The 60,948-nt window shown below is 32.6% G+C and overlaps 4 protein-coding genes across 5 annotated transcripts; 3 read left to right on the top strand and 1 right to left on the bottom strand.

Moving 5' to 3' along the window:
* Window positions 1–17,834: 17,834 nt before the first annotated feature.
* Window positions 17,835–23,419, top strand: LOC110719372. Of its 2 annotated transcripts, none has more exons than XM_021898293.1 (7): window positions 17,835–18,060; window positions 20,999–21,494; window positions 21,627–21,799; window positions 21,928–22,008; window positions 22,124–22,199; window positions 22,290–22,370; window positions 22,943–23,419. In XM_021898293.1, the coding sequence occupies exons 2-7, from the start codon at window positions 21,044–21,046 to the stop codon at window positions 23,116–23,118; spliced, it is 1,038 nt and encodes a 345-aa protein (XP_021753985.1). In that variant the 5' UTR covers window positions 17,835–18,060; window positions 20,999–21,043; the 3' UTR covers window positions 23,119–23,419. The 2 variants fall into 2 exon arrangements, with proteins under 2 accessions (XP_021753985.1, XP_021753984.1); XM_021898292.1 differs by having other exon boundaries at window positions 17,839–18,060; window positions 21,024–21,494.
* A 1,209-nt stretch (window positions 23,420–24,628) lies between these two features.
* On the top strand, window positions 24,629–29,340 carry LOC110719371 (peptidyl-tRNA hydrolase ICT1, mitochondrial-like). Its single transcript, XM_021898291.1, has 7 exons — window positions 24,629–25,181; window positions 27,407–27,466; window positions 27,548–27,630; window positions 27,996–28,060; window positions 28,151–28,184; window positions 28,566–28,636; window positions 28,780–29,340. Exons 1-7 carry the CDS (start codon window positions 24,893–24,895, stop codon window positions 28,868–28,870), a joined length of 693 nt encoding a protein of 230 aa, XP_021753983.1. The 5' UTR covers window positions 24,629–24,892; the 3' UTR covers window positions 28,871–29,340.
* A 4,345-nt stretch (window positions 29,341–33,685) lies between these two features.
* LOC110719370 lies at window positions 33,686–35,819 on the bottom strand. Its single transcript, XM_021898290.1, has 2 exons — window positions 35,134–35,819; window positions 33,686–34,596 (listed from the first exon to the last, which is right to left on the bottom strand). Exons 1-2 carry the CDS (start codon window positions 35,191–35,193, stop codon window positions 33,991–33,993), a joined length of 666 nt encoding a protein of 221 aa, XP_021753982.1. The 5' UTR covers window positions 35,194–35,819; the 3' UTR covers window positions 33,686–33,990.
* Window positions 35,820–41,185: 5,366 nt separating this feature from the next.
* Window positions 41,186–41,977, top strand: LOC110719751. Its single transcript, XM_021898743.1, has one exon. It carries the CDS (start codon window positions 41,186–41,188, stop codon window positions 41,975–41,977), a length of 792 nt encoding a protein of 263 aa, XP_021754435.1.
* The last annotated feature ends 18,971 nt before the right edge of the window (window positions 41,978–60,948 follow it).

The raw sequence follows: 60,948 nt of genomic DNA, 5'->3' as shown, positions 1-60,948 counted from the left end.
ACCCTCCCGTTTTGTTGAAGAGTCCCTACACAAGAGGCTTGAAAGAGAATACCAGTTGTAACAAAATAGTCGTTCAAAAAAAATAAGTTCAAACAATTAAATTCACACTACTAGAAAACATGCAAATAACGACGGAAAAATTCCGTCGGAAACAACCTGTTTTCCGTCAGAAAACCCATTTCCGACGGAATTTCCGTCAGAAAACATTTTGTAGGAAAAACGGCCTTTTCCGACGGAATTCAGTCTGTCGGCAGAGATTTCCCGCCCCGGAAAAGTCCATCGGAAATTTTCGACGGACTATATTCCGCCGGAAATTTCCGACTGAAATTCCGTGGGAAAATGCTTTAAAAAAAACAAAAAAAAAACGCCTCCCACCACCCTCCACCACCAGCCCACACCACCAGCTACCAGCCCCCCTAACCCGTACCACTAGCCCACACCACCCACTACCCAACCACCAAAACCTCCACCGGAACCCCTACCCACCTAACCCTAACCCACCCAAATCCAGATCTACCACCCAAATGAACCCAGATCTACAACCCTAACCCTAACAAATTCGGCCGAACCACAGCAAACCACCCCAACACCCACCTAAAACCACCACCACCGCTGCCGAAACAAACAGTCACAACCAAAAAATTAACAAATAAAAATAAAGGAAAAAAATTAAAATTCCAACCCAAACCCCAAAAACTTGAACTCCAACAGCCACCAAAACCATATATATTAAAAAAATTCTGATAAAACAACAAAATAAACAAATAAAATAAAAAAGAGACACATACCTTTATTCGACCACACAAAACCTTGAAATTGGGTTTACAAGGCCAAATTCGATCATGAAAACTCTAGATCTAGAGTTTTCATGGTCAAATTTGACCCAAAAACCTTTGTTTTCATCATGAGGAGAGAGAAAGGGCAAAAAAAGGCGGAAATTGGTGTTGTTGATGTCGATGTTGGTGGTGTTTTTGTTGATGTCGGTGTTGGTGGCGTTGTTGCGGCGATGGTTAGTGTTGGCGGTGGTGGTGAGAGATATAAGGTGGTCGAACGAGAGAAAGAAGAGGAAGAAAAAGAAAAGATGAAAGAGAAAAATAACGAGAGAGAGCAGAGAACGAAAAAGAGAGAAGGAGAGGAGAGGAGAGGAGAGAGAACGAGAACGAGAGAAGGAGAGGAGAGGAGAGACAAGGAGAATGAGAGGAGAGAGAAGAGGAAAGACAGAGAGAAAAGGTGGAAAAGAGAAGAGGCGGAAAAGAGAAGGGTTTTAGGCTTTTCTAAAGGTGTTTATTTATTTCTTTTTTTAAAAAAAAATACCTTTTCCGACGGAAAATTCCGTCAGAAAATACAAATATTCCGACAGATTTTTATTCCGTCGGAAATTTCTGACGGAATTGTTGAATTCGCCGGAAATATCTGACGGAATAAAAATCCGTAGAAAATTTTGACTTTTCCGACGGAATAATGTGTTCGTCGGAACCAGGCTGTCGGAATTTGGCTGTTTTCTAGTAGTCTCAGTCTCATTATCACTTTGCACAATTTTAATTGTTTGATTAAATTGTCTATCAACCATAGCAACAAATGCCATAAACATCTACAAAACTATAGTTTTATCAAGCAGCAAATAGATCCAAACAACATGGGAATAATCATCAACAATAGTCAAGAAATAATGAGCCCCACACAACGAAACATGTCGATATGGACCCCACAAATCACAGTTTATTTTTTCAAAAATTCTAGAAGCTTTATTGTCATTCAAAGGAAATTTGTCTCTAGAATGTTGAACACGAAAACATACTTCACATCCTTTTGCTAAACTACTTTAATTATTGCGAATATGAGGAAGCAACTTAATTACTTTCTCCGAAAGATGCCCCATTCTTCTATGCAAAGGTCCAAATCAGAAGTCGCTTCAACCACAGACACACGTTGCACCACATCCTGTTTGCTAAGATAATGGAGTCCGTCTCGCCTAAGACCCGTTCCAATCAGCTCCTTTATTGTGTCCTGTATAGCACACATATGTTGTACAACAACTTTTAACTAATCACTAAGTTGAGAGAGGGAAATTAAATTGCAATTCAAATTCGGGATAAAAATAACTTCAGAGATAGTGATTTTATCAGACAAACAAACAGATCCGGCCTGCGAGTACACTGTCACCATTGGGCAAACCGACAGGGCATTCAATGTTGTAAGTGTCAAATAGACAAGATTTATATCCGATTACATGATGAGTGGCACTGATATCAATAATCCAACAAGTGTCGTCAAATTTACCATTTAGACGGATTTCGGGGATTTTTGTATTACCAATAAAACCGGCTAAAGCCTTGATTTTTGGTGGTGGCAGCGGTGGTGGTGTGTCGTCGCCGGCCATGGTTGTTTAGTTTGTTAAAAAAAAAATTAACCTGCTCTTGATACCATGATAAATTAGAGAGGAAATAGAATAGAATGGCTTGACCTTCTCATTAATTTCAATTAGAATATATAATGTTTACAATCTTCTCCTCTAGAATCAAAAGATATAATAGAATAATAGGAAATTAACTAAATAGCTCAAGATAATATTTGCTAAATATATCTCACATAAATAGAAGATACGATCATATCAAACATAATATATTATGATATCTCATTAGACCATGAATGACATCCAATAATTGTGATTAATTTATTAGTAGGCAGTAGTAAATTACAGTAGTTATTACCAAAAATTGCGTAAACTAATGAATTACTCCGTAAATCTTAAATGATTTACAGATGATTGCCAATGCATGGAAACGTACTTGGTCCAATATTAATACCGGCACCTAAGGTTCTAAATCCAAATAAGGTCCCCTATTCGAATAGCTACATCAACCAACTTAACCAACGGAAATACATACTCCCTTTTTCGGAAACTTTCACAAATCAACCTAGTCGGACTTATTGGACTAATTATTTTGGGAGTGGGAAAAGAGCGAAGATAAAGTAGTTTCCACTCTCCACCTCTAAGTGTCCTTAGAGGGATTTGATCGTAATTACCACGTTCATCATAATTGTAAGATACTCCCTCCGCCCCCTAATATAAAGCTTGTTTTAGTTTTAGCGCGCGAAATAAGAAAGTTGTAAATTTTTTAAAACTAATGATTAAAAGTAAAATATGTGCATGTGGGGTTAGAGAGAGATAGAAGGAAAGAAAAAGTAGTTGAGAATAAATTGAAAGAGAAAATTTTGGAAATTGATATTAAAAGTACAAAAAGTAAAGAAAAAAAAGATGAAAACTCATCAAAAAGAGGGTAACAATGTCAAAAAATATAACCTTTAAATAGAAAGAGATATTGTATTTTAATTATCCAAAAAGAAAATGAGGCTTTGTATTAGAACACGGAGAAAGTACAAAGCTAACTCTAGCCTATCATTAGGCGAATCTTTCCTAGAAAGGCAACCGAAAAATCTAGAGAAATAGACTTTAAGTAAAGTAATGACTAATGAGAGAGAAATATCGTCATTGGCTTTATTTCTATGCGAAAGGCATGCATGCATGCATGGCTCCATTATTTTAGTATAAAAGTATGAATTTATTACTCCGTGACTTGGATTCATTATCTTCGTTTTTGACGTTCTTTTAATTTAATTAGGGTAGCTTAGATTGCCTAATCTGTAGTCATACAGAATTGCTAACTATCGTAACCATGTTCTATTAATTCCGTACAAACTTTGATTATCCAATGAATCTATTTTGTTACTTTATTATAAAACTTTGGAAGTGTAATGAAGTATTAGTGTATTACGATGTATTATAGTTTTATTATATATACTTCAACACAAATTGACAATTCACATGTTAACAAAGAGTACATTTCTGATTTCTGCCTTTTTAATCGAGAAGTATCTTTTGTAATTACTATACAATACAAATACTTCTATGAACTACTCTTATTATTAAATGGTTTAGAAAGTACTCGTACTCCATTATAACATTATTTTTTGGATAAATAAAACAAAATTTGGTGATAATATATGTAGCTTAGTCCAAACTCTTCAAAGAACTTTGGTAGTAAGAATAAGAAATTTGATAATATGGAGAAAAAGAAAATTGCGTAACTATTCTATTTATAATACACACAAATTCTTATATTGGATGGCTATACGGTGCGGTCAGTCATTATGGATTATGGGGATTACTTCGTTAGCGTTATAGGGGTTACTTGGTCAATATTACAGGGGTTATTTCGTCAGTATTACAGAGATTACTTTGTTCGTATTATAGGGGTTACCTGGTCAGTGTATTAAAGGGATTACTTTTTTCTTTAATAAGCGGCCACACGGTGTGGCCAGCGACACATAAGACGGGCTGATTATTATATCATTTACACACCCTTTTTTTTTTTATTCTTTTACCCTGGAAAAAGAACATTTTTCTTACCTTTTGCAAATGCACAAATTTTTATGTGTGGCTAACCACACCGTGTGGCCGGAATTATTTATTCACGGGTTACTCAGTCGGTCAGGGGTTATTTGGTCAGGGTTTACTCGGTCTGTCAAGAGTTACTTGGTCATGGGTTACTTTGTCGGTCAGGGGTTACTCTCACACAGAAAACGCCCTATCAAATAAGTAACCCCTAAATAATTAACCTTGACTAAAATGCGCTAACTGACTGAATAACCCCAAAATAAGTAATCCTTGACTGAATGAGTAACCCCTAAATAAATAACCCCTAAATAAGTAACCCCAGCTACATGATGTGGACCATGTGACCAGCCACACAGAAAAAGCACCGTTGCAAATAAATATGTTTGCTTGGAAGATCTTTACACTCATTAAACTTGCTGGGTAACTATGTTTTTGGCAAAATCTTTGATATTCTTATTGTGAGATTACATTAACATATTTAATTTTCTTATACTTCGTTTAGGGTTACTTTGATCCTTACTACTCTGTACTTATTTAAAATAAATAGTGTTCTGTATTGCATATCTTCTTACAATTACTTATTGTAAATTTATCTCAATTAAACATTTACAATTATTATTTAGTACCCCCTAATAATTAACTAATACCCCGTAACATTTTTTTTTTTTTTGACAAGTACTAATACCCCGTAACATTGTGTAACTATTGTGTTCATATTTCTTTTTTATATTGTTTAATTGTTTTACCATATATAGTTTTTATGTGGTTAATGATGGCTAGAACCAATTGAATTACATTTGTTTTTTTTTACTGTCCATTATATGTGTCCCCCACCCATCTTTTGTTCTCACTTTTAAATGTTTAACCGGTTTTTAAATTTCAACAACATACATTGAAACATTATTTATTTCAGTAGAGTTAAATTAAGTTTTTTTTCAATGAGAAAATTTATCAAACTCACTTCTAGCATACGGATTTTCTAATATTTGCGAGTCAATCGAACTTAGCGTAATAGGGGGAAATATATGAGATTTTCTACCCAACAAATGTGAGGCAAAAACCATAAATTTGTTACATTCAATTAAGTAATAATCAGTTTAAGAAAACAAGACCTTCATACTGTCAATTAATGATTTTCATAATATACAAAGAGATTTAATTATGGATTATTAAACAATCTCCCATAAGCACGAGTAATTACGTGAATCTTACCCAAAAGTTTATGATTTCATGAAAGTTACATGTTTGGAAAGAAGTTGATCTACTAGCCTAGCTAGCTTAAAGTCAAAAAATAAATAAATAAAAAAAAAAAAAAACATAGTTGCGGCCCTATAAATTTTATATAAACACTACATATATTTTTGTATCAATTCTTTTGGCATCAACTTTACATTACTCCAAATTAATACTCCATACATGATTTTTTTTCATTAGTTATAACTACCAAAGTGGCAAAGTACCAATTACCGACCAAAGGAATTTCTCCCTTTCAATGCCATTATATTGTCTCTTTGCTAATGTGTCTCAAGCTCAATAAATGTATACTCCGTATATATATATAAAAAAAAAGGTACAAATATGTACATTGTTAGGTTAAATTGTACAAAAAAAAAAAAAAAAAAATACAATATAATTAAGGAAAACGAATCATTGTTAATCAACAACTGACTTTTACAAACAATTAACGCTAATCTCTCCACCCAGAATTAACATGAGTACATACGTGACAACTGAATCCAAATGGAGGTAGCACTGATTCACTGCAACAACATACTTCACCCCTAGCAAGCTAACATACGTAAGACAATATATTCAGGAATGTGGTGCTTTCAAGTAGTAAATTCAGTAATTCAGTACATGTAATAAATAAGAGAAAAAAGATGTGTGAAACTTGGAATCACAAACAAAGGCATTAAATGAGTACTCTCACAAAAATGGGGAAGGGGGGTCATAGCACGCAGTAATAGGTCATAAACATTAATGGTGTAGTATATTATCCTCATTAACTTATTCTGAAATTCTCAACTACCTCATATTTAATAATCCTATCATCCATACCAAACCATTCAAAACTATCATACATCATACATACATTCATGCCCAAGAGTAGGAGGAGAGAGAGTCTGATAAGTATAGTGTATGAAAGAAACATGTGAATACAATTAATGAGATAATGATATGAAAGCCATCTAGGTTGGGTTCTCATTTATTGCCATCATCTAGACCTATCGTTTTTCCGATTATGATATATGTACATCCCTTAGTGTTACACTCCGTGTATAAGTATTGATCTGAATAATACACTTCTAAATAATGGTACTCCAATCTGTATGTATAAATTTGAGAGTTTAAAACAAAATTTCGCGTGAATTGGTGTTATCAATGCTTAACTAGTTATTAGTCCGGGCGATGCCTCGGATCACTGTAAATTCATAAGTTTGATTAAAAACTAAATTTAGAAGGTTAGTGTTTAACAATATTTATAAGTGAATAAAAATATAATATTCACAATAAGTTTAAGATTAATGGGTGCTAGCTTTTATTCATTTTAGTTTATATAATAAAATAATAACTTTTATCCTTAAAAAAATGGAAGAATAGTAAGAGGAAAATCCATCGACTTTAAAAATCGTGAGGGTTCAAGTCACTCTATCTCCAACATTTTTTTTACTCCTTAATTAAATGGTTCTCTTTTTCATTAAAGGGTAATAATAGCTTTAAATAATAGCTGTTATTCATTTATAAATTAAGTACAAATGTTACACATATGAAGAGTTTTAGGGTAATGAATGATGACACATAAAGTGACACATAGTGCTCATGTGGCGCCAAATCATATAGAAAGAACGACTGTTATCCCTTTGAATTTTAATAATATTATAGATTAGTATGGAGTAACTCTAACTTAATATTTCCTTTTTAAACTCTTATATTGAGCACATGAAATTGCATATATCACTTTCCATCTTTTTTTAACAAAACGTCTATATTGTTTAGGTGTCACTTTTAAATCTCCCCACGCAATGGTATTATTATATGGTGTATTAATAGTTCAATACTTTAAACTTGAAACTTCTCTCGTTTGGTCAATTAACTAATTAACTACATAAAATTGATATAATAACTTCAATGAAGTTATGCCTTACACGAGTTTGCATATGTGTATTTATAAGAGCTATTCTTGTGTACACTTATTATCATGTGAAAATGATTCATGTGATTCCAACTTGTGTTAAAATAAGATTAATTTATTGCTAGAAACTTGTGATTTTTAGGTTTTGTTCTCTTCAATTGATTTTTGAGAATCATGTGGTTATTGTTCTTGTACTATCTATATAACTATCAATGTATAAAGATGTTTGGGAGAAAACTTGTAGCAATTTGTTGCTAAGAAGTAGCCCTACAAGTTAATAAGTTAGGAGTATTTTAGAAAATTTGTTCCTTCAACTAAACATCATTATTCAGAATAGACAATTATTAATCAAAATTGATTTTGATTATTGTTTCGTATTATCTCTAATTATCTTTTCTTCGGTCTCTATTTATTTTCACTAATTAGCAGTAATTCTTATATAAGCTTAATACAACAAAAACCATGCATAATAATGACAAATTTGACGGGAAGTCGTTTTCAAAACCTCAATTCATTATTTAATGCATATACAAATCATTTTATACAACTGTCCTGTTCGTAAGGGATGGGTTACCCTTAATAGCCATATAATTTCATTTATAAGTTTAATTTTTACACTATTTATATATACTACGGAGAATCTTTGTTTGAATTGGTCTTGATTATTTTTAAACAAACTTATTTTTGCTCTTACAATCATAAAAAAAAAATACTTCGTATGAAATTTATAAAATTATTTTCAAATGCATTTATTAGTGCAGGGATGCAGAGTTCTGTAGAGTACGTAGGAAAGTTAGAAGAAGACCATACACTTATTTTAACATCTTGTGAAACCGAATACAGAATAATTTGGCTCTGTAATCTGTATTTCTCGATAATTCTTTGTTATCAAGACAACGAAGAACATTTGTGGACAAAACTAAAATCTTTCTATTTTGTCCTTAACTTCACTAGCTCAAATTTGTGATAACATTCTTAGACAACTTGAAAGAGTTGACTTTCTGTTCGGTTCAACTCAATGACCCTTCTACTATTTTCTTTCTTTGTTTGTATATTCTTTTGACAATTCTTTAATTCTTCTATTTAGATAAATAAAGAAAAATAGATTTTTTTGGGTAAAGAGCGAAAAATAAGTGATGATATCGTGGGAAGGGATTTTCTAACAAGCGCCCATGATCACGAACATTTGTTAAATACACCGTTGAAGATTACACTCGCACCCAATTGAAGTCGGGACAGCATGGATACGAGACTTTTGAAGTGAGAGATCCCTCTTTGGATCATTTTAACTTGCATATAAATTCACTGTTGTAGATAATTTCTATAGTACAATCAATTATACTATGCTCATGCATAACCAAAATTATTTCTTTAGTTAATGTATTAGGAATGTCAATGTGCCGAAACACTTGTGAACAACTCATAAACAAGTTCGTTTAAAGCATCTGTCAAAAATAAATAAATATATATTGTTTAAAGCTTTTGAATGGTAAATAAACAAGTCTGAATTTCAAGATCATTAAATAAATGAGCCAAGCTCGATTAACTATGCATTTGATTCGTCTAGAATCGTGAACATATATGTTTATTTTTACCTATTTTGTATTTTGTAAGATTATTGTTCGTGTTCATCTATAAACTTGTCTATATATGCTTAAATTGTAAAATAATAATAATAATAATAATAATAAAAATATATATAAAAAAAAAAAAAAAAAAAAAAAAAAAACTATACTCCATATTTAGTTAGGAACAACACTTTTGTTTATACAGTAATAAATATCACAAGGACATCTACAATACATGATGTATAAAGCACATCCTAAAATTAAGGTTAAAAAAATTTCTGAAAGTTTATATTTACTTTTCCAAGAATCCTAAATTACATTCTTTAAATTTATTTTATGAGATTACAGATAGAATTGCTACACAAAATCGTTAAGCAAGGTAAGCTTATCAAATGCTCTATAAGCTCGAACAACAAGTCAACAAAAAGACCTAAACAGATAATACACAAACAGGAAATCGAAAGCTATGTATTTCATATCAATTAACCATGGCTAGGACTAGGACATGTTAATACTCAACTGGACTTGGCTGTTTGACATCCCTAATTGTAGAACGGTAATATCATTCACCTAATCACCTTTCAGTTACCAAAAAAAATAATGAAACATGTTGCATGCACTGACTTGACCTACATGAGCAGTCAAGCAAAAAAAACAAGGCCAAATTAAGGGAAAATAAAATCGTCATCAACAACAACAAAGTCATGACTCATGAGAAGACCAAGACATAAGAAAAGTGGCCCAACCCAAAAAATAAGGTTTTAAACATTGAAGTCTTACAACGTGGGCTACAAATTGGGGTGTGGACGGTAATGCAATTGTGTGATGCTGGACAAGCGTCATATCAACACCAAAATTTGCCTCGTTTCAAGGATAAACGATTAGATCCACCGAGTGAGCAACTACCAAAGTACTCAACAATTATAATTCACAAAATTTAGGAAAATTTCACTTTTGGTATTATCAAATGACTTTACTTTGATTTTTAGTGCCTATCTATGAGTAACATTTAATTTTATTTTGCTATCTATCAAATTCAAACAGAATCCGTTAAGTAGTATCAAAAGCTATACTTTTAGAATTTGATAGATCAAAACTAGCATGGAGTGAAAACAAAATTGTGTCGTGAGCAGACACATCATCAAATGGTCTTCCTAAGATCCATCCAATTGATTAACTCAATCAGTTCCTTGACATGGGTCTCAACTGACTAACCAGGTAGAAGTTTCTTGGCCATTATCTTGCCATGAATGTTGTAAGTCTGAAACCTTACACTGTCAGTCCAGGAGTACTATATCTTGGGAATTGAATCAACGATTTCCTTGACATTCTTATCAATGATGCCTCCACTTCCTAATGCCCCTATGCCCCCTTTGCAGGCAGCATGTAGGCATTCTCGCAGTAAGGTTGGCTCATAATCCTTAAACCTTCTAACCCAACAAGTTGGAATAGAGGCTAACATGAGATTCCTGACTTTCTCTGCATTTGAAACATCTTTCGCATGCCTTTCAGGAGTGAAACCCACTGTGAATCTGCTTTCAATGGGAATATATAGGCGAGCTTTGAGCCCATGGCTCTTTAGAACACTTCTTAGCTCCTTTTCCAATCCCTGAAGTTTATGAGATTTAGCCTTGTTTTCAATTTGGTTGGCAAGTTAGCGTTGTCGTTAAAGCTATTCATCTACAAACAAAAACGAGGCAAAGTTCAATAATTATGTTTAATAAAATTTAAAGCACCATAAGCGAATTAAATAGGTTACTTTAAAACACTTTATTCAATATTAAATTATCCCAATTTGAGTTAAGTGATTCCAAGACCCTTTATTTGTGCAATAATTCACTGGACTTTGGCCCTAACATCAACCATTATATTTCAAAGGTGAGTAAACTCTTTACTGATTACAACTCTTGTAACTCTTGGTTGAATAATTAAGCATCTCATGTTTAATTATTATTACCCTTTGCTTAAAGGTTCTAAACTCTTTAGGTAACCTTGTTGAGCACAACTAATTAAAATTGTAAAACTTGATTTACCTCAAGTTACCTAAGATATAAAAATGACACCCAACTTTGGCATGACCTATCATTAATTATCGAAGGGTTGTTGGGTTTTTAATTGGAAAAACAATCTCAATATTACCGGGACCTAGATTTATTATGTTGTGATTAATTTAGTGAAATCTAGTGCATCATCAACAACATAAATAAAACCTAGCATGCATAATCTACTAAATTCATAAATAAAACATGACATAATATGACCCTAAATCCTAAGAAAAATAATAAAGCAAAAGCTCCCACTTGAACCTTCATGGATCTCATCCACTTGCTCCTTTAGGCCTTTACTCCAGGGCTTCTAGGATTAACTGCAACCTGTAATTCTATTCTATTCTATTTATTACTTAAATAAAATAGAATAATTACAAAAATACTTAACGGTACGCAGGCCGTATTTAGATTACAAAAATACATCACGATGCGCATATTATACTTAGAATCTATGGGCCATACTAGTTTATATATAGCAAAATAATATCATATATTATAAATTGCCATATAATAAATCACTCAACATGCTTGCCTAAACTACAACATCGAATGTTGGAAACATGGTACCAAAATATCTCATATTTTTATCTGTAATTAGATAATATCATATATTATTCATGACCAATTATAAAATATCATATATTTTAATTTAGGTATGAGATAAAATCAAATCTTATTTTAATCTTGGGAAGATAAATCATATTTATTCTCCATGATTATCCTAACTAATTTAGGAGATTCTATCCTAATTATTTAGCCAATCACATAATTTTAAATCAATTATATCCTAAAATAATTATGGGATAATCTCATTATTAAATCAATTATTATCCATATAGAATCTTTTGTTCAAAATATCTTAACAAAAACTTATCAAAGTTAACAACTTTAATTTTGAAAACTTATTCTTTTTTCAAAATAAAAACTGATTTTGAATTTTAAAATAAAATAATTTTTTTTGAAAAACGTGCCAGCCACCGTGGTGTGGCCAGCCGAAGCCAACCACGGTGGTCGTACACCTGTACGGTGTACGCTGCACAGCAGCAGTAGCAGTGTCGCGGAATCGTTGCACGGTGCTGCTGCTACTCCCTTCTTTTGCCGGACCTGATGCCCCTCCCCTCCCTCCCTCTTGGACCACAACTGACGGCAGCCACTGTGGCTGCGCCACCCAGCCGCGACTGCCGCCGCAAAACAGCCACAAAAAACATTTTTTTTGAAAGTTTTAAAACAACTCTTGCTAAAATAAATTAAATTGGTCCAAGTTATTAAAATTAAATCACATTCAATTTGAAAATTAGGGTTTTTCATGAAAATAAATCCCAATTCAATTTAACACTTAAATTATATTATTGATCATGCAAAATACACAATTTATACATGAAGTCAAATAAATTAAATTCATGAAACTAGGAACTATCGAAATTATTCAAAACACAAAACACAAAATCCAAATTTAGGGTTTAGGGTTTCGAAAATTTCGAACTAGGGTTTGGGGGGTCGAAATTTTCGAACCAAATAGGGAAAAAAATCGGTCCATTGTTAGGCTAAATTCGAGCAAAATAAATCACATTTAATGATTTCATATGTTAAATCACATTTAAAATAATAATTGACCCATAATTAAATTATTCTCCCTCTTAATTGAATTAAAATTTGTGGACAACAAATAATTATGATCAATATGTGTACACGCATTAGGCTAACTGATACCACTGTAGGACTTTAGATACTATAAGCGGAATTGCATGAATTGTATTCATAAGCAACTAAAACAAGATCTATGCATAACACACAAAGAACACATAATTATACCTTTGAAGCGTGATTCCACGAGTGATCGAGCAAGAAAAATAAGGAGAACAAGAACCCCAAACGTGATTCCTCTACTTGGTCCACGGGCAAGGATTGAACCTCCACTAATGCTAGTTAGTTGTGATTGAACCCTTCAATCAACTTTCTACGGAAAGGAGATGAGACAAACAAACCACGAACCACCACCACCACCACCACCGTGCGTCCACTAGGGGGCCGGCGTTCATACTATACGGACAGAGGGGAAGAGAGAGAGAGAGAGAGAGAGGCGTGTGAGAGAGAGGGGGAAGTTTGGTTGGTTGCTTCACAATCTACTGCTTAGGTTAATTGTGACTTGTATGCATCATCTAGGCAAGGCCTCTATTTATATAACTCATATATAATTAGAGTCCATGTGAATCCTAAACTCCTAATCCAACCCAAACTATTCTAGCCTTACTTCTTATGTGGCTTGTCATTACCTCATGAGGCCCATGAATGGCCTTCATACTTTGTTCAATCCATAACCCTTGTGTGTAACCTTGTAGGATCCATTCTATTGGGCTATGGACATATCTAGCAACAGACAATGACGACCCAAAAGAATGAACTAATTATCTCCATAATAATGATCCTTGATATATCTAGTAATTGCACTTAACGAAGACAGAAATCCTTCAAGAAATGGGCGGGTTTGGGGGAAAATCCGTCCTCCACCTCCACCGCATAGCAATAATCTGCGATTGATTTGTGTAGGCGGACTCACGGTGAGTCCGTTCTACACAAATTTTCTCCTTTTGTTCCAATAATATTGTAAAATATCCCTCTTCTTGCTTTACCCAATTTTTTCCTCCTCACTCATCCCATCAACACTCTCTCCAACAAAATCAATTTATATGCAAACAATAACTATGAATATCTTTTGGGAAAATAGTTATAATGTGGCATCATTAGTAAATAAGAATAATCTTAATAACATGTTTAAATTAGTTAAATACAAGAAGTGTACAATAATATACAACTAACTTCATATTTAAATTAGTATTATATCATTTTCCTCTTTATGTGAGTCTTCATACCTTGTTATTTTTCCAATGGTAATGAAATTTTTTGATGTGGCTTGACTTGTTGTCGAAATATGTCCAAAACCTTTCTCTAGAAACCCCCCCTGGCTTTTGAGTTACCACAACCTTTAGGACCCCTATTCTTATTTTTTCCTTTATAGCCTGTGATAAGAGCTTGTGAATTGTCAACTCCCATCTCCTTTCTTTTTAACTTTTCATTAAACATGCTATCTTTGGTCACATCCAAAGAAAGCACTCCATTATGAACAGATCGAGTTACTAATTATTGCAACTAAGGTTTTCCAACTACCTGGAAAAGAATACAACAAGAACAAAGCTTGCAATTTCATATTAGTCAGCTTGTTAATTCACCATTTGGGAGTCACTGAGATGCTCATACACTAAATCTTTCCACGTTTCAATTTCGAATTACCAACTCTCTTGATTAATAGAAGTTTTAATTTGTTATGTGCAACCTTTTTTTTATTTTTTATTTTTGTAAAGACCTTCCAATTTGTTCCACAAATCATCAGGGTTGGATTCTTGACGCACATGATAAAAAATGTTAATATCAATTATGTATAATAGTCTCAGGCCAACTCCTAAGAGTTTTTCGCTACAACTTTACCTAATTTCCTTCTTTCCTTGTCTAGGTTTTGCGAAACATAGTCCCCTTTTTTTTTTTTTTTTTTTTTTTTTTTTAACAAGTTCACTTGGGTCATGTAAATCCTTGCAATATAGCAAATCTTCCATCATTGGTCTATATATGGAATAATTGATTGATATCACTTTAACCATGGAGCTACCACTATTGGATAAAGGTGTCAAAAATCGACTCAACCAACCCAACCTAAAACCGACCCAGGCAAAATTTGATTCAAATTTCGACTAGTATGAACACCGATGTTGTTAAAATCGCAATTCGGATCATAGGATTGTACGATCCTACGATCCAATTTCAATCTAACGATACGGATTGAAAACAGAAGGCAATTGTAGAAATCTAAAAATGTCTCCCAAAACCAAACTCGATGATGAATAGCCTTTCACCGCCATTATTGGTCGGGTCGAAAATTTAAGCTCGGGAGTACTTAAAATCCATAATCCAACATAGCATACAAATCAGTCCACATTTCAGTCCAAGTATTTAGTCAAACCTTGTCCAATCCTCATTTTAGCCTAAACCATTTTAATCCATTTCATTTATTTATTGATTGAGCCCAATTAATAATTATCATAAACCCTAAACTTGAAAGGCTGAAAGTGAGTCTGGAATGACAGAAACGGCGCATAATTGTCACGTCTTTTATTAAAAAAAAATAAGATAAAAATGATTTTTAAGGAAGGTTCAATAGAACGCAACCGCTGTGCCACGGCAAAATTACCGTGCCACGATAATAAGTACCGTGCCATGGCATTTCTTGCCGTGCCACAACATTTCTTTTTACCCGGTTTTTATCTTTTTCACGCGTTTTTTATTTTTAAAATGATAAAATTAACTACCGCACCACGTCACAGGTACCGTGCCAAGGCAAAATGTACCGTGCCACGGTGCACAATGCCGTGGAGCGGTGCATTTTTCTGCTGCGGCGCCTCATTTCTAGGGTTTCGGACCTCACCCTTCACATTTCCTCTACAAATACTAACCTAATTTACGAGTTTCAGGGCACCAATTCATAGTCTCTTTCTGTCTTATGCTCTAGCCTAAATACTTGCCTTCCCTATTTCACAATTCATCCCTTAAGCACTCCTCGGAGTCCGTACTTTACCTGAAATTCCATACTTAAACCAAGGCGTGAAAGGTAGAACTGTTTGAGGGTTTGGCCCCAAATCAACTTACTTTCATTTGAATTAATTTCCATTTAATTATTTATTTTCCTTGAAATTACTAATGTGTTTATTTATTGTTTTATAATTGCAAGCAAACACAATCAAAAGTAAGGAATCATGTTCCTTTTGCTCCTACTATATTTCTAACGATTTTTATTATATTTGTCATGTATTAATCGTTGTTATTATAGTTAAATTGCTTCAAATATTAATGTTGATTCTATTGTTATTGTTGATCATCCTATTGCATGTTAAAGGGAATATGTAATTGAATATAACGCCTAGTAAGATAATTTGGATGACCGGTTAGGAATTTAGGATCCTTTTTAATCTTGTTGTTAATTGAAGTGATCACGAAAATTAGAATTACGTGTTGCATTAACATTCAACCAATTTAGCCTAATATTAGTTTGGAGCAAATAAAATCTTTGTATTGTGTGCCTTTGAGATTGCAGGAACTACTTGTCATTAAAAGAATCGAGTAGAGGCCAATACGGGCGAATATGACTCTATGACTCACTTCGTACCATCATCCTCGATCTTCCTTTCGTGGTTCCAAACCATATGGAGTTAGTAATCTAATGGATTATGAATGAGGTGTAACCTTCACGGGTCAATCGTTGTCCCTTATTCGTGGTTGCCTTTTAATGATCTGTGAACGGTTTACAAGTTCCTTAAAAACTTGTTGGCGGTTTCCTACTTTCCTTGTCCCTAATCGTATAATGTCAATTCCTACCTCCTATGATTGTCAAGCATATTCACCACATGGTTAGGTAGGCGCACTTCGAATGACACCTACATCAATAAGATCGCATCAAGATCGGTCAGGACTGTATAAGATTGGGTAGGATCGTTCATAATCGTACTAGATTATGTAAGATCAGTCATGATCGAATGATCTTGATTTTTCATTGGGATTATTGTTGGAGCGTATGGGATCATGTAGAATCGATCGGAATCATACAAGATCAAGTATGATTGTTCAGGATAAGATGATTCTACTTTTTACTTATTAAAATGAGCCTAAAACAACCAAACTTTTCTTTAAGCCTAGAAAATGACTACGCTACTATTTAAATTATATATTTTGGCATTTTTATTGCTTGAAAGATGGGTATCCATTTATGTAGCTACATTTTTTTATTGCCCTTTTTATTTATTTTGTAAGATCTTACGATTCTACGATCGGATTTTATCGATATGATACTATTCCCCTTACCAAATTGGCTTTACTACTAAAATCCATAATAAGAAGGTATAAATGCTTGTCAAGTAAATAATTCTTTCCAAATTCGCCACATCGATATATCGTGGTAGATCAATCGCGCGATTGATTGGGTTGCTAGTCATGCGCGATTGATAGGGTTGCCGGTCATGACCACCTGTTATTCATTTATACTAATTGATGATGTAACTTATTCTCTTCAAGATACATAATTGTATTTGTACCTAGTGTGGTTTAAAACTATTTTGGCATTTTTAAATGTAATTCTTTTTCCTTCGCTCTAGATTAATCTACACATATCTTTAATTATCAATATAAAAAATTATAAAAAGTAAATGTTTGAAAATCCATCATTAGAATAACCTAACAACAAAATCCCACACCATAATTTTTCTTTATAATCTATAAACCATAAAAGTTAGTCAAAATAAAGTAGATTTTGTAAATTATAAACGCGTCAATTAGGCCCTATTCATTACTTTACCTTATTTTTGTTGAATTAAAATTATTTTTACTGAATTGAAATTATTTTTGCTGAAATTAAATTATTTTTACTAAAATGAAATTATTTTTACTGAGAAATTATTTTTACTGATTTTCTATTATATTTCTTCTTTAAAGGTACTGATTTTTACTGAACTGAAATTACTTTTGCTAAATTAAAATTATTTTTAATAAAAACTGAATATTATTTTTTTAAAGTATAGTGAACAGAGCCTTATTTGAAATGGCGTATACCTAGTATTACTAGTAATAAAAAAGAAAAATGAAAAAAAAAAAAAAAATGGTTGTGCTAGAAGTTTCCCTATGCCTCTGTGTTGCGGTGTAACAAGCGGTTTGAATTATAAAACCTGATTCGCACCTAAATATCAGGATTCATTTCGCCTTTTTAGTTATAATCCTCTCTATTCCCCAATGCATTTCTGACCATCTTTTGCTTCGCTGCTTAGGGTTTCATTTTCCCCTTTTCAAGTTATCTTTTTCTTTCTATCCAATTCTGAGGTAACTCATTAATCTTCTTGATTTTTTTTATGATTCTATTTCATATTTTGTGAATTATTCTGATTGTTTATGTTGATTTTAGTACCAGTATCTCTCGTATTTAAAGCTTCTTGTTGATTTTGATATTGCCAACTCTGATGATTTTTTTTGGTGGGATTTTGATTTTAATTTTGATGATGATTGTTGAATGTTTGATGGTTAAATATTTGGATTGTTTGAATTTTGTTTATGTAAATGTGTTATCTGTTTGTTTGATTTTGTTCATGCTTTTCGTCTTCATACATCTCAACTTGTTAATGAATGAATTTGAATTATTTATATCTTCTTTTCGCTTTCGGGTGCAAATGGAGTTTCAAGTTTTTGCTGGCGACTATGTGATACTAGTATTTGATCGATTTTATCGTTGTTTGCTTTTATTTTGTTGTGACGTAATAATTTGTGATTAAGCTTGGATAATGAAAGTTGGTGTTTTACTTTTGGGTTGAAAAGCTGCATAATCTGTGAGAGGCATTGGGTTGATGGTTACATCTCTACCATTTTATCTTTTGAAGTATTAATTAAAGGAGGTATTTTTTGGATGTTAGATTTGCCCTTTCATACATCCATCCTTTTTGAAGAAAAATAATAATTCTATCTGCCTTAGGATTAGTTGCCTTAATAGTTTTAGAAAGTTAGGAAATTAGCAATACATTTCCTACCATATGAGTGGATTATTATTAGATTTTCAAATATGGACTCAGTTACCTAACTTAAATAGAAGGGTGAATGGGGGATCAGGAATTCTATTGTATTGGACATTATATTTTTATAATGAACTCATGGAAGCTCTTTGTCGGGCATTTGGTATGAGTTGGGGATAAGGATAAGGTTAAAGATAACGTAGGATTAAGGATAGGGATTTTTTCTTGGGGACTTCATTTAATCCATATTCCTTGTTTGGTATGAGATAGGATTAAAATGGGATGTTTAGCAAATGTATTGAATTACCTTCATCATTTTGGGTACAATTTTTTAACCCGATTCCTCCCTAGGTGTATAATTGGTGGCATAAGTTGCTTTTATTTTTTATATTCCTCTTCTTATCCCTGACATTACAAATCAAACATGGGATATGGGTGATTAGAGATAGTAAATCCTTTTCTTACTTCTTATAACTCCTACTAAATGTTGAGAATAGAATATGAGTAGAAAAGCTTTAGTATTTCATTGATCAAGATTGCTTTTATATAGACTACTTGGATTAACAAGATACATAACTCAGTAATATAAGTATAAGGGATGATTTCAAGGTTCTTCATAGAAGATTAGAGCTAGCTAAACACTATATTTAACTAAATATTTAAGTAACAACCTAGACTAGTCTAAGCTATATTCAACACCAAATACCCCTTCAATTATGAGAGTGTGGGACAACATGACAACTGAATCTAGAGGGAGAGAGCAATAATTTTACCAAGGTTTAATAAGCACCGGCTACACGGCATCCAAAGATATATTGAATATCTTAAGGTATATTAATTAGTCTCAAGTGTTTACTTTTGTATTAAAAGTGAAGGCGTGAGTGCATGTGATGTACTCATGTTTGTATATATTTTTAAGCCTTTCTAATAGGTGAAAGATGTTTATACCTAGTGTGTATTCCTTTCCGGCTGGATTTTATGGGTTATTGTCCTTTAGCTTGAAATATCAAGCTTTTTGGTTACTGATGATAAATTTACTTACCTATCTTTGTGGGATTGCTTTAATACAGAAGATTTACCTTCCCCATTGGATTAAGGGATGAAAGTTGTAGAAAATGTTCTTGATTTGGGATTTTTATTTCTATTGGAAACATTATGGATTAATTATGCAGAAAACAGCGACAAAGTTATGACAATCGTTGTTGAGAAAGGAGGGGAATGTTATAGTGCTCCTCAAATGAGAATGTGAATTAATGTTGTGCTGAATATGAGGTATTATTGTGTTTTTAATCAATATCTCGTGTTCATGACTTTATGATGGTAGACCTTTATATGTTATTGGTTACGTGGATTAATCTTTGGGGCATGTTTAAGTTTTTGTTAGAGATAGGCATTTTGGGTTAGGATAATGCCACATTAATCTTTCTGCTGTACTCTAGCAAATATGAAGTATTATTCAGAGTTAGAATAGTGCCACATCGAGCAATATTGTATTTATAGCATTATCAGCATCATCTAGTGGCTGGAAGAATCATTTGTCCTTTTATATGCTGATGCTGCTTTTGGACAATGAAATCATTTAATAAATTGATATCGAGACCTGAGTCATTCTTTTAAATTTAAAGCCTGTATTTATGGGTTCAGACTTAGGATGTCATGATCTTTGATTTACTTACCTTACAGATAACCCTTGTAGATTTATTGATGGTGTTGATCACATTACTCAGTTTGGACATTATGATTATACTTACAAGCAAAGTTACCCCAGTTGCAAGCAGTTCCACATTATTGTGTGTTTGCGTCTTCAGTAGAATGATCAATGATCATTACACAGTGTGGACTTTATGATCATAACTTACAAACTACGTTGAAATAGCTTTTCGATTGCCGTATACTTGAAATCTCTTTATATGGATATTGTGTTGAAGTTGTCGAATGAAAGGGATTATTGGTATTTGTAACAGTTAACTAACCAATGCCCCTATTTTGCCTGTTTTCATATTGCAAAATTGTTTCTAGTAAATTATTATTGGTAATCTGGCCCTGTAAACAGATCTAATGCTGCTGCTATAGATCTTTATGTCGTAATCAACCAAAGGGATTGTGGTTCCTAGTTTGGTGAATGGTGAGGACCATAGTCACCATACTGCTGTAATGCTGTGAAATTGCGAATGTTTATTTTGTGATATCTAATATCTTAAAATTGCTGCTTAGACAATTTTGTACTTTGTTTCTTATTATAAATAAAATTTTGGTAGTAAAGTTCTACCTTTTGCTTTTAAGGAGCTATTGGAAAAAGAAATATGGACGGAAGGGGAGGCAGGAATAGTTTCTTTGACCCCTTTGCTGGCTTTGGTGGGTTTGGTGGTATGGGAGGTCATCCAAGTATGCTGTCAAGTGGGTTTGGTGGTATGGGAGGTCATCCGAGTATGCTGTCAAGTGTTTTTGGAGGAAGAGATCCATTTGATGACCCTTTCTTCACTCGTCCATTTGGAAGCCCATTTGGAAGAATGTTCGAGACTGGCTTGTTTGGTGATAATGGAAATCCTTTCACTGGTACACATCCAGCTGGTTTTATACAACATCAAGAGCCTCAGCCAAATAAACGAAGGGGGCCTGTGATTGAGGAGTTGGATTCAGATGATGAGCATGATGAAGAAGATGATGCTAAGAAAACAGAAGACAATCACCGCAGGAAGCATTCTAGATTGGCCAGTGAGCCTTACATTGAGATTTCTGATGATGAAACAGATGGTGAAGTAGATTTCTGCTTTTGTATTTTATTTATTTATTTATTTATTTATTTTTGAAATATCTGCTTTTGTATTTTCATTTATCTAGTTTTTTGTGTAATGACTTGACTTTTAATATTATCTTGTGTTGCAGATGGAAAAAATAAACACATTCAGCCCAGAAACGAGGTTAACAACAGGATGAACTACTTGCAACCTCAATCTCAGTCTCAATGCTACACCTTCCAGAGCTCTACTGTATCATATGGTGGTACTAATGGAGCATATTATACTAAATCTTCAACCAAAAGGGCCGGGAGCGACGGGGTGAGTACCTGTCTTTTCATTGGGACTCCAAAAGCATGCTACATGTTGTGCTTTGATGTGTGTGACTCCTTGAATTGCCTTTTGTTGTTTTTTTTGCTCTTGTCAATATTCTGGTGTATGCTTTACAGGTTATGTTTGAAGAATTTAAAGAAGCTGATAGCACAACTGGTCAAGCAAATCATAGGATCTCAAGGGGACTCCATAACAAGGTATTTTTCTCAGTCACCTTGGAAAATATATTTTACTATCCTTGGAAGAGTACAAGTTGGATGTCAGTTTTTGGATATTAAAGCTTGTATATTTGATGTTTTCCTGCATGTATAGGGGCATACTCTTGCAAGGAAGCTTAATTCCGATGGTAGAGTGGACACAAGGCAGACACTGCATAACCTTAATGAAGGTTTGTTCTACATATGCCATGAGGTAGATTTATACATAAGTGGGAGTAGATGATCACTAACAAATTCTCCAAAATGTATACTGGTTACAGATGAGCTCGATGGCTTTGAAAATGCTTGGGAGGGTAGTTCTGGAAGGCATTTGACTGGTGGTAGGCTGAGGTTGGATGGAGGTAAGAGCACTGGAAGCTTATCTCAGTTATTATAAAGTGTGTGTGTTTTGGTGCTTGTGGAAGTAGCAAGTTGTTTTGTTAAAAGAAAAGGTATAAATTTCTTGTTTAGGAATGTATTATGTTGAAGGATCTCTGTGCATGCTGGGTGGAGCCAATACACTTAAGGCTCTAATTTTTTTTAATAAACATGATGAAAATTTAAACGGTTCTACTTCTACTTTCTATTTTCTATATGTGCCCAGATCTCTCAAGGGTTCCTAACTTGTTTATTGCTTGTGCTTCACCTTTTCCCCCTGAGAACCATTTCTGGATAATGTGAGGCTATTTTTCATGGGTTTGAAATGATTATTGAGACTTTCATCTCCATTTGATGTTGTCCTTGAAGTCTTTTTGTTTTCTGTCTGACACTTTGGCTAACATGAGCATAACACAGAACTGTAATAATTATGTTATTAACTGTAAATGCTTAGAATGAGCAGTTCCTCTAATTAGGTACTTGTGACTTTGTGAGAACTCCTCTCACTGGTTTTTCCCCCCTTCTTTTTGTTTTTTTTTTTTCTTGTGACCTATAGGTAACTCAGAAGCTGGTAGCTCTGGACAGACATACAGGCAAGGCTGGGCACTTCCTTCTACTCAGCGTCAAGGAAACCACTCTAGTGTACCCAGTGGGAATAATGCATCGGCTCATATGCAGCAGACAGGTAGAAGGGCAACAGATCGTGGGTTGAATGGGAGAATGAGGGGTTAAGCGACTTGCTAGCTGTATCTGATTGCATATGAAAAACCTTTGGATCTTCTCCACAATGCCCCTATATGTGTCATAGTACTTTAGTAGATTCTCAACAATTTTACTATACTATCTATTAGGCATGCAAGCGTATGTATCCTTGCTGTTTTGAGAGTTCTGAGTATAGCCTATCACTTAGCCTTTCTAATGTGATGCTTTTGTTGTATGAAACGTCCTGGTTGGGCAATGTATTGGGCAGCACATTTATATTGTGCGGATTTTAAATATTAAATCGTGATCCATTTATTGAGTTAGTTCTACACATAGTACATCACTTCCTATGTCATTCAAAATTCACATTTTAATGACTTATAGTATCTTATGAAGTGTCTTTATCTGGGAGATGATTAATGGTTGAGAGAGCTCTTGCATGAAGTATTAGAAATTGGTTGAGGGGTGTTTTGTAATCTCGAAAAAGATTTTGATTAGTGTTAAAAAGATTTAAAGTTAATGCTAATTGTTGGTACTAGTGACAATGTAATTGTTAGAGGGAACAATTGCGAGCAAATTTACTTAGATGAAATCAAATGGCATAGAAGAGTTGAGTCAACATGTTTGAGGTTTTTCTTTTCCAATTAGGTTTAAGAAATTTTCTCATGAAAGTCCATCTTAAATTATCTTTGTTCCTTTATATTGTGTTTTTGTTTCGGCAAAAAAGTAGCGAACAATTTCTTCTATTTGTACAATTAACCTCTCTTGTAACTGTTCATCCATATAATAGTCTCTCTTAAAATTTCAAGGACAGGCTCGTTCTTAAGGATGGGAGAGTGCAGAAGCAGTTACCCTAATGCTTGAACTTGATTGTAATAGGCAAGCAGTTTAGGAATTTAATAAGAGACATCGCAAACGAACTCAACAACCTCATGAGATTGAATTCATTAGCCATTAGTTATTGCCTCTAAATTAGGCCATTCATTGGGACAGCACTCGAATTCTATATTAATTGAAGTGTTAGCCATTAGTTTCAAGATTAGATCATTGGTCTTATTTTACTTGTCTCATTAAATCAAAAATCAAAAATAATTTTAAAGAACTTTCTTTTGTTCTTTTTATTTGCTTATTTTACTAGTACTTTATTTGTTAGCTTTTAGTTGCAACGTTTTGACTTTTACGATTGTCAATGCATAGTTTCAGTCTTTTATATCACTTAACTAGTTTTTAGGCCTCGACGATGACTCGGATTATAACTTGAAACTGATCATTAATATAGGTTGTAAATTATGATTCAATTTTCTTGTAATTAAATTTGTTGTTGATATTGTCATTTGCTACATATTTAATATTTTGTATTTAAAAGATTGCATAAAAAATCACATAACTTGATGGTAAGACACAAGCTTTAGAACTAGAACTGAAAATATTAATTGAGATAAATATATTAAAATTTTACGTGATTATATTTTTCACTCAAAGAAAGTGCTCAAGTAGAATATTGTGAGTAGTGTAAATTCTCAAAACATTTGGGACTGCGGTGTAAAAGAGTACAAGAAATTACAATTTTTTTGCAAGAACATGAATATGTTTTTATTTTTATCTGCGAGAAAGTATGTACTGTCTTAAAAATCAAAAAAACACATTTCTGAATTCGACTTTCTACCCAAGATAATGCTCTCCCTAATCTCCACAAATCTATAAATCCACAAACAAAATCAACTGCAAATTCCACTCTTAATCATCACTACAACAAAATCATTATCTAGGGTTCAAACTTCAAAAATCTCACCAATTCACGAGAATGGCAGCCATTAGAATGACCACAAACATCCTTCTCAACAGCGTTTCAAAATCAGCGTTTCGGGCAATTTCAACCAAACGCGCTGCCTTAGCATTTCTCAGAAGCTCCCCTTACACCGGTTCCCGTAACATCAGCAACGGCGGTTTCCGGTGTGCTGCGGCGTCGGAGTACGGCGATGCTCGGAAGAAAGCGTCGGCGCGTTTTTCTCAGGTTCAGCAGCTTCTTGTTGAAGCTGAAGAACGTGCTTCTTGCGCCGATAACGAGCTGCCTCCTCCCAAAATCTCTCTTGGTAATTCTGTTGCTCCTCATTTCTAATTTTTGCTATTTAATGTTTGAGTATTAGGTTTTTTAATGTTGAATTGAAATGGGCAACAATCGAATTGTCATAGTATGTGATTGTTAGTTTAGCATGAATTATTTGTCAAGGAATATGAACTTAGGGTTCTTGAATTGAAAGTATGTGATTGATTAGTTTAGCATGAATTTTTGTTAGGAAATTTGAACATAGGGTTCTTTAATTGAAAGTGTGTTCTTGGTTAGATTAGCAAGTATTTTTGTATTGAAATATGAACTGGGGTTCTTTAATTGGTACTTTTTTGTATGTGATTGATTAGTTTAGCATGAATTTTTGTTTGGAAATCTGAACTTAGGGTTATTCAAATGGTTTTTGGTAACATCATAAGTGGAGACCAATGCAGTTATTTGTAAATGAGGATAGGTGTTAAACTGTTGATTGTTTTTCTAGTTAAAATGTAAGTGATGTATCTCTTGTATAGCTCTATTGAAGCTGTAAAAATTAATTACAAGTACTTAACTGTATGTACTGATTTTCTGTTCTGAATGTCGGCTTTGGTGGTCCTGAAGCATCAATATAGTGTTGCTATATTTCGGGAAATTCATTAGGTTGGTTATCTTTGAGGATTTTGTGCACAATGGTTTTGGACCTTTGGCTTATGAACTACCCCGTAGTTCTCCTTGTAGGGCATTGGAAATGAAATCTTGCTTTTAAAGAATTGATAACACAATGTACTTATGAATATTATGATCCCATACTGTCTTTTTTTTCCAAAGCTGTCGACCCAATTTTTTTTTATTAAGAAAAACTTCTTTTAAGCCGAATTCTGAATACCGATTTAGCGTACATGGGAGCTCATATTGGGTAGACAAGGGTCCACATTATGCTCATACAACGTGATTGTTGCTAGCTTGCTACATTGTTACTTAGCATAGACTTTATAATCTATCTTATAATCTGTCCTCAATCTCTATCCTTTATAATGTATTAACGAAACTTCATGCCTTTACATAAACTTGTTATCAGTTCCTTAACTGACATTCTATTCAAAATTGTGGGCTTATTACAGAATAGCTTTGTATCTTTCGAGTAGGTTATGCTGCTGCTAAAGTTTTGTTATAGCCTTATAGGCCATGGATTTTATGATCTGTGGAATAGTTCAGCCATTAGCCATTGGCCATTGGTCATTGTAAATAAACGTTTGACGTTTCTTGAATAGATAACAAGTTTTACTTGTGATTCTGTTTTGCTTACTCGTTTAATCCTTTTTGCGATCTCTTTGCCCAATTTCAAGTACCTATTAGGTGGAAATGAGAGCATGTGCTCTAAGATTGGGGAGATAAAGAGTCCATTTTATGTCTCCTACCAGAGTTGCTACTTAGGTTTAACTATATAATTGTCCTTGATTTCTGTCTTAGTTTTGAAAAGCGTGCCTAGGTGCAAGGCACGGTGAGGAGTGAGGCGTGAGAGTTGGCTGCCTGCCGCCTTGGCTATGTGAGGCGCAAAGACCTACAAAAGGCACACACCTATGCGCTTTTTTCTAGGTTGCTTATTGCACCTTATGTTTTAAGTAGTCATTGGCTAATTTGTTAGTTTACCATGTGACTTTGCAACTGTTAGGTTTACTTTAATTCTAGAGGAGAGAGAAACCCCATGTCCCCATTTCCGTTTGAAGAACCCTAGTTATTGATCACATAACCCTTTCACCATTTTTCTTAATTCCTTTTTTAGACTTGCTTAATAGAATCTAATATATATATATATTTTTTTTATAAATAAAGTGTGCCTCACCTACAAAAGGCATGCACCTTTGCCTTGTGCCTAGGCTTCAAGGACTTATGCGCCTTGCTCCCTTTATATTTTAAGATTTCCGTTCCATCGTTAGGCAAAGCAAGTGTATTTTCTTGAAGTTCATGCCTTTTCATAAGTTTCCTTTCAATCTCTGAAATGCTATTTATTCTTAATCATAGGGTGATTGTTGATCATCATTTCAATTTTAAGTTACTGCTGCAAAACTTTAGATAATGGCAATGAGTCATTGAGGAAAGGAGCTCTTCAATAACATACTCTGTATTAGTTTGTCCTTTTGCATTTATCGTTGAGCTAGTTGATCTTAACATAAACTGATCTTAACGTACTCCGTACAGTCGGCTAGTTTGTATCACCTATTTTTATAATTGATGTACAGCTGTCTAATTTGTATCATTGTATATCTGTAGAGCACGTGACTATGAATTTTGCAAGAAGTGGAGGGCCTGGAGGTCAAAATGTTAACAAAGGTTTGTTAAGTCCCTTTTTGTATTTAATAGTGAGCATTTTGAGATACTGTCATAGTTTCAGTGTTTAACTTTTTTATGCAGTAAACACTAAGGTAGACATGCGCTTCAATGTGAAAAATGCAACTTGGCTGAGTGAAAGAATCAGAGATAAGATTATGCAATTGGTTTGGTTCTTTCCTCGTTATTTGTATTATTTTTTCAGAGTAATATATAAGTCTATTCTGTCTTGTGTTCATATATTGAAAGATTTATGTCATTGTTTGGATACCTTATAGCTGGAGTAGGGCCTTTGTAATTTGTATTCAATGCAAGCCTCTGCTTTGAACATGAATGTTAAATACAGGGATGAATGAATATTTAACTAATTAATAATAATGAACTGGCGATGGAGAAATAAGAGAAAAAAGCCCCTGGGTTCCAACTTTTTGGTTTTAATTAGAGAATGGAGTTTGTTCCAATATAAATATCTGGCAGCACTTGACAACAATTGTTATTCATTTTGTCTCATATAATGCTTCTGGATGAACAGGAGAAGAACCGGATCAACAAAGACGGAGAGATTGTGATTTCTTCCACCAAGACTCGGACACAACAGTAAATTCCTTGCTACATAGTTTACTTTTGAATTCAGCTTTTCTATTGTGCACATTTCTAAATATCGTTTATTCTTTATCTGTATGTCAGGGGTAACATTGAAGACGCCCTATCAAAACTACAGGTGCTTAAATCTGCATTTCTCCTTTATTCTTGTTAAATATTTTAATTATTTTTTTGTTTTTCCTCTTCTGTTCTTCTATGTTCTTGTTTAAGGATTCATTGTGAAGTACTCATATGTCCTTGTTGGGTTTAGAAAGCTACAAATAATTCAGCTGAAGTAATTTTCTTCCTTCATACACACAATTGTTCATTTATTGGTGGCCACCAATTGGATTTAATGGTGAAGTTGTGTTGCCCATCGTGCTTTAGCTTCATTTTCACAAAGATATTTCATCTGTCAAATTCTGCCTAGTAGCTCTTCACTCACTTTCCGATTTGCTCAGAAGATATTTGTGTGTACTTAATCTTATCTTATATGCTTATTTTAACTTACTGAACCCAGGCAATTATTGATGCTGCTGCGTATGTCCCACCAGCACCTACAGAAGCACAAAAGAAGAAAATAGCTCAATTGTATGATTCCTTTCATATCCTCGTTTTGAACTCTCAACCATCTATATATTCTCCAACTTGCGATTCTTTGTTCGCTTTTATAACTTCTACGATGTCTCTTTATTATATGCATTGACATCAAGTTTGCTTGTCTATGGCTGAAGGTCTGCCAAGTCAGAGCAGAAACGATTGCAGAACAAAAAAGTCTTGTCACAGAAGAAGTCCCTCCGTCGAAGTAAAGGTAGCTGGGACTAAAACAGTGAGTTGAGATCCCACTTTGTCTTCATGAATTAAAGATGCCTTAGCTAGGTCATTAAGATTACTTCCTCCTCTGTCGGTATCTGGTCGGAAAAAAAGGAGTTGCCTCTTAGGGGATGATTGGAGGAGCTCGGTAAACTTTCTCTTCGTTGTGAATATATTAGGTAAGAGGTTGGTATTTGGTTGTTATCGGTTTCACGTAACATCCAACTGTCTATTTTCTGAATTAGATGCTGTGAAGCATACAGAAATACAACAGAATTCGACGATCTTTTGACTAAATTACCAGTTCCTTCTCATCTCATCTTTGATAACGGAATCTGTCGGTTCGTTAAATATTGCTTTCGGTGAGTTGGTGATATTGACAATTTGTATATTTGGTAGAATTAATGAATTTATACTTGTACTTTCATATATAGGTGCCGGCTTTCTTATGCACTCTAATTTTATTGCTGTGATTGTGCACCTACCACTCTTTTATACGAGTAGTATTCTAAAAGAACAAGAAGTACTCAAACCATATTTTATCTATATTGATTGATTTGATAAAAGGGTGATGTTACATAGCTTTAAAAGCCCCTTTTAATTTGGAAAAAGTAGTATTCTGTCATTTGATGCAACCCGCAAGTTTCATTAATCCGTTTATTATTTAGAATAAGAACAATTGATATCATGAAAATGTAAAGAATAAGAACATTATATATATTGTGAAAGAAAAGGGAATAAGAACATTATCTACGGAGTATTTCGAATAAAGAATAAGATCATCGGTTTGGATTATTTGTCTTACTCCGTTTTAATGAGGATTTTTTCACTTTTTGTTTCGGGTTGATCTTGAATGTTTTGATTTATGGATTAATAGTAAGTGGTTAAATTTTTTTGGGATGGCTAGAATTATGAGTTTTTTTGAAAAAAAGAGTATTCACATATCTTTTATTTATCTAAAATATGTGGAGGATACATTAAAATGTTAGAATTTTTTTTTTGAAGAAATTTAAAATGTTAGAATTAATTTATCAACACGCAGTTTTAAGATAAGGTTATAATGTGTTGATCAAATAACTTTTTTACCACGTTAGTATTATAAAACAAAAATCGTACTATATCAAAATTTAGGCTTTAAAAGTAAAAATGTCATTGAAGTCTTAGAGCTTAGAGGTAAAGATTGAGGATTTGTATACGATTATATTACAAATTCCAATATTTCTCTTCTCCAATTGTATTTGTACTTGTAAATTCGTTATGCATTATTACTTATTCAGACAAAAAAAGAAAAGGGAAAAAACCATAAAAGTTAAAAATGAAGTATGAAGTAAAACACTTTCCAAGGTAGAATGTAAAAGCAACATTTCATTTACTTTGACGCGTATTGAACATTCCTTAACCGTGTTTAACAAGAATACTCCAAGTCTAAAGACATTTGTAACTTCATTAACTCATGACGTACGTGAAAAGGTAAGCCAAAATCCACTAACTAAAATCAGAATTTTTAATGATATAAGAATTCAGAAGGCTGAAAATTACTCTAGTTTTCATTTTCCACAATCTTTTGACCCTGTAAAAAGGAGGTCAATATCTTTAATTTATGTGTCCAGTCTGTCCAAAATGTTACTATATGTTTCCACAAGAATATTCAAATGTAATGTTTTTTCTTTGGACTGAGTTTTCTATAATTTTGCTGTAAGCTTGTAATATGTTAGTACTTAGTAGTAAGCATTAACACAAACACGGCTTTTATAATCTAATCCACAATATGCTTTTATATGTTTTTTGAAGTAAAACTCTAATGAGCCAACACATCATGGTGATCGTCTTTTGGCGTATACGTATGGATGGGTTTATTAGACTCATTACTCGTTAGTATTAGTGGTACGGAGTACTCCCTCCGTATTTTATTACTTGCTTCATTTGCACATTTTGCACTATTTATTTTACTTACTTTGACTTATGTTTGTTATTTATACATAAAAAAAATATAGTATTGTAGGTACTTGTTGAAATCGATTCAATGAATAGATTATTAATTTTCAATTGTTAGTATTTATACTTATTGATAATTAAAGACATTACTGATCAAATATTTGTATCGACGTACGTGCTCAGGAGTAATGGAGCAAGTAATAAAATACGGAGGGAGTATTTTGTTTCTGTTTCATATACTATCAATATAATTTCATACTCCCTCCGTATTTTAATATTTGCTCCACATTTTTTATGCGGCCGTATTTTATTACTTGCTCCATTTTTTTTTGGAAACCTTTTATAATATTTTAATAATTTCTTCTCTCCTAGTGGACCCTCAACTATCATACTTAATATGTTCACATTCTCACTCCTCCCAACTATCATACTTTATTCTTCCACCAACCCCACATTACATCCTTCATATTTTATTATTTTTTATTATTTCTCCTAAAATTCCGCGTATTGAGAAATAGAGCAAGTAATAAAATACGGAGGGAGTAAGAAGTAATAATTTTTTTAATATATTATTGATATGTATTGAAATGAGTGATTTGTACTTCCTTTATTTTTTTTTTATACTTGCAACACTTTTTTTTTTCACATTTATCGATACATTATTTCAATCATTTATATTGTTAATTGTGAATATGTAAAAATTATAAACATTGGCTATTAAAACAGTATATCGAAACGAATGTGACAAGATTCCACATGACTATATTTCTGTTTAACCATAAATCGTGAAATCTAATCAAAGTAGAGTAAATAAACAGTGTAAAAGTCAAACTATTGCAACTAAAAAAACGGAGAAAGGGTAAATTTTACATAAATGCTGTAAAATTTGTACATAAACTTGAAATTTGGAACATAATTTTAAACAGTTGTAAACTTGTAATACACTCGGGATGACATCATTTTTTTTTTGAAAGTAAGACTCAGCTCGGGATGACATCATGAGATAAGGAATATTAGGCGATTTCTATTAGCTGTGTACCAAAAATTAGGAAATGATAAGTCTTAATTGGAATATATATATTGTGTATTGGATAAGACAATTCATCAAGCAAATATTAATCAATAATAAGAGATAAATGAAGCAAATGTAAAGTAAGTCACATATTTAAAAACGGAGGGAGTATGTATACTTCGGTTAAAAAAAATACTCACAATCAATTATAATTGAGAAAAACTTGCTTTTGTTGAGATCATGGAATTGGAGATAAGTACATATTCATGGCACTAATGTATTTATTTTTTGAAAAAAAATTAATTCAATAATAAAAGGTCATCCGACATCTACAAATGAAATTTAAATTAACAAATACATAAAAAAGAATCAAATAAAAGTTTTCTTTATTAAAGCTATAATCGTTGAGAATATCTTACATTGTGATACATCTCTCGCATACATCGCTGAAATATTCATGGCACTAATACGAGTTATGTATAACTTTTTTTTATAACTTGAAATATTTTTTTTCTAATTAACGTGAAATTATGAAAACAATAATATCATTAGCAACGCCGCGAGATCCTCGATATCCTCAACCACCCTTACGCAACATCACACCATAGCTAGACCGACAGTAATACTTAGCCATTTTCTCAGCCAACCTAAGCTAGCTAAGCCACTCACTTGCTTCATTGTTTGCCCTATGCCTAGCATTACCTTTCTTATAAATACAACGAAAATTCTTTTTTGATCATTTAAAAGTATATACATATGGAATTATTTATATTCTACGACGTTGGCTTAGTGGAAAGAATTTGGCCTTTTCACTAGGGTTTTTTTGGGGTGAGGATTCCTTCCCCTTCACTTTGATCATAGAATTTGATTTGCAAAGCTAGACTGGATTGATATATGAGAGATTGAGAGGTGTCGTCAAATATCCTTACACTGCCACTACACAAATTACTCGTTTGGGCGTTATATTTAGTAATCAATTGGTTTTGACTAATTGGCTTCAAAAAAAAAAAAAAAACAATTGGCTTTGACAAATTTAAACTTTCCTTTGTGTTATTTGATTAAAATTATCTAAATTTATTATTATATAACTAATTTTCTTACTAATTATCTGCAAGCTAAAGTAGTAAGTAAACAAAAACAAATTAAAATGAAAAAATTTGTACGTATTGAGCTAAATTATTCCATAATCCTATTTTCCACTCCCTCTTATACTTGCTTTAATATTTATTTTTGAATTTTAAACCCAATTCTTTTAGTTTAATCCATCAAAACAAGCCATGATATAAAAAACTGGCATGCTCCCAGTAACTTCAGTATTGTTGCATTTATAATGCGCACGTTTAATAGATATCGTATATTCTCAGTAATATTCCTTCAATTTAATTTAGCCAAACCCAATATTCAGCATTACGTGCAACTACTGCTCTCAGCTCTTGTATCCTAATTGCAATTACTCAATCGGATTTTACAATAAATTCTACAGTTAAATTTAGTTTTGAAGCAAATAATTAATTATAGACAAAAAAAATTTCCCAAAATTTGGTGTAAGTAAGACTATTTAGAAAACAGTTAGGCAAAACTTTCCGTGTGATGACCATAATGCCTCACTTGAAATAATATACTTCATCAAAGAAGTAAGCCCTAAAGTTTAAACAATAAAAAAACCGACATCATATGACTACAAAAGAAGCTCATAATAGTTCTCACATTGATCAAAAGCCTTGAAAGTACTTTGTATTACTTAGTGTGACATAACTTTTCCGAACATACAAAAGTATACTCGGTATATAAGTACTACGTATATGACTACATCATGAAAAAATTGAAACATGCATGTCGACTAATAAGTAATAACATGTTTAAAACATAACCAATTGTCATCAACAAGTCTATGAACAAAACTTCATAATCACTCATTTTAAATTAGTCTGTACAAAGATATGGCCTAATCTCAATTAGACCATTCATTATCATAAACTACACACTTCTGAAACATTTGCATGGATGTCTCAGAAGCAACAAAGTCATTTATATTTACATTTATTACTTAGTCAACAATATCCCCTTTTCCACTCCCAAAATAAATAAATTAAAATAAAATAAAGACACATTCCTTTTTTCCCTAAATCACGAATACTAGTTTGTTTGTTTGTTTTTTTTTTTTTTTTTTTTAAACATAAATATCTCAGGTAGTTCTGATGACGTGTTCCTCACCAGATATCTGATCCACATGTCTAATCCAACGCTTCTTCTTCGTTAATGGAGCAGACCCACTGCAAGATGCTGCCACGTGTGCGATATCTAACCCCGGTCCTACGGGTAAAAAAGCAGTGCGTACCACACGATATTTCCCTCCATCTAGAACTCCTCTCCACTTAAACCCAGACGACGCCGTTTTAACCTCAGCATTTTTACATACCAAAACTGCCCCTCGGTTACTTAACCTTGCTAACCTTAAGAACCTCGAAAAGTCTCTTCTTCGACTATCCACCACCAAAAAGTCAACGCCTTCGAGTTCGGACATCACTTCTTCTGGTTCTCCGACAAGAATCTCCGGTGTTGGTACGCCGTGTACGACGGATGACATGGCTTGCATGTAATCAGACCGAGAGCGGTCGTCGGGTACTACGCATACGTGACGGCCGCCCGTGTGACGGGCTGCGATGGCGAGACCGATGCTTCGAGGGGTAAAATTGCCATTTGACCATGTTTCTACTATTAGCTTTGAATTCCATCCTGCTGCCATCGCTGATATTAGTTCTGCTACTCCTGATTCTTGGTACAATTCACACTGCCATTTCAAAACAATATAAACACGTTAAGATCAATTTTTTTTTTTACCAAACAGAAAAAACATTTAGAAACGGAGATAATTAACAAGTTGTTTATTTAAAAAGGTAAATGAATAATGTTAGATATTTTTTTTTTGTCTAAAACTTATTACAAAAGTACTCGTAGTTTTTAATTGAAAGTAATAAAAAGTTACGGAGTAGTTAGTTTCACAGAAATTCATTTTTTTTGGAAAAATATTTACAGAAATTCATAATCAAATGAAACTTAAAGCAAAAGGAAAAAAAAACTTCTACACGTTTCTTGATAAAAGCAAAATATATCTTGAATTTTGAATCAGGTGCAGAAATACAATTAGATATTTATTTTAAATTATTTGTTTTTATTCAATGAATTAACCAAAACTGGCAAAACCTAATTTTATGTAACTTAATTTTTATTTAAAAAAAAAAAGGGAAGTAGAAAGAATTATCAAGGGGTTATAGGATCAAATAAACCAAAAGTCACACATAAAGAAGAAATGAAAAGAAAAACTTACAGATTTAACGGTATCAATATAAGCTTTAGAAGCATTATCAGGAGACCAAACCACCTTCATTTTAATCAATCTTTATTTTGATAAATCTTTCAAAAAAAAAAAAAACGAGATAAATGAATTCACTTCAAAAAGTTGAGTTGTTAATTATCTTCTTGTAATCGGTAGATGATAGCTGGTAAAAGATGATAAGAGCTTGAGAAGAGAGAGAAAATAGAAAAGAGGAGAGAGAAAGTGAAAATATTTTCTTGGGGAATAAGCAAAATATGTGTGAAAATAGAAATGAAAGAAAAGAAGCGACTTTTTAGGGAGTCACCTATTTCTCCTTTTAAAGGGAGAGGAGAGAGAAAAATAAGAGTTGACAAATTGTATTGGTGTGGGGGTGAGTGTGTGCCGCAAATCCTACGTGTTTTCAAGGATAAGCTCTTTTTACTATGGGCGGAGAGGAGACTAGACCAACGATGAATTCTTCTTGCATTCGTTGTTTTTTATTTGTATTTTATATAAATTAACAAATTATGTGAAATTATTATTATTATTATTGATATTAATTATGATCAATATTTGACTGACATTTTTCACATTTGTTCAAGGTTATTATATTTTTTTTTTCTTTACATTTTTCTCAAGATTGATTAGTAATCTTCTCCATGGACCAAGTTACCTTATTAGCTACTACTTTTATGGCTAAGCGATGACGATTTTAACTTGCCTTTTGTAATCTTCTACATGGATGGATTTTTGTCTTATTTCAATATTGGTAATTTTTTAGTCATTGCATATCAAAAATATTTTATGTAAAGGTTATGGTTCAACACTCTTCTACACTGAACTCTTTTTAATTTAGTCATGCACACCCACATGTAATGTTTCGTATAGAGCCAAAGTGTAATTTTAACACTCTCCCACATATGTATACAACTCCACTTGGTCCAATGTATATTAGAGTCATTATGGCCGCCCCTAGCTTTGATATAATGTTAAATATGAGTTTGGGCTTCTTCAAAAGGTCAAGGGAGATTTCATCTTTGTACCATATTATGGTAATTGGAGTGACTAGTTGGTCTCTCAATCATATAAAGTGCTTAATTCTCTCTCTCTCTCTCTCCTTTTTTTTTTTTTTTTTTTTTTTTTAATTTTTTTAATCAATGTATGTAAATATTCACATGTATTGTTTAGGAAGATTGTGCATCAATATTTTTGATGATATTTTGGTAAAATAAAATTGTATAATTTGATATTATAAATTTTGAGACAAATTTAATAAGAACTCGTATGATTGTATTTAATAAGATCTCGTTTAATATCGCTATGGTTTTCTATTTTTTGGTTTTTGTTTTTCAAAATCATATGATATATGTCATACATTGAATTAAAAATTAATCACTTATTAAAATCATGATAATTTTGAAAACTGACAATAGAAAAGTGAAAACATCTTTTTCTTGTTTCCTGTTTTTGGTTTTTTTAAAAAAGCAGGAAACATAAAATAAAAAAACAAAACCAAACATGCCCTAAAATAATATGGTTGTTACAAATGGATGAGATATCCCTACCATTTTTTGCACAACGCGAGCATGAACGAGCTAATTATAAATGACCTCAATGCCACATTTGTTAATTAAACATGAGTATAAAAACACAAGACGCAAAACGAACCTATCTTGTGTCTTTGTTTATCAACTTTGATTAATTAGTAAGAATAAGTTCTAATATATGGAAAGAAGTTATTTGAATCAATAATATATCAATTTATATCAATAATAATCATCCAAATAAGTAAAATTTATTTTTAATGGTATAGAAATCAATCGAAAAGAACAGGACCAGCAGAAGAGCGACGAAGTTTATTAATTTAATAATAACGGGAAGACAATTCTTATATCACATCACTTTAACATTGATATCCTTACAGCTCAAACGTGAATTTTGTAATCCATTGTCGACATAAAAAATAGTGTAAGATTTTCTCTTGCATGATTATTATTATCTTACGTACACTTGTATAGTTGTATTGTTGAAGATGATGAGGATTTTTTTACACTAGAATGAAGAATGAACGATCCACGTTTATAGTAGGAGTAATGTCGTCTTATTGTCTTTCTCCAATTATTAATGCAATGTATGCAAGCACATGGTTTTTTCGCACTCAATTCAAAGTCTTATTGAAATGCTAGTTACTCAGGGTTTATTATCATAACATCATTCTACTTGGATCTGATTGGCACATGTCTTCCTTTTCATGTACTCCGTCTATTTCTTTCATACTTATTTCGAGTTGATATTATTTTCTTTTTTGGCATTTTTTGTGCTATAAAAAGTTAGGTTGTTCTAAATCTCTTTCTTCCTAAAAATGAACATGTTTAATAAAACTAAGCAACGCATCAAAATGGAAAAGAGAACATAGAAAAGTTAGATTAACTGCACCTATTACTTTTGTAGTTATACACTTATACTAGGGTGGAATTTCATTTTATCCAATTCTATATGTATTTGTTAGATTTTATATTGACTCGCCTTGTATATAGGGGTGTCAATTCGGGTGTCTGAGTCGGGTTTGGTGTGGTTGGGTCGGATTTAGTGTTTTCAAGTTAGGTCGAGTCTATTTCAAACTTGAGTCATGCTAACTTATTGTGTCCATGAAAGTCGAAATCTAAATCAGGTATTTTTCGGGTCGAGTCGGTTGGGTGAGATTTTGACACCTCTACTTGTGTATATCGTATGACTCAGATCATCTGATTGATGAGTACAAAGATTTATTTTTCATGCAGATAAATATTGTAAACCCTTCACGGCTTCACTATATTCTAAGCTAGCTGGTATTGAATGATAACTTATTGTGGGCGCGAGCGCACACACATACATACATACATACATACATACATACATACATACATACATACATACATACATACATACATACATACATACATACATATATATATATATATATATATATATATATATATATATATATATATATATATATATATATATATATATATATATATATATATATATATATATATATATATAAAGCTAGTGTAATACAAGAAGGGGAGTATAAGGGTATTGAGTTAGCACTAATATATGTTGAATGCTAGGTGAGATTCATGATTGTTTCCCCTAATCTTAACATGGTATATATGCATCTTTTTTAAACATGATGAAATATACTTAAACAGAAAAGCTGCAATTTGTAATCTCAGTTGTTACATCACTTAGGTAAATTGTTCTCTCTTTCACGTAAAGAAAGGTCTTAAATTGGGAAAGTGAACATGCATGGTAAATGATAATGCATATAGGTGACCACCCTCCCACCCCTTGGCCCGCCCCAAAAAAAGTACGAGAAAATTCAAAACCTAATTTTAATGTATCAATGTGTCTATAATTATATTCACAAACTAATAAGAACATCTCCAATATCAAGTTAAAATTCATGTCATTTTTACCTTGTGACTTTTTGCATAAAATATATGATGTTGAGTATCATCAATAACAAGTTACAATCCATGTCAATTTTCATGCTATATATCTTTCCTAGTCACAAAATTTTCCGATAATTATAACACCTTATGTCTTGCATACAATATATATGATGTTGGTTTTATTAGTTCATTTAATTAATCAAGCAATTAATTCAATGTAGCTTGTTTGAGAACAAGTAATTTAATTAACTCACTCTAGTGGTAGGCTTCTTGCTTAGAATTTAAAAGAATTTGCAAGCAATTCCTTTATACATACAGGATCGGAGCATCTTCACGAATGACAAGTTACATGGTATTGTAGCTTGGCTTGCCATAATGCCATTTAAGATTTTCAAGGTACAATGTCTCAAGCCATAAACTCTACAATAGTTGGCTACCGCAAATTGTAGCTTGTATGCATACAATATTGGACAAGTGATATTTGTTTATGTAAACTTGTTAAATTTGAGCAAATCGCTATGGCCATGTTTGGTAAATGACTTTTTGGTGGCTTTTTGGTTAGCTTTTGGCTTTTTTATGTGGTCAAACAATAAAAAAAAGTGTTTGGTAATTGGCTTTTCATTCAGCGAAAAAGCTGGCTTTTAAACCAAAATGAAAAAGTTGCTTTGAGTAGTTTTTTTTTTGTTGCTTTTGGCTTGTTGGCCCACAAATCATCTAATAAACAGCCAACAACCAATAACTAAATTTATCAAGCACTTTTATAAACAGTCGGTTTAAATAGTCAATTTCAAAAGCCATTATAAACAGTCAAACATTCCAGCTGGTCAAATAAGCCAAGTGAATCAGCCAACCGCCAACAGTCATTTGCCAAATAAGGCCATAATCAATTTTTCCACTCCAATATTAAGCTACATGCTTTAAAATCTATATAATTTACGAGAAAATCCTTTAATTTTATACTTTATTCGTTTCTTGATAAATTTAATAGTCTGTATTTATTATACACTCGTTAAAAGTCAACTTATTGTATGTATTAAGAAATGGATCGAAAAGCTAAGTATACCTATGAAGATGCTCTAAGTAACTATTAAAATATTTTGAAAAATTGCTATCGTAATGACTTTCTTGAAATAAACATACGAGTATAATAGTAAACCATAATCAACTTGAAATCATTGAGGATGTGTAACCCATTTATTCATAAATTGAGAATTTGTCACTGATTATGTCACACTTAGAGCACTCCCGGCAGTGAGGAAAAAAGCCCTCACGAGTAAAAATAAAGGTGTAAAAAAAATACCCGAGCATTACGTTAGTGAGGGAAAAAACCCTCACCGTTGAGAGCTATGGAAAACGCACAAGAGTTGAGGGGAAATACTCGTGAACAGTAACCGGTGGGCCCCACATGTACACGCTGCTTTCCCTTTTTTTTTCCTTTCTGGCTTGCAAAACGACGTCGTTTTGCCTTAAAGAAGGGCGAAACGACGCCGTTTTGAGGGGCAAAAAGGGAAAAAAAATAAGGGGGCAGCTGGCCTGACGCGCGTCAGACCCAGCCAATGGGGATGCGACACGCGTCAGGCTTTGTCCTTCCAACCAATCAGATTTTTTTGCTTTTATTACAACGGTTATATTTTTGTAAGGTAAATATAACCGTTGTAATTATTAAAAAAAAAAAAACAAAATTCACCAACGGATAGATTTTTTTTTCTCTATAAATAGACATGCATTTTGATATATTTTGATATACTTTCAAAAAACCCATAAATACTACAAATTTCCTTCTTTTCCCAATTTCTTTGAGTTATTTTCATCATTTTTATTATTATTATTATTCGTAAAAAAAAAACCCTCAGTTATTATTTAGTATTATTATTATTATTATTATTATTATTATAATTATTATTATTATTACTAGTAGTAGTAGTAGTAGTGTTAATTTAAAAAAAGTAGTAGTTTTATTGGTATTCTTATAATTATTATTATTATTATTATTATTATTATTATTATTATTATTATTAATTTCTTTATTATTATTTCTGTTAAATTTATTAATCCTTGAAAAAAATCGTATTATTATATTGTCAAAAAAAATAGTAGTATTATTATTGTTGTTGTTGTTATTATTATTATTATTATTATTATTATTATTATTATTATTATTATTATTATTTTTATTATTATTATTATTATTATTATTATTATCATTATTATTATTATTATTATTATTATTATTATTATTTTGCTAATGGATCCTAACAACCCAGATTTTTCTAATTATTTTTCTGATTTGGGTGATGATTTTGTCACTAACCCTCGATTTCAAACCTTCCTTCAACGAATAGCTACTCAATATCCACCGCAACAAACACCTCCTCAATTTCCACCACAACAACACCTCCTCAATTTCCACCACCACATTCACCTCCTGTTTATCAAGGGAGCAATTCTCAATATGAAGATGAAATGGAAGAAAGTGTTCCAGATACTCCACAATACCCTCTAGGCAGGCATTGCAACATTTCTGTTAAGGGGTTATTTCACAATTTGAAAGTGAATATCTACGAAAACCTACAGATGAAGATTTAAGGAGAATCCTTCATCAAAATGATCTGCGTGGTTTTCCAGGGATGATTGGTAGTATAGACTGCATGCATTGGGAATGGAAGAATTGTCCTACTGCTTGGAAGGCACAATATGCTGGTCGTAGCAAGAGTGCAACTCTCATTCTTGAAGCTGTTGCTGATCAGGATCTATGGATTTGGCATGCGTTCTTTGGAATGCCTGGGTCATGTAACGATTTGAATGTCCTTTACCGTTCACCGGTATTTGATGATGTTTTACAAGGTCATGCACCACCCATAAATTTTACGGTTAATGGACATCAATATGAGTTGGGCTACTACTTGGCCGATGGGATTTACCCGAGATGGCCAACTTTTATACAGGGTATAACACATCCTCATGTTAGAAAAGTCAAGTTGTTTGCTGATCAACAAGCAGCAGTTCGGAAAGACGTCGAACGGGCTTTCGGAGTTTTACAAGCTAGGTTCGCTATACTACGACAACCAGCACTTGCATACGACGAAGATATTCTCTGTGATATTATGAAAGCCTGTATAATAATGCACAACATGATCGTCGAGGATGAACGACACAACTACGCACGTGCAGATGTTTTGAGACGATACTACGAAGAAGATCGACCACAACCTACGGTGAGGCGGGCAGACCCGAGCACAAGTGCCACGGTGTTTAACAACGAGCCATTTGAATTCAACGTCGGGCGACCACCCAACATTGATTTCAACACGTATTTGGAGAGAAGGATTTCCCTTCGTGATAGAGAAATTCATTCATCTCTGAAACAAGATTTAGTGGAGCACATATGGCAGAACTTTCATCATAATGCGGTTGCATAAATAATTTTTTAGTTTGTTATTTGTAACCGTATCGTTATTTATGTTTTAATACTCGTGTTTGTATTTTATTTTAGTAGAACCACTTTTATCTAGTTCGTAATTGTACCGTTATTTAACATTCCATGTGTTTGTATTACCGTTATTGAAGTTCCCATGTGACTATTTAATGTGTTCATTACAAAAATGTGCTACTAATTCAAATGTTAAATTATAAATAAAACGTAATTGAAAAATAAAAAAAATATTATTAATTATAATTAAAACGTAATTGACAAATAAATAACAATCTTATTAAGTTATAATTGAAACGTAATTGAAAAATAAATATAAAAATTATAATTTTTATTATATTATTTTTAAACGTAATTGAAAAGTAAATATAAAACTTATAAATTGTTATTAAATTATACATTTTTATTAAATTATTTTTAAACGTAATTAAAAAATAAATTATTTTCACATATTTTAATTGTATTGGAAAATTAAATATGTAGTATAAACATTATTTCAAAATAAAGATAAAATAAAAAGATGATGTGTATTATGGTGGGGTATAGTAAATAGTGGAGGAAAAAGTGATGAGAGGTTTTTTTTTCTCCTCATTGATGTAGTGAAAAAAACATTTGATGAGAGAAATTGTATGGGAGGAGTGAGAAAATGGGTAGAGAGAGATTGAGAGGTTTTTTTTTTTCCTCACTGCTGATAGTGGTCTTAGCGTTCCAAAACAATAATCTGCACCAAAGTTAGTCATAGATTACGTAAAAAGTTGGGCATTATGTAAGATGAACAATAAGGTCGGTAAAAGTTAGAGATCGAAAAGTAAAAATAGCAATTACTAGCAAGAACATTCCAAACCAAGTGTGTAAGAACTAAGAACTATAGTCAAATTGAGGAAATATATAAGGGGCCCACTAATGCATAAAAATGTGAGAAAATTAAATGAAATGAAAGTATAAAATGTCAAGGGTCACATAGTCACATGTTTGTGGCCAACTTGGGATTGTGGCTTGTGTGAATGTCTGAATGAAGATTGAAAATGTACCGTGTCTTCAACACAACGTACATTCTTTGTTGTTTGGCCGTTTGGGTGATGCTTCTTTAATCATTATATCATGATCATCAATTCATCAGTGTTTTTTCGTAGTATTGTGGTTCTTAAATTGACCGTACTCTTTTTTTTTTTTTGGGTGTAAAGACAGTAACGGAGATACATTAAGACAAGTGGATTCAATTGAGTTTGACATTATTGTTTAACACTTAGCTCTACCACTATGTAGAGAGAGCTGCAAAAATTGTGTAAATGAATTTCGATTTTACGTTTTTAATACCGATTCTAAGATGACATCTACACATACATATATGAGTACATAAAAAAGTTGTTCGATAAGTCCTAATTCTCACACATTGAAGTTACATTGTGATTATATGAAGTACAAGATAGCAAATGTTTACATAAATTTGTGAGAAATTAACCAAAATAACGTTATTTAATTGTTTGTTTGGTGTACACATCTTCTTATCATCATCGCTTTCAATTCCCTGGGTGATTGATTACTTTAATTCTATATATGGCACTAATGGTAGAGCTCAATATATAGCTCATTGCTTGCGTAAGATGTTCACACTACTTCAAACTAATTTAACAATGAACAAATTATTGAATATGTAGACCCCACTATTCAATTAGGGACAAATTAATTAGTTTGGCCTAATATAAACGGTTCAAAAACCGTTTTTGTATTAATTGGAGAAGCCAAATTTCATACTATTACTAGAAAAGGTAAGCAATTCAATTTATTATTATTTTAATTGTAAAAAGGTGATTAGATAAGTTAAAATTTGAACATATAGTTTCAATATGTATAACAAGTTTTATATCAAAATAGTTCATAATTGGGCTGAATAAGTTACACCCAAAGTTCAAAATATATAAATAAATAAATATCTTAATCACATATATTAGGTAGAGCACTTAAGTGTACCATATATATTATGCACTTGAGCGCACTGGTTCTTTTCAATACACTTTTATGTTATTTTTAATATAAAATTTTTGTTTGCATGAGAACTCGAGTCTAGTGCTTGATCGAAGTGTTGCCTCAAACACTTGAAAAGCACCTCAAAAACTCTCATAAATCTAAGCTAGCTTGAAACATGCAAACACATAGTAGAAGAAAAAAAAAATATATATAAAAAATCCAACATGCTACCATAATCACAAATGAACAAATCAAACAGGACAACACACATAATAAAAACTACTGAAGATATATAGAGGTTTAATATTCTCATAACATTAGATAATTTTTAGACAAAACACCTAAAATAAAAGTATAAAACACACCCCTAACTCGTCTAATTACGTACCTATACTTCAATCTACTTGACATAAAATGCATAACAATTTGCTCGATCACAGCGTCAACTCTGATTTTGAGTCAAACTCCTAGTCGATGAGTGAAAAAGGAGAAAAATTAGAGCTTTAAAACCATCCAATTATAGGAAATACAAGTATAACACAATCATGTTCTTTTGTTCCTTTAAACTCTTGAAAATTTCAACGGTGAAAAAAAAGACATTTTATGTTAACCTTTGACTTTCTTGTTTATAAAACAAAAGATGTCTTATTTAAATTAGTTTAGGATTAAGCTACTTGATTGAGTGACAACTAACAAGTGCTAACCGCGATACCATGGTGGATCTAGTAAACTCAAGTACCTCAGCTCGTTGTCTAGTTGCATAGCTTCATAATAGGTGTATCGTGTGTCCGACATGTATTGAACATAAACACGCCTGAGACATGTATATATATGTGTTTGACACATGAGATCAAGTCTCTGATTAATTTTGAGTGTATGTAGCATATACATGATTACGAATCAATATAAATAATGTGATGTACACACTTGACTTGACACATATAAGCTAAGGTAATTAGTGGTCAATTATATTTTTAAAGCTCATTTAATTTTTGGTCTTCTCATCAATACGTATTTCTTGGTCATCAATATATTTGACATCACTTTTGTAGTTTCAATATTTAATAATCAATTTTTATGTTATTTTACAAGGCTTGCAAATTTATTTCTTTTTATATAAAAGATACTTCTAACTCTATAATAGTTTATTATTATAGTATGTGTGCACTTGCAAGAGCTACTTTAGCTCTATTTAGGTTTTTTTTTTAACATTAAAACCATCTTCAATAGTGAGACTCAACTTTGAGTATTTGAAATACAAATGAGTTGTTTTTTTACCTTCAATGGTGATACCTAACCCACTTCTCAATTTAGCAACTCATGTAAAGTCTAATTTCCCAATGGTGAGACTCTCTAAAGTATACTAATGTCACTTTTAATTTATGGCCCACCAAATCCATGTTGTAAATAAATTACAAAATATATTATAATATTGATAAGGGGCTCACACTTTTTGTCAAATGAGACTCAAAGTTGGATATCTAAACTTAGCAACTTTTTTTTGGAGTTGCTAAGTTTAGATACCAGCTTATTGGTATCCTTTGCAAAAAAATACTCTCTCTCTCCTAAAAAAACTCCCTCAAGTCTCATCATTGGAGATGGTCTAATAGCTTATAATTTTCGTTCAATTAAGCTTAATATCATTATCATTGATGTTATGTTATTCATTTTTTGTGTATATCATGTTGTAGATTTAGCAATATAATAATGCAGTAAATGACAAAGGTATAGCTTAAAACTCACGCATGGATCATTATCATTGATTGTAAACGTGCGCTAATACACTTAATTAGATTAAAGGTGTATAGAATTGACTCTAAGTCAAGTAGGTTCCAGTATTATTAGTAAATTGTCAGTTAACTTTAGAGGAGAAGGGGAAGGACAAGCCTCTAAGTATAATTTTAAAATTCTTAATGGCTTAATGTCAGTTAAGGTAGTCTGTGCTATTCAGCAGCCAAAAGTCAAAAAGAATAAATATAAATTAAAAGTATATAATTAAGTAAATAATGGATAAAAACTTGAATCCAACGGAGTATCTATAAATAAGAAATACAAGTAATAAACATAATTAATCCGTATATCTAATAGCATCTAATGAACTACAACAAATCTTGTGTGTGGCAAGCCACACGGTGTGATTGATTTATAAGATTATTTTATTTATTTATATGAGTGACTTTGTTTATTCATAAGAATATCTCTTTTTGTCCATACAACTAACCCAAACTCATTATACGAGTATTGTCAATTAAAAAAAAAAATTAACCCGTTTATTCATTTTAATTTAAGTTCATTTTACTAAATTAATCAAACGTTCCTCAATTTAAGTTCATTTTACTTAATTTTACAGTTTTTTTTTTTTTTTTTTTTTATTTATTTATTTTTTTTTTAAGAGAAATGATTACAAGACGTTGAGATAATGGGAGATTTTTTTTTTTTCTCTTCAAATTGAGGGTGGATCTCAAACAACTTCCCAATCTCCCCTACCTCCTCAGTCCTCACACACGCTAACACACACGATATGTATGTATCTCATTTTGCCATTTAACCATGTGTCCATGTCGAATAGGATTTGAGGAGTTTGGACTCCAGCATTTTAAACATGCGTAAAACACCTAATTGACCTTGCTATTATATAACTACCTTAAATATACTCTACGCCTCCCTTTTTATTACGACCCGTTTTTATTAATTGGTATTATTTTAAGTATCAACAACTTTTTGATGCAGCAGGTCACATTGTGTGACAGGGGTTACCTGAGTTATTTTGTTAGGGGTTATCCGAGTTATTTAGTCAGAGGGTTACTCGAATTACTTGGTCAGGGGTTACTTGAGGGTTCGGACAGAGGTTACTCGAAGGGTTCACTCGGTCAAGGGTTACTTGATGGGTCACTCGGTCAGGGATTACTCGGGTTACTCGGTTAGGGGTTACTCGAGGGGTTACTAGGTCATGGGTTACTCGGTTAGGGGTTACTCGAGTTACTCAGTTAGGAGTTATTTAAGGAGTTTGGTCAGGAGTTACTTAAGGAATCTGGTCAGGGGTTACTTGAAGGTTCAGTTAGGGGTTACTCGATCAGGGGTTCTCAAGGGGTTCGGTCATGGATTACTCGAGGGGTTACTTGGTTAGGGGTTACTTGAGAGGTTACTCGGTCAGGAGTAACTCAAGTAACCCCTGACCGAGTAACTTGAGTAACCCCTGACTGAGAAACTCGAGTAACCCCGACAATTTGAGTAACCCCTAACAAAGTAACTCGAGTAACCCCTGCCGCACGGTACAGCAGACCACATACAAAAAATTGTGTTTCAATATATAATTAATTGATTTATAAAACCAATGTTGTTAAAGGATCAACTCAACCAAAAGTTTAAGCTAATGGTTGAAACTCAAGAATATGTTTTATACTCTATCACATCCGGTCCCCTCACATGAAAGCCCGTTAGGCTTGAAATCTGGATGCGGCATGAGCCCTCCTCATATCCAACGCGAAATATTCCACTTGAAAGTGGGTGTGGATGAGATTCAAACTCATGACCTTTATGTCACACTGGCTCTAATACCATGTTAAAGGACTAACTCAATTAAAAGCTCAAACTAATGGTTGAAGCCCAAGAATATATTTTATACTCTATCAAATTTAGTCGTCCTCATTTGGATAATTACATCAATATATATGTACTCATACATTTAATATAAGAAATATTACCTTAGTGGGTCGAACTTGTTGTATTGGTCAACTTAGTGAATTACACGTCCACGACTCCACCTTAACGGTTAGACATTTTGAAGAGGAAGGATAAGGTCAGGGTCGGGATTGCCACCCTTAAATGTCCCTAATAGGGATTAAACCTCGAACTATATAACTAGAATGAAGATATAATCTTTACCTTTAGATCAGTCAAGTTTGGTATACATACACTATTATTAGTTGCTAACTTGTTTTGTACTTAATGTGTATAATTAATTAGACTAATTACAATATATGATGCCGGCCAAATAAATTATTACCCTAGTTATGTACTGAAAACTAACTTTAAAATATGTCATGAGCAGCTAGCTGTCGTAGCACGTTGCAATCTTCGAAATTTGACAAAATCTAAGATTAAATATCTAGATAACTCCATAATTAATTTATTCAAAAGAATTTTTTATTTATCAAGTGGTTAGATAGCTTATCATCATGTAGCCATATAAGCTATCATTGTGGAGAGCATCAAATTATAACTTCTAAAATAGCAATATAAAAATTGGACTAGTTGTCCTTTGTGGTACGTCCTTTATGCGTTGACTTATTAAGGATATAAATACTATTTCGTACATATCTAATGTAGGACAAATTATAATATAAAATTATTATGTGATGTCAAAAGCGATAGGCTCAATTTTTTGATGGATGTTATTTCTACGCATGACCTAAATGACACAAAAATGTTGAGATTTATATAATTTTAATTTATGATTGAGTTATAAAAGAAAATTTTGTTTAATAATTAGTTTTTTTGAAGAATTGTTTTATAATTAGTTAGAGTTAGGTAAATATGATCTAATGAAATGATAATATAAGATTGTTTTGGAAACATAGTTGCTACGAGAATCTTTCATGACATGAGAGCCTTTGCTTTAGTTGAAATTACTTGAGCTATTAATATATGTCTTTGTTGAGTAATGATTTTCAACATACATACGCCTGGATTTATTTATGATGAAAAGTCAAAAGTTGAACATGATTAAAATTATATGAAACATATATATATATATATATATATATATATATATATGGGGAGGTTCCGCTAAAAACAGAGCTTATGGTGAAAACTAAAAACAAGCAATCTTAGCCATTCATTATTAGCACAAAAGATCAGACGGTTCTAAAACCCTAAGATCATTCCAACCTTACATATAATCAATTCAACTGTTTTAAAGTTTTTTTTTTTTTTTTTTTGACAAACGCAACGTTTTAAAGGTCACTATATGCTAAAATAAGGTAACTTTATCTAAATTGACGATATTTACATAAAGTCACTATATATAAAAATAACGTAACTATATACAAAAATAGGATAGCTATATAAATTTTGATCATATTTACATAAAGGTCACTATATACAAAAATAAGGTAACTATATCAATTTTTAGAATATTTACTTAGAGGTCACTATATACAAAAATAGTGTAACTATATCAATTTTGAGCATATTTACATAAAGGTCACTATATACAAAAATAAGGTAACTATATCAATTTTGACCACATTTATACAGAGGCCACTATATATAAAAATAACGAAGGTCATATATATAAAAATAAGGTAATTATATAAATTTTGACAACATTGACCACATTTATATAGATGTCACTATTTACAAAAGTAAGGTAACTATCATCAGATAACTTCTCCTTCTCCGGCCTCCTTGTCATCAGATAACTTCTCCTGCTGCTCCTTATCATAAGATAATTTCTGCTGCTCCTCCTTGTTACCACCAAAGGAGTAGTCCACTGGCTCCAAACCCGGCAGTCAAAGCTCATCAAACGGACAAACTTTCCTGCTTCACAGTCAGTCATCACCTGTTAGATAGCAGCCAGATTTTGGTAACATTGTAATAGTACCCTCCCTGCCACAGAACTTGCACTGAAATAATGAAAGGGTGATTGATTAGCAACAAGCCAAAAACACAATGTAACTATTACCATTACCAATGTAAGAAAATCCAAAATTTAGAAGGCAATAACACACAAAAAGCAACAGAATTTTAATAGCTGGAATGAAACAAAGTTAACAGCTCACAGAAAATTTATACATTGTAATATAATTCAGGCATCAAATGTCAATTAAGTGTAAACCAGAAAAATGCAGAAATGCAACACGTGATTCATACATATCAAAGCATCAAACACATTCTATAAGCTGCAGGACATTATTCAAGGCTTAGTCAATACAGATATAACAACAACGTAAGCCATATATCACTTGAACGGGCACACTATTATTGAAAAAGATGGAATCAGTACAGCAAATGACTGAACAATAGATAAAAAAAAGAATTCTAAGAGCCAGAGCAGAAGTACTAGTACAACATCAATACACTATCATAAACCATTCCCCAAGTGCCAATACAAGGCCATCAATTGACATCCGGAAGAAACATATTAAACAAGTCTTAATTCCTAAGCAAATAATCCTAAGATAACAGAATTGCAGAAATTTCATACCAAACTTAAACGCTATATCATGTTGAACAGTTCAATAAATCAGACATGTATCAAAACAACGAGGAGAAATTTCCAGTTTGCAACCCTGGTGTTCATAATCCTTAATACATGTTCAATACTCCTGTAATGGATGAAGAAGCTTAAGGGGTATTCAACTCGCTTCTAGCAAATTGACGAAAGATCATCACTAAACATAAAAGATGAAAGTTCAAAGCTCCTAGAACCCACAAGTTCTCAAAAACTTTAAAACACTTTCCTTCACTATAAGATACACTAGAAATAGACTTCATAAACACTGATCATCTTATAGATAACACACATTTTTGTAACATTCAGTAAGATAAATACAGCATATGATTCATTGATCAACACATAACTACAATCACTACAATAACCATGTAACATTTACAGTAAGATAAATGCAGCATATGATTCATTGATCAACACATAACTACAATCACTACAATAACCAAGAAATAGTCAATATAATGCTAAAACCCTCATGAAACTAAATGGCAAGACATTAGTCCAGAAAAAGAAATTAACACTGACAAAACCAATCAATAGTGCCAAAATACTACCTCCATTCAAATATAATTGTAACATTACTCATTCAAATTACACTATCAATGCGACAACTAAATCTCAAATAGAGCGAGCACAATCAAATCAGAATAGAACAACAGATTATCAGAGAGTAATAGAGATAAACCTTCTGAACAAGATTAGCCTGGCCACGACTCTTAGGGATAGGAACAACTTCTCCCAACATCACATAACTCTCCTTCTCTGTCACCTCTCCACAATTCCCACATTTCACCTGCAAAAACCCACAAATCAAAAAAAATTGAAAGCAAAAAATGAGTGAATAAAATTGAACAAAATTGAACAAAATCAACCAGGAAATCGAACAAAATTGAACAAAGTCGAACAGGAAATCGCAAAATCAAACAATATTGAACAAAATTGATGAAAAAAAGTCGAAAAAATTGACGAGCAAAAGTCGCAAAATCGCACTGGAAATCGAACAAAATTGATGAACGAAACACGCAAAATCTCGTCATAATCAAACATGCATGTTACTAAAATTACCCAAACTTAATTTACTAAAATCAGAAACACAAAAATCGTGTTACTAAGAAGGTGAAGAACAACAACAAAAGTAGAAATTCGAGCAAAAATACTCCTACTAAAACGAACTTAAGTTGAAAATCAAAAAATCAAATCAAATCGAAAAAATAAATAAAAAAAACTTGCAAAATTACAAAATTAAACAAAAAGCATACACGAAAAACACAATAGACATTAAATTTTCGGTTGAATCTACAAAAAAATACTCATGAAATTCCAGCAAACAAAATTTCAGAAACCTAATAACCTCAAATCGTGCAAAAATAGCGAAATTACCACAAAGAACTCACCTGATAATAGATCGTAGAGCTGAGAAATTGCTAAAAATCAAAATAATTGAAGCGGTGTTTGAAAAAGTAGCGTGAAAATTGGGGAAAAAAATGTCGAGAAATTAGGAGAGAGAAAGTGAAGAGAGAAGGAAGAGGAGGAAGAAAATAACAGAGGAGAGAGAAGGTGTTTTCGCGGGAGGAAAGAGAAAATTAGGTTATATACATTAGATGTCATCCGCTAGATTATAATCTACGGCTAGGATTAATTGTTTTCAGTTTTTACCCTAAGACTTGTTTTTACATGATCCTAATCCTATATATATATATATATATATATATATATATATATATATATATATATATATATATATATATATATATATTTGTTTTTGCTAATTAAGAGATTTTATTGCCAAAAACGCCAATTTACAACCCAAGTCCAAAGCGGAACAAAACTAGACTAGGAACAAACCTAGTAGCAACAAAGCTATTCTAGCTTATCAATCCACTCTCTACTTTCTTCCGTGATTTTTTTTGTAACTATATGCCTAAGTCTAGTTACAACATCAAATTTAATGCTCTTTACAGCTGTATGTACACACAAAATTTTCTGCTCCCACAAAGCAGTGTTTCTTGCTCTCCAAATCTAATATATACATGCGAGTATACAAGTACGCAACACCCTTCTAAGAAATTCTCTCTTGATTCTCCTGATAGCTCATCTGGCTCCAGTCAGAGTCTTCAAAATAAGTCCAGAACCCAGCCATTCTCTCAGTTTCTCCCAGACCATCTGACTATATTTCCATCTGAAGAAGAGATGCTCATGATCTTTCAACATATCTCCGCATAGTAAGCATGAAGTATCTGTATTAACTCCAAATTTGATAAGTCTGTCTCTGGTCATTAACCTGTTATGACAAACAACCCAGCCAATAAACTTGTGCTTAGGGACAGCCCACTTTTTCCAGACATATTTATCCCAGTTGCAGCCTGGCAGATCAGGTCTCAGGATCTTATACATCCTGTTGATTCTATACACTCCCTGCCCTATTTGAGCAGGGTCTAAAACACTCTTCAGCTTGTCCTTCACTCTACAAATTTGCTTCCAGTACCAACTAGAATCAGCTTTAGGTTGGTAGTCAAGCCAATTCTGTTCTAACCCACAAGTTCTCTTGTTTCTGAGAGATAACCCAGACATGCTTCCCTAAAGCCGCAGTATTCCAGTCCTCAATGTTTCTCACACCTAAGCCACCTTCCTTCTTCCTTCTACAGATTCTATCCCAGGCAATGTAACCTGATCTGTTTTTCAAATCACCTCCCCAAAGCAGATAAAATTTATCTGATTAAGAACAGATTTGGGCAAAACCATAATCTGAGCCCAATAAACCTGAATGCTTAGCAAAACTGAATTAATTAAAGTCAGTCTAGCAGCAAAAGACTGATGTTTGGAACTCCAAATTCTGATCCTTGCACACATCTTATCAATCAAATGCTCACAATCTACAGCTGAGATCTTCTTAGAGCAGATAGGAACTCCCAAATATTTAAACGGAAGCTTCCCTTTAGAAAAACTAGTAAGATCAAGAGCCTCTTGCACAGTACCAGCATCCATTCCAGCATAAAAAATAGAGGTTTTCTCGAGACTTGCTTTTAAACCAGTTGCTTTAAAAAAAGCATCAAAACCCTTTATTATCATCTTTAATTTATAGATCTCAAATCTCCTTTGTAGCAGAGAATCAAGTCATCAGCAAAACGTAGATGAGTCAACCCCATAGCCTTGCATCTAGGATGAAAACTAACGTCTTTATGTTGACTCAACTTTGAGAATTCTTGACAAATACTCAATGCACAGGACAAAAAGAAGAGGAGATAGAGGATCCCTCTGTCTCAATCCCCTTTTTGAAGGGAAGAAACCATGTAAAGAACCATTAATCATCAAGGAAAACTTAGGAGTCCTCACACAAATCATTACTAACTTAATGAAATGAGTAGGGAACTCTAAAGCTGTCATCATTTCTTCAATGAAATCTCATTCAACAGTATCATATGCTTTCTTCAAATCCAGTTTGATCAAGCAGCTAGGATTCACATTAGCTCTGCCATATTGTCTCACCAAGTCTTGACAAACCATGATGTTATGTACAATAAACCTACTATGCACAAAAGCACTTTGGTTCTCAGCAATAATGTGTGGCAAAACCTCTTTCAATCTTTCACAAAGCACCTTAAAGATGCACTTGTAAATCACATTGCAGTAGGCTATTGGCCTGTACTCAATGACATTGGCAGGGCATTTAGTTTTGGGAACTAAAGTCACCGCAGTTGCATTAATCTCTCTTAACAGCTTGCCATGCTTTAGAAAATCCAGAACAGCTTCACTAACATCCTGCCCTGTAATATCCTAGGTTTCCTTAAAAAAGTTGCTACCAAAACCATCTGGTACTGGTGCTCTATTCCCATCAATTGCAAACATTGCATTCTTGATCTCTTGCATAGAAAAAGGAGCAGCTATCTTGGTTTTCAACTCAGAAGAAACTCTGGGACCAGTCTAAACAATTGCTCTATTTACCTGAACTCTATAATTATCTGAGCTGCCAAGCAATGCATCATAATATTTCAGAAAAGCATTTGGCACATCTCCAGGATTATCTATCCAATTGCCATCCATGTCATTAATAGTGTAAACTTTATTCTGCAAATGTCTTTTCCTCAAAGCTTTATGGAACAGTGTAGTATTCAGATCTCCTTCTAAGAGCCAAGTCACTTTTGACTTTTGACTTAGGAAAGAGACATAATTTTGCTGAGCTATATGGTATTCTTGTCTTGCTTCACTTTCACATGTTCTTTTGTCAATGTCCCTGGGAATACTATGCAGAGCATTGTGACAAAACTGCAGTTTATCAGATGCCACTTCGTACCACTTCAACGTCCTGAAAGCCTTTCTTATTTAAGCCGATTAAAGCTTTTTTCACCTCCTTTAGTTTTCTGGTGATTTTGTACATCTGAGTGCCTTGAACCTCCACCTTCCAAGCTGAAGAAACAAGATCTTTAAAATCTGGGGCTTTACTCCACATATTAAAGTATCTAAAAGGTTTCTTCCCAGTAATCTGGTCAGGAAAGACAAAAACAATGCTAGAACAATGGTCAAAATCTCCTTCATTGAAGAAACACATCTCAGAATGCTCAAAGATATCTTCCCATTTTTTCATTTACCATACCCCTATCAGCATTCAGAATACAATTGAAATCCCCTAGCATTATCCAAGGAGCATCAATAGTACTATGCAGGCCTCTTAAGCTTTCCCATTAAGTACCTTGCTTGGTCCTTTGCATTATTAAAACCATAAATAAAAGTGCAATGAAAAGGAACACTTCTATTTCTTGCTTGAACAATGCAATGAATAAGCCGATCTGTACTCAATAAGATAGTAACATCAAATGACTGAGCCTTCCAAGCTAAGACTATTCTTCCACCTGGGTGCTTATTATTGTTACAAGTAAAACACCAACCATCAAAAACTCTAAGGTAAAGTTTTCCCATATTAGAGATCTTTACCTTAGTCTCCAAGAGACCAACCAGCCCACAATTATTAGCATGGATAAAATGCTTTATTTTCTGCTGTTTGCTGACTAGATTGGCCCCTCTCACATTCCATTAAAGGATTCTATCCATAGCTGTTAGAGGGCTCTCCCCCCTCAATAGTATTGATTCCAGGTTCATCTCTTTCACCAGTGTGCACCTCCATTATGTTCTCACTTTCAAGCACAGCAAAAGACTTCTGTAATGTCACTTTCCCACTTGAACTAGGACTCTTCCTTGCAGTCCTAGTCACTGTCTGAAAACCACCAGCCTCCATCTGAGCTTCATTGCCAGTCTCTACTATTGCTGTAGAAGTGGGGTTATTCTTGGTTCCCTGCTGCTGTCCCTGCTCTTGTCTCATCTTAGGAACCCACATTCTTTGCTTTCCCTTCATACAATCAGAAGCCACATGCCCCATTTTCTTACAAACATTGCAAACAATTGGTTTCCAATCATATTTCAAGGTCACAGAAATCTTCACATCTTTCTCATTTAAAAACTCAAGTGAATTAGGGAAATGCTGATCTATTCCAACCTCCAATAAGACCCTAGCATACTGCAATTTCTCCCTCTTCTCAGTAGAGGCATCCATTTTCAATAGATTCCCCAAACTACGTACAATCTTCTTGAGAGATTTCCCCCCCAATACTTCACATCTAGACCCCATAATTGAACCCAGATCGGAACAATTCTAAATTCCTCCTAAGAGATTTCAATGTCCAGTTCTTGCAGAACTTCGTATTTTTTGGCCTAAAGTTTGGTGGCCTCCTCGGTTGCCATTTCGATGTTGTTATAACGAATATTTATTCGAAAAGCCAAGTATTCTACCGTTTCCCCTGCTATTTGGAAGTGGGGTTCCTCTAAATCTCTCAATTTCTCGAGCCGCTGCTCCTCGGAGATCAACGGTGCAAGATGAACCTCCCCCCCCCCCCCCTGGGGCCCCTGAGTCCAGGCTTTCATGAATGTTGGTTTCTTATCAAAGAAAATTCTAGTCCAGCCAACACCTTATCTCTATTTTCCATGGTCAAGAAACGCACCAGAAAAATACCCTTTTCCCTCAATGCTACTTTATCAACTCCCAAATTCCTTCAAATTCGCCTAAAGAAACCCTCCATTACAGTTAATGGTGGATTAGCACCACAAACATAGACAACAATTGCAGAAATTCCAGAAATCAATGAAACATATTGCTTAGCATTATAATATACTTAGTATTTTTTTTTTTTTTTTTAAACCATAATATACTTAGTATTTAATTAAAAATAAATGTGTAATATTGAAGATGTTTGTTCAACATTGAGGTACAATGAAGTTAGACGTGATAAAAAATCTCACACATCACAATTGCGATTCTTATCCAATATATATACTACCTTGTCAATGTGAATGAACAATTATAGGCAACTTTACCATATCAAGAATATCAATTATTTGAAATTGTCAAAGATATATCTTTTTTGTCATAGTGTTTGGGACAAATTTTAGACTAAATCTTCCTTCATTAGGTTTGTGGGGTTTGTTAATCATATAATCACAAAGAGTATAATTAACCAAGCTTAGGTATGTTGAATATTAATAAAATTAGGTAGTACCCGTGCGATGTTCGATATGTTAACTTAGTACATCTATGTCAAAATAAGGTTAACCTATTCAGATTAGTTGTTATTAGAATATATGCAAAAAAAAAAAAAAAAAAAAAAAAAAAAAAAAAAAAAAAAACTACTTAGTATTCTATCGACGGAATATTGTAGTTTTGGTTGGTATAATGTAGTACTAATATTTATAGTATTATATTAGAAGCCAAACAACAATAAATATCTCTTAACCAAAAAATTAGGTAGGTGATAAAGGTAAAGGAAATAAATAAATAAATAATTTTTAATTTTTTTTAAAAAAACCAAGATGAGCCATTTTATTAAGCAATGTCCAATTCTGCCAAAGTTATAATACTTTGGGGGAATGGAGAAAACCGTACAATAATATCTCTTAACCAAAAAAATAAGTATGTGATAAAGGGTTTACAAAAAAAAACCATAAATATCTCTTAACCAAAAAAATAGGTAGGTAAAAAAAACACACACACACACAAGAAGAAAATAGGCGGGATTGTAAGGTCTTTTGGAGGGAAAAAAAGAATTGTTTTCGTATTTAAAGGTGAGATTATTAGAAAAAAACCCAAAGGTGGGATTATTTTTGACGAACGTCCCAATGGTGGGATTTTTTCAGGCAATTTTTCCTATAAATTATAGATTAGTTTAGATCAAACCATCAGCTCAACAAAAAATAAGGGGAACCTAATATAGCCTTATTTAGTTCGATTTTTGGATTAATTCTTACGCAAGGTCATTAGATCAATTTTGATTAGTCTCACACATTTAACTAAAAAAATTTGGGTTATATGACAGAGTGTCTTTATTTAGTTTCCTACTTCATATGCTTCAAAAAGTTCTGTTTATTAACCGTCTTCTTTTAAAAGAGACAAGAGCCAGTGAATGGTAAACAAAATAATTTAAATTAATTAAATAGAAAAATTTTCTATTCTAGTATATTATGGAACATATATACCAATATGCATGGATTATACCTTTCCTTCCACTTCTAGTTCCTTTGTTAATAGGATCTGGACTTTCATTTTTTCCGATGGCAACAAAAAATCTTCGACGTATATGGGCTTTTTCGATACACGTGTTATTCTTAATGTGTACTGTACGTCTTTTACTATATAGTTATAAATAAATATGATGTAGATTATATATAGTCATCATTATGCATAAGTTGATTTGCATATTTTTGTATAGACATGATAGATAGAGAAAAGGAATAAGAAAATTTTATAAGTATAATCCCAATATTACAGCAAGCTAGTCTTCTCATTTTAATTAATCACAACTTTTGATTAACTCAAAATAATCTCAATTATTGTGATAGCCTTCCTCCTCTACCTCTATTCTCTCGATCTCCTCTCTCCAATTACCTAAACAAATCAAATAGCATTTTAACCTTATTGGCGGTTTCGCTTTAATGTGAACCCAATAAAAAAAAAAAGATTCGATATTTGTAATTGCTGATAATGTGGGCGTAAAAAATAAAATAAAAATGTGTTATATATATATATATATATATATATATATATATATATATATATATATATATAGAAATGGGATCATATGAGACCACATCCCTTATGTAAGAACCCTAATATATGTGAGGACATATTACAACCGTTGATCAATTGCATTCAATGACTACAATTTATCCCAATCAAACATAATTTCAAAAACAATTTTCTAGCGTTTTCTCTCTCCTTCTTCAATTTCTCTACTCCCTTTCAACTGCTAATTGCTTTGTTTCTTCATCAATTCTTCTTCAAACTTCATTGATTCTTTGTCAAGGTGATTTTCATTTATTTTAGTTTAATTTTCGTTATCTTACATATTTTCGTTTTTTCGAAAAACCTAGATATCACGCTTATTTGTGCTATTACGTTGATTTTAGTTTGATTTTAGGTTTATTTGAATAATTATTAAGTTGATTTTAGTTTTATTTGGGTAATTATTTTTTATTTGTGTTTTTACCTTGATTTTTGTTCGATTTTTCGGCTTAATTTCTTTAATTATGTTTAATTTTTCTGCTTAATTGTATTAAGTTTGTGTTCTTGTTCTTTGAATTGTTTGGATTTTGAGGATTATTCTAATTTTTACTTGCGGGAACTCGAACTTCTCCATTTAAGCAATTTCTGAGTTCCTCTTCTAATCCATTGAAACAATTCATGAGGTAAGATAATATCTCGACGTTTTATTTTCAGATTTTTTCCCCCTTTTCTACTACTACATGTCGCTATGTTGCTGCAGCCCTGCTACTTCCCTGTTGTTTCATCCCTTCCTGTCTTTTGTGGTGTTGTGCGGTTATGTGATTGTGTGCTAGGTGTACTTGGTTTAAATTATAGAGATGATGATTTTTATAAAGTTAATAGAATTATTAGTCAAGCAAATATTGTTTCTAGTTATATTGAATCCTGAATTTTAGTGCGATTAAAATTATGGATGACTACTGATATATGTGTAATTGAGATTCCGAATGGCATAAATAGTTGATTTTATTACAGCTTTAGAAAATTTAGTTATAAAACTATATTTGTATTTGATTACAACTACTGAAGGTTCCCAACAATTTTCTATACTTTATACCAATGTTGGTGGGAATTGGAACTATCTGTGAATAACAATGACTATAAAATCAGACTGTGTAATCTACTAATATGCATATAGTGTGATTCGTAATTGCTGTTTAATATTGCACACAAAGTCACGATTCAGTTGCATGTAATTGAAACAGGATGATGATCAAGTGCAACATCAGATATCCATGTTAATATTCATAAGTCTGGCAAGTGGATTGCTGTTGTTTTTACTGACAAAAGGCTTCGATGAATGGGCTTTAACTAGTTATTGAAACTGGTACAAAAACTTTGTTGCTACCACGTCCACATGCCAAATTCTCATGAAAATACCTTATTTTTCTGTTTTGATTTTGATTTCCGCTGTTGAGTAGATTGTGTTGTTTCATCATCCCCAGACTGCCACCATCTCATTTTTCATATCTCCGTGTTTTCGTTCAGCTTTTGTGGGAGTTAAGAATGTGAATCTTGTATCCGCTGCGAATTCGTATATACAGGTTTGTTTTTGATATGTGTTCTTTCTGTTTACTCTGCTTTGGAATGAGAGGATTTTGTGCATTTGATAAAGAGTAATGTTCATCTTAATAGGAGCATTGTCATAACACTAAGAAGTACTAATAAGATATGCTTTTAGTGCTCAAATACTCCCAAATAAGATATGATATATATATGACATATCTTAAGTAGTTTGTCGAAAATTTGTGCATTCCTAATTTGAATATAAGCTCTTCTTTCTCAGCTTACATCTATTAAGTATTTTTTAGACTGTGAATGGGAAAAACGGGATTATAATGAGTACAATGGTTATTTATGACCTTTCAATAAGTTGCTGACAATCATGCTTTGCAAAATCAGCATTTGAATAAACTTCGCTACTATTGTAGTAGCTTGTTTTTCTGACTCATAAATGTTCAATAAGGATGCAAGTGAACTCATGTTCTATTAAATGTTTTTCAATATTTTTTTTCTCTTTTTTTAATACCAAAGTTTACTGGCGCGTAAGTTTCCTTCAGCTTATTTGTTTTATATACATCAACCTACTAGCTCAATTGGTAGAGCATTATGAAAATGCACAAAAGATGTGGGTTCATATCCCACGTAGGTTTATTTGTGTAATGTAGAGACAACCATTTGTATGAGAGTTTAGTTGTAACAAAGTTTCTATAGTTATTAGTTATTTCAAGCTAATTTTTTGCTCAGATAATTTCAAGCAAAGAATTGTTTGTTTGCTCATTTGATAAATGAACAAAGAATGAAAGAATTGTTGCTCATTTGATAAATGAGCAAAGAATTATTTGCTCATTTTATAAATGGTGGTTAGATCTTTGTTAGTCTTTGAATGATGTAAAAATGGTGGTTATATTTGAATCGAAATTGGATATTTTGTGATGACTTTTTATTATGGTGACTATTGTGGTGGTTATATTATGGTGACTTTTGTGGTGGTTATATTATGGTGATTTTTATACCTAGCGTTTATTTGAAATATTTTCTCATTTCATAAACGAGCAACGAGCTATTTGCTCATTTGACAAATGAGTAAAGAAATATTTGCTCATTTGCTAAATGAGCAAAAAATTGATTGCCCATTTCCCAAATTAAATGATCAAAGAAATGTTTGCTTATT

This window comes from Chenopodium quinoa, unplaced genomic scaffold, assembly GCF_001683475.1.
Source record: "Chenopodium quinoa cultivar QQ74 unplaced genomic scaffold, ASM168347v1, whole genome shotgun sequence".
Lineage (NCBI taxonomy): Eukaryota > Viridiplantae > Streptophyta > Magnoliopsida > Caryophyllales > Amaranthaceae > Chenopodium > Chenopodium quinoa.
This window is presented reverse-complemented; position numbering and strand designations above follow the sequence as displayed.

Bases quoted from the DNA above. Each gene is read 5' to 3' on its own strand.
- LOC110719372 (XM_021898293.1), top strand. From the start codon at position 21,044: ATGGACGGAAGGGGAGGCAGGAATAGTTTCTTTGACCCCTTTGCTGGC. The intron at 21,495-21,626 runs GTGAAGTAGATT...CTTGTGTTGCAG, and splicing joins TTCTGATGATGAAACAGATG to ATGGAAAAAATAAACACATT. The intron at 21,800-21,927 runs GTGAGTACCTGT...TATGCTTTACAG, and splicing joins AAAGGGCCGGGAGCGACGGG to GTTATGTTTGAAGAATTTAA.
- LOC110719371 (XM_021898291.1), top strand. From the start codon at position 24,893: ATGGCAGCCATTAGAATGACCACAAACATCCTTCTCAACAGCGTTTCA. The intron at 25,182-27,406 runs GTAATTCTGTTG...GTATATCTGTAG, and splicing joins TCCTCCCAAAATCTCTCTTG to AGCACGTGACTATGAATTTT. The intron at 27,467-27,547 runs GTTTGTTAAGTC...TTTTTTATGCAG, and splicing joins AGGTCAAAATGTTAACAAAG to TAAACACTAAGGTAGACATG.
- LOC110719370 (XM_021898290.1), bottom strand. From the start codon at position 35,193: ATGAAGGTGGTTTGGTCTCCTGATAATGCTTCTAAAGCTTATATTGAT. The intron at 34,597-35,133 runs GTAAGTTTTTCT...TTGAAATGGCAG, and splicing joins ATATTGATACCGTTAAATCT to TGTGAATTGTACCAAGAATC.
- LOC110719751 (XM_021898743.1), top strand. From the start codon at position 41,186: ATGATTGGTAGTATAGACTGCATGCATTGGGAATGGAAGAATTGTCCT.